This window comes from Crinia signifera, chromosome 9 (genome assembly GCF_055691185.1).
Source record: "Crinia signifera chromosome 9, ASM5569118v1, whole genome shotgun sequence".
NCBI classification, from domain to species: Eukaryota; Metazoa; Chordata; class Amphibia; order Anura; family Myobatrachidae; genus Crinia; species Crinia signifera.
In genome coordinates, this window is record NC_139225.1 from 27,889,577 (window position 1) to 27,961,665 (window position 72,089).

General features: G+C 46.4%; 3 protein-coding genes across 3 annotated transcripts in view; all 3 read left to right on the plus strand.

The window, feature by feature from the left end:
* Positions 1 to 7,042: 7,042 nt before the first annotated feature.
* Positions 7,043 to 8,302, plus strand: LOC146036821 (beta-1,4-galactosyltransferase galt-1-like). Its single transcript, XM_083160690.1, has one exon. The coding sequence runs from the start codon at positions 7,043 to 7,045 to the stop codon at positions 8,300 to 8,302; it is 1,260 nt and encodes a 419-aa protein (XP_083016816.1).
* Positions 8,303 to 22,438: 14,136 nt separating this feature from the next.
* Positions 22,439 to 47,933, plus strand: LOC146036822 (uncharacterized). The gene is made up of 2 exons (XM_083160691.1): positions 22,439 to 22,927; positions 47,175 to 47,933. The coding sequence occupies exons 1-2, from the start codon at positions 22,439 to 22,441 to the stop codon at positions 47,931 to 47,933; spliced, it is 1,248 nt and encodes a 415-aa protein (XP_083016817.1).
* A 19,384-nt stretch (positions 47,934 to 67,317) lies between these two features.
* Positions 67,318 to 72,089, plus strand: part of LOC146036539 (beta-1,4-galactosyltransferase galt-1-like) — a 4,779-nt gene continuing 7 nt past the window's right edge. Inside the window, exons 1-2 of the mRNA XM_083160517.1 lie at positions 67,318 to 67,580; positions 70,644 to 72,089. The exon at positions 70,644 to 72,089 is cut by the window's right edge and continues 7 nt beyond it. Coding sequence (XP_083016643.1) covers positions 70,661 to 71,971 — 1,311 coding nt within the window. The 5' untranslated portion in view covers positions 67,318 to 67,580; positions 70,644 to 70,660 and the 3' untranslated portion in view covers positions 71,972 to 72,089. The remainder of the gene's footprint in view (positions 67,581 to 70,643) is intronic.

The following is a 72,089-nucleotide window of genomic DNA, read 5'->3' on the forward strand; positions in this document are numbered from 1 at the left end:
TGATTGCTGAACAATATATTGCTAGCAATATATTGCCAGCGATCATATTGCCCCGTGTGTACGCACCTTTAGAGTTTAAGAAAGTGAGAGATTTTGGGAGAGTTTTCCCCTTTTTTTTGAAAGCAGCAATCATTTACACTGCAAAACCAGGTTGATTTTGTCATGTAATTGATTGCTGCTTTAAAAAACATGGGAAAACTCCCAAAATCTCTCACTTTCTTAAACTCTCACCCTATTACATTTGACCCCAGGTGTCTACTTTTGAGATATAGGGGGAAATTTACTAATATGAATTCGTAAAAAATAGGTGTATTCGTAGGCAGAAATACACCTATTTTTTACACATTTGTATTTTCGGGATTTACTATCCCAAAAATACAGCAATTCGTATTCCTAAAGATGGGACATTCGTATTTGTATTTACAAATACGAATGTCTACACCATTGATAGAATACGACAGGAATCACCATTCAAAAGAATGGTGGTTTCTGATTTACTAAGCAGCCATATTGATAATACGGCTGCTAATTGGCGTGAAACAGCCACGAAAATACGGCAGGAAAATACACCTTGATTTCCCTGTCGTATTTGCTTTAAGCCTGCACGGATCAGTCAGATCCGTTCAGGCTTTAGTGTAAAATTTTTTTTAAATTAATAATAAAAAAAAAAACAGCGTGGGGTCCCCCCCCCCCGCAGCTGTAACAAGCACCAGGCTGAAAGAGCCGGGGCCGGTAATTAAAAATCAGGGAACCCGACAAATAGGGATTCCCCGATTTTTAACAACCAGCCCCAGGCTCCAGGTCCGGGGCTGGTTCCCAAAATACGGGGGACAAAATGACTAGGGGTCCCCCGTACTTTAAGAGCCAGCCCCAGGCCAAACCAGCCAGCAGGGTAATGTCACAGCCGGGGGACACTTATTATATAAGGTCCCGCGGCCAAAACATTCTCCCTACCGACCAGTCAGCCTGGCCAGGTGCCCTGGGGGAGTGGGGACCCCCCCCAATAAAGGGGTCCCCCCCTCCAGGACTTACCTGACCAGGCTGAAGCCTGGTGCTGTCCCCGGTGGCCCTGTGCGGTGGCCACCGGGGTGATTTGTCTAAAAGAATAGATGAAAAACTATTGTTTAAAACTGTGGAACTATGAGTCCCAGCAAGCCTCCCCCGCAAGCTGGGACTTAGAGAACCACAAGTCCCAGCCTGCGGGGCATTAAAGGGCCCGCTGGCACTTGTAGTTCCACAGTAATAAAAATAGTACAATAAATACACACTGACACATTAGAAAAATAAAACTTTAATACATTCATAACACACACACATACTGATACTTACCTATCTTGATCCCGTAGGTAGCCCTCTGTCCTTGTGTCCGGTGTCCTGTGTCGTCCTCCAGGTCCATGTCGGCGGTCCGTGTCATCCTCCAGGTCCATGGCGGTGTCCTGGTCCGAAGTAATCCATGGTGGAGCTGTGGAAGGAAATCCTACATCGGACTGAGGAGAGAAGCAGAGATATTTCATACATGATTTCTATTGGCCGCCTAGCGGCCAATCAGGAGCCGACTTTCTTGGCTCCTGATTGGCCGCTAGGCGGCCAATAGAATCATTCTGAGAAGAGGCGCAGAGTATGAAATGTCTCTGCATCTCTCCTCAGTCCGATGCGGAGAGTGCAGGGAGCACCGGCAGCATGAAGAATACCTGGACTACGGCGGACCAAGAGAAGACATCTTCACCACAGGACCAGGTGAGTAGGATTTCCTTCCACAGCTCCACCATGGATTGCTTCGGACCCGGACACCGCCATGGACCTGGAGGATGACACGGACCGCCGACATGGACCTGGAGGACGACACAGGACACCGGACACCAGGACAGAGGGCTACCTATGGGATCAAGATAGGTAAGTATCAGTATGTGTGTGTTATGTATGTATTAAAGTTTTATTTTTCTAATGTGTCAGTGTGTATTTATTGTACTATTTTTATTACTGTGGAACTACAAGTGCCAGCGGGCCCTTTAATGCCCCGCAGGCTGGGACTTGTGGTTCTCCAAATCCCAGCTTGCGGGGGAGGCTTGCTGGGACTCATAGTTCCACAGTTTTAAACAATAGTTTTTCATTTATTCTTTTACACAGAATCAGCCCAGTGGCCACCGCACAGGGCCACCGGGGACAGCACCAGGCTTCAGCCTGGTCAGGTAAGTCCTGGAGGGGGGGGACCCCTTTATTGGGGGGGGGGCACTTCCCCAGGGCCCCTGGCCAGGCTGACTGGTCGGTAGGGAGAATGTTTTGGCCGCGGGACCTTATATAATAAGTGTTTGGCCTGGGGCTGGTTCTTAAAATACGGGGGACCCCTAGTCATTTTGTCCCCCGTATTTTTGGAACGAGCCCTGGACCTGGAGCCTGGAGCTGGTTGTTAAAAATCGGGGAACCCCTATTTGTCGGGTTCCCTGATTTTTAATTACCGGCCCCGGCTCTTTCAGCCTGGTGCTGGTTACAGCTGTGGGGGGGACCCCACGCTGTTTTATTTATTTATTTTTTTCTATTTTTTTTTACACTCTGCAGCCTGCACGGATCTGACTGATCCGTGCAGACTGCCTGAAAAATTTGTATTAGCGGCCGTATATATGGCCAGCTAATACGAATTAGTACAACATCGGAGGGTTACAAAGCAGTCGTATATGACTGCTTTGTAAATTCCCCTCTGGAACATGACTGTGCATACGGCTGAAACAGTCATATGCAGTCATAGGGAAAATACTAATACGAAAAACTAGGTTTTTCATATTAGTAAATTTCCCCCATATTGTATAAAATCTGCTAGAGAATTGAACAATACCAGCAGTATTCACACGAACTGAAACCCACCTAATATTAGGTTCACCATATTGCCCATTTATAGTGATTACATATAATTAATCGATGAATAGCGAGAATTCTATATAAAACCACAAAAAAAGAACACACGTGTCATGTATAAAAGAGCACATGTAGAGGACACTTATTTTTAATTCATTGTAGTCCAATTTTTCACATTGTTTGCACTTATGTCACTTTCACTAAAGGTGCCCATACACGGTACAATAATTGTATGTGTTATGGACTACAGTAGATCACATCGCATGCGATTTGCATGCGATGCGATCTAGTTCTAAAAGTATGTGCAGCACATACTTTTTGAGCTGTGCGATGGGCTGTGCGTGGAATTGTACCATGTATGGGCACCTTAAGAGTTAATATTTAGCTGTTTTAAATTGGTAACCAATAAAAGTTATGTTTTATATTTCTAATCTTTTTGGATCACTCTATTAATGCAAAAATAAACCAATAGAATTAGATCTAGAGTGCCCCTTATAGGAATACTTTTTTTTTTTCCTTTTGTATATTGCAGACATATTCCTGGGTGCACCTCTCTTTTTGAAAATAAATACACAATGTAATAATGAAAGGATGGGATGGCAATGCTATCAGATAAGCTGTGCAGATTTAGCTGAGCTCAGTGGGAAACAGCCAGTGCAAGATCCTTCTGCTGCTCCACAAAGGCCCATGGGAGGAGGAGCTGCTGCGGCCGGACATGCACTGCAGCTCCCCTCCAATGAAGGCAGCCATTTTTGTTACTGCGCAACGATGCCCCCTGTCTCTGGGCCTTATTCTGGTTCATTCCTTCGGATACGCGTACGCACGCATCTGACCGATTGAATGGCGCACACACGCTGTGAGCGAAGGCACGCCTATAAGCCCACCAATTCCATTGGGATGGACCAACACACAAAGGGGAGTGGCGTGCTAATGCACGTATGCTCCCGTGTGCGTATGGCACTTACAAGGTCTGCACAGAATTCAAGCATGCGGATGGCCGGATAGCCACTGCTGGGCTCAGACTACACAGCGTCTCTCCTCTCCCCGGGCCCTGCTCGCCTCGCTGCTGGCTTTCTGTAGCCGCCCGCTGTCCTCTCCTGCAGGCGGCGGCTCCTTTGATCTCCGCCTCCGCTCTCTCAGTCCCGTTGGCCGGGGACGCTGGCTGTCAGTCACAGCCGGGGTCTCTTCCTCTTTAGTGTGCTGACGGGGGACGGGGGGCAGCTTCTCCGGTCACGCTGCACACACGCTCTCCTGCTTACTCCTTACTTTCTACTTTGGTCACCTCTGACCTCTTCCTCACACGCTCCGGGCAGCCAATCAGGTGGGTGTCAGACTCCCTTCAGGTGAAGGTGAGCTGGGGCTGTTTAAGCCCTCACAGCCCTGATCATAGGGCAGGGGTTTTGCAGGCAGCATTGGCTGCAATTAAAGTGCTCCATTGGGGCACAGGGGCACTCCAGGGGTACACGGGGCACATATGGAACAATAATAATAATAAAAAAATAAAAAAACACAAACAAACAAACTAGATAGATAGATCAGTGGCCAGCAGGGGGGTGGGTGTTGGGGTGGGGTGTGTGTGTGTGTGTGTGTGTGTGTGTGTGTGGGGGGGGGGGGGATACTAGGTCCTGGTCTCACAGTAAATTATCAAGATCATTTTGTGTGTGCAGGCTCAAGCAGCAAGGCTTTAACAAATATTAAGTGACTATCTGAATAAAAAAGGGTGAAACACTGTAGCCTTGCTGCTTGAATCTACACACACTCAAACACAATATCAGCAGCAGCCTGTCAAAGATAGACTCTACGGGCTTCCCTTCCCCTCTCTCTGATGTATTACAATTACAAGGCTTACCCCTACGAGCTCCTACTCAGGATGGTGCCGCTGGCTCCTCGGCCCCCTTCGTCTGGCGCGCTAGGTGTGACGTCATCAAGTCACGTCGAGCATAAGATGTCACACCGCGGGGCCTCCCGGCATTCCTGCTGCCCACTGCACTGCCTGTTTAAACATCCTCAGGAAGCGGGCAGCAGGCGCTGTTAACTTAAGGTCACTCACAATGCCGGGCTGTGCGGCGTGCAGTGAATGACCCGCGGCCCGCCGCTTATGATGGCGGAAGGACTCACAATGCTGGGCTGTGTGGCGTGCGGTGAATGACCCGCGGCCCGCCGCTTATGATGGTGGAAGGACTCAAAATGCTGGGCTGTGTGGTGTGCTGTGAATGACCCGCGGCCCGCCGCTTATGATGGCGGAAGGACTCACAATGCTGGGCTGTGCGGCGTGCTGTGAATGACCCGCGGCCTGTCGCTTATGAGGGGGGAAGGCGGACAGTTAACTCGGGGTACGAGCAGCTGTAGTGAAGGAGGGTGCTGCGGGCATAGAGCTGGCCGGGCCTTACCCTCTGTCAGAGAGGCCGGGCCTGGGACAGTTGTGCCCATAGCACCCCCCTGTCGGCTGCCATGTCTGGGTCACTCGCAAGGATGCGAATTTGCCTCAAAGCGAATGAACCAGAATAAACCCAATAACCAAGGGGCAGTGGCGTAACTAAAGGGCCGCAGCCCCCCGCGGTGGCGGGGAGGCGCCGGGGGTCTGCGGACGCTGTTGTTTCTTCGCCAGCTCCCCACTGCTTGTGGGTGCAGCGGGGAGCTGGCAGGGGGGTCCGTGCGGCGCGGGGGTACCTGTGGTCAGGGACTCGAGAGAGCCTGGAGGTCCCTGCGGTGCTGATTATGAGTTGCCGGGGTGCCTGCAGCGAAGTGGAAATACTGCGCTACCGCCGTGCGGCGGCGCGGGAAGCGCTTCTAACTTTGAAAACACTGGCCGCGGCCGCACACTGATTGGCTGAGATTCAGCCAATCAGCATGCGCCCAGTGTTTTCAGAGTCAGAAGTACTTCCCGCGCCGCCGCACGGCGGTAGCGCAGTATTTCCACTTCGCTGCAGGGACCCCGGCAACTCATAATCAGCACCGCAGGGACCTCCAGGCTAGCTCCCCATGGGGGGGGGGCTTGTCTTTTAATGGGGGGGGGCTTGTCTTTTAACGGGGGGGGGCGACGATATTGTCCCGGCGGGGGGGAGCAAAAATTTCTGTTACGCCACTGCCAAGGGGGGTGATTCTAGTTGACCTGGTAAGTTGCAACCATCTTCGCCCTAAATAAAAGTCGGATCAAACTGATTTTTATCTGTGGGCTGCTGAAAAATCAGTCGATGGTCAGCGAGCATCTCAGCAGTCAGCTCAGCGGCGCTGACCGGCAGGAGGGAGCGCAGGCAGTGGCTGAACTGAGGGGAGCGCTGATCTCAGCAGTCAGCTCAGCGGCGCTGCCTAGCAGGAGGTAGCGCAGGCAGGGTTTGACAGTCTGTGCACTGGAGCATAACCCAGAAAATTCTCGGGAGTGCCAGTGAAGGGGTCAATACACATCTTTTAACATACCTGCATATACATTATGCAAGTGATTGATGTATAATTATCCATATCCCTTCGCATGCCGTGGGCATTCGTCCGGTGAATGGGGGAGGGTATTTGCTCCCCCGGCAGGTGGCGTTTAGCTGCCCACTAAGCAGCGAAAGAATGCAGCTTAGCAAGCAACTCTGAATCAGGCCCTTAGTTTATTGCTATCCTACCAGCAGGATACAAACTCCCAGTGACCTCCCAGTTTCTGTTGTAAGTTTAACAATGTCTAGGTCAACACCGAAAGGTCATTATGCCCGAGATTGACAATGACACAGGCAACAGGTCGACACAGAAAAAGTCTACACATTAAAAGTTTGACATGAGTTTTTCAAATTTGATGGTGTTTTTGTCAACAGCTGAGTATGTGGACCTCAAATTTGTGTACCACATACCCGCGTCTGGCACACTTCCGGCCCCAGGAGGGACTCGGGAACGTCCCCAAAAACCAGGGCGTTCCCACGATAAATGGGGCAGTTGGGAGGTATGCTCTTATATCCCCTCTAGTTACATAAGTATGCGGCACCACCCAGTGGCTGAGCGAACAGGATCAGTGGCGCCATCCACTGGCTGAGCATAAAATTGCTGTGGAAAGCTGGTTGTTGAATCTCTGCATGTTCTCTTTGTTTATCAATTTGCCTTTTCATGTGTTTTCTTGTTTTTTTCACCCCTAGTTGTTCTATTTCCTGATACGATGACCAGCATCACAAGGAAAAAGCTAATATACATATCCGCCTTACTGACTGCTGTCTTTCTAATGGGTTATTTTTCTGACCCTTCAAATCCTTCGTTGGATCACTGGAGACCTCCGTGTACCTGCTGTGAGCGTAGACTAACCACCAATACTATTACCCCACTGCACGACAACCGGACATTTATCATAGCTCCATATTTGGACAATCGAATAGACAATAAACGCGCAGTCCGTATCCTCAGCATTATCCACCACACAGAGGTGAAGGAGCTGTACTGCTGGTTTTGTTGTACCTTATCCAAATCGGTGGAGGTTTCCCAGGCTCAGATAGACATACACACTGATCGGTTTGAGTTTCCCTACGGCACAACGGACCTGGTCTGTATAGAACCACCAGGCTGCAATGCCAAGTACCTATCTGTCCATACATCTCCTACGGGGAATATGACGCAGTTACCCCTGTTCCAAATACAAAATCTGGACATAAAACCATTTTCCGCCAACTTCACGGTCTGCGTTTCCACCATGTTTGGGAATTACAGTAACATCTTACAGTTCATACAGACCATGGAGATGTACCGGATACTGGGGGCACAACGGGTCATGATCTACCTGAATAACTGCAGCACCCAGGTGGAAAAAGTCATTCAGTACTACATTGCAGAAGGTGTTGTGGAGGTGATACCTTGGCCAATTGACCAATACCTGAGACCAGCTCGAGCATGGCACCATTCTATAGACGCCAAGGACATAGGGTATTATGGCCAGTTGGCAACACTCAATGACTGCATCTATCGGAACATGTACAGGAGTAAGTTTGTGCTGCTTAATGACCTTGATGAAATAATTCTGCCATTCAAACACCAGACATGGGACGACCTGATGGAAAGTCTCCAGCAACAGAACCCAGAAGTTGGGATTTTTCTCTTTGAAAATCATATTTTCCCTCAAACCGTCGCAATTGATGGAAACTTCTCCAACATCGTGTCGTGGAAGAGTTTGCCCGGATTTAATATACTGCAGTACGTTCTCCGAGAGCCAGATAGGCCGGACTACTTCAATGCCCGTAAAATGATTGTGGATCCTAGAAAAGTGATTCAAACATCTGTACACTCTGATCTAAGATCTATTGGGGGTTCCAAAAAAGTCTCTCTGGAGACAGCACTGGTGTACCACTGCAGAACACCTCTTCAGAAGAAGTTAGCAAAGACCTCTTTAATAGAAGATAAAACCATATGGAGATATAATGTGTCATTGATTAGAAATGTTAACAAGGTCTTGAGCCAAATAGACTTACTGTACAGTCATAATAACCCAAAGTAATGGTCATTAAGGTCCGATTTTTCTTCTCATCTGATAGGTTTGGCATCTTTTCCTGTTTTCTAATAGGAAATGAAATGAACAAATTTCAGGCATCACATTTTTTGGTTTACTATGAGGTTGTAACTGAAATCTGATTGCAGAGAGATAACTATTATTCATGGCTAGCTGTCTTACCGCAGACTGCACAACTTCAGCTAGGCACACACCCAAACACACACAAACACCTTCTATAAATATACGTATGCATGTGTGTGTATGTATTTATGTGTGTGTGTGTGTGTGTTTGTGTGTGTGTGTCACACACTGGGGACTGATGCTTTACGAATAGAGCCACAGAAGCAATATTGACGGCTTTCAATTACCAGTTCAAACTGCTTTTAATGAACTGATTTGAACTTGAAGGGGAGAAGAGGTGCCCCCTTGGAAGCAGGAGCCTGGCAGCAGATGCCTCCATTGCCACCCAGAGTCACACCTCTGGTACACACTATACAACGCTTGTACCCAGTTGACCTGAAGGGTGAAGGGACCTGAAATTGGAAATTGCATACACTCTTACCGTTGCAACTGGAGCAACGGAGGTCACCATGTTGCACTTTGCAGCATGGCATTGTTAGAGATGTCTTCTTGATGACCTGCCTGCATGGCAGACCATAAGATATTGCTAATATAGATTTAATCTTCAAAGAAAATTCCAATCCAACTTTCTTAAATGGTTTCCAAAACACAGAAAAAATGAATCAACTCAAACAAACAAAATTGTTACAATAAAGAATCAATAGAGAAAGTACCGGATTATTATAATGTACCCATTGACAACTTTAAGTCCATAAACTATAGAAATCTGATTAACATAGAATCAATGTAGACTGTTGGTTGGTAAAATTAAAATGTATTAGGAGATCATTTGTGTAGCCCACACCCAGTGGCGTAGCTACAGGGGTCGCAGCGGTCGCACCTGCGACCGGGCTCCTGAGCCAGGGGGGCCCAGCCCCCGCCACTGTCCGGCCTGGTTACTCAGAGGTCATACCTCCGCTCCGAGTCCTCATCACAGCTCTCACTAGGCTGCCGGCAGCACTGCAATAGCTGCCGGTGCGCCTATGTTTCCGGCCACCAGCCCGTCAGCTACGGCTGCCCCTGCCTTTCCCTGCACACAGAGACAGACGCTAGAAGTCATAATTCACCTCTAGCGTCTGACAGGAAGCGCAGATCTGCACTTCCTGGTAACGCGGCTACAGAGCTGTGCTCCCTGTCAGAGACGCTGGAAGTGAAAAATGACTCTAGCGTCTGTCTCTCTCTGCGCAGGGTAAGGCAGGGGCAGCAACAGCAGCGTACGGGCGGGTGGCTGGGGTGGGCACATACGTATTAACCCCTTGGCAACGAGCTAGAACCCCTGGCAACGGGAATAAACCCCCCTTGTCAACGAGCATTAACCCCTGATAAAAAAAAATGTAACCACTTGGCAACATCCAATAACCCCTGGCAACACATATTAACCCCTTGGCAACGAGCAAGAACCCATGGCAACGGACATTAACCCCCCTTGGCAATGATGTATTAAAATATAAACAGACCGAGATTTTAATTTTGTTGTATGTAGGGGGGCCCCAAGGTGACCTTTCGCACCAGGGCCCATGAACCCTTAGCTACGCCCCTGCCCACACCCACACACACAGATTTCTCCATAGAATTGAACCTGACAACTGCTGATTGTTCTTATAGAAAATAATACTGGCCATACCCCCATCAGTGCTGTGCTGTGCCACATTATCTCTTTAGCACCTGACGCAGGTATCCTTGGTATAGATAAACATTTACATGCAGGCTGTGGATTGACATAAACTAATAGGGGCCGATTTTAAATACATATATCTCATGTAATGGTGTTTAAGCATGTTTATATCCTCTAAATGGGAAAGAGTTATTACTGTATGTATTTATGACATTTTGTATTATTAAATTGATGTCATTTTATAAAGTTGAGCCTCATGGATTTAATAAGGAGCACCCATTAGAGATCGCTCTCCCATGTAATTTAGAGTACTCCTAGTGCAGTGACTTTTTGCTTTTTTCCCAAGGAACATTCAACAACCAAATGTACCATACAGGGGCATAACTAGAACTCTGCGGGCCCCATAGAAAAATCTTGAAAGGCCCCCCCAGCCGGCCGGAGGAATAGATGGAGAGACAGACTGATAAATGGGAGGGGGCTTTGATGAACAGGAGAGGGCGTAGCGGGGGGGGGGGGGCAGGCTGGCCCCTCTACCTACAGAGAGTACAGGGGATGCAATTTTTATGGGGCACAATGACTTGTGGCGCTCCCAAGGCAATCCCAATGCACCCTTCAAAGTTTTATAATTTTTATTTTTAATCACTGCTGCCACAGGCCAGGTTGGGCCATCACCTCCTCCCTGTATATCCATTGTTGTGCCACCCTCTGCCCGCATAGACCTAATTGTTCCCCATGTCCTCCAGTGTATAGCCATTGTTGTCCCCCGCGTAACTTACTGAGTGAGAGGATGGAGGTGAAGCACTGTACAGTAGCTGCCGCTGCCCCATCCTGTCATCATGAGCAATGCATGCCACTTACGGGGTGAGAAGACAGAGGGCAGAGGTAAAGCCGCTTCATGTGCAGTCTCTAAAACTACAGTAGCTGCGGCGCGGCTGTGCGTGGCTGATGGATGCACAGTAAAGTGCTTGAACAGTCCGTCAGCCGCACACAGCCGGCGCCGCAGTTACTGTAGTTTCAGAGACTGCACATGAAGCGGCTTCACCTCTGTCCTCCGTGCTCTCACCCCGTAAGACAGTGACATGCTCATGACGACCGGATGGGGCAGCGGCAGCTACTGTACAGTGCTTCCAGAGTCTGCAGCAGCTTCACCTCCATCCTCTCAACTAATAAGTTACATGTTGGTCTCACTATAATATAGAGTCTGCAGGGGATTGCCTTGGCCCCCCCCCCCCCCCCAACCTGCCGGGCCCCATAGCAACTGCATCCCCTGCACCCTCTATAGTTACGCCACTGGTACCATATTCAAAGCAAAATCACCCATTGGGTTCTCCATGAAATATATACATATATGTGCACCACCACAGAATACAACATAAGTATATACAGATAGTTTGCACCACAACAGATCTACTTATCTCTTGTCTGCAGTCCCGGGCGGCTCTCCTCCTGGCAGGCTTAATGAGGCCAACGCCTCCTCTAGCATCCTCAAAAAGTGTCTGCTGTAAGGGGGTGGCCATTTTCTGAGGGTCATTTTCATTAACAAGCCTGCCAGTAGGAGAGCCGCCCGGGACAGCAGACAAGAGATAAGTAGATCTGCGGGTCCCGGTGGCAGCGGCGAACAGAGAGGTCCCAGCAGCAGTGTAGTGCATGATAGCCCCGCAGACCCCCGCCACCCACACTTAGGAGGTTATTCTGATCGGAGCGGCCAAACGTGCGTACGTTAGCCAATAACGTACGCTAGCCGTACGCGGCCGTTAGGGTTAGGTCCACCCACAAATCAGCCGCTTACGTACGGGCAGAAATACCGTAGAAGGGGAGTGGAGTACAAATGAGCGTACGGCAACGTACGCGGACGGCCCAGCCCTTGCACTCCGACAACTGGCGTACAACTGAGCGTACAACTGAGCGTACGGCGCCGTTTACGGACGTCTTTCGTCCGTCTTCCCACCGACTTCTTGCGGAGATCTGAGCGTACGCCAGCTTGCACGGACGGGTCCCTATTGTTTTCAATGGAAAACTCAGCTTATGTCACCGCTCGTGAGAGTGAGTGTACGTCCGTGCACGCTGGCATACCCTTCACATATATGGACCTGCAAATCTTGCCTCTCAACTACTAATCTGACAATTGATTAATTAATCTATTTGTTATTCAATTATTGTTTTCTATTAACTCAATTGTGTACCTTAATAAAGACCTAATAAAACTACATTTGAACCCTCATTACATGTATATTTGTTATGTTCTAATGTGGCATTTTAATCACTATCTATGTGTCCCCATATTGCTGTTACTTTTACATCAAGTTATGTTGGTGTTTCTGTATATGTACTAAATTATGTCCATAATTACTTTGTCCACAATGTGTAACATGTATACCTACCCTGATGTTATGTGTGATGTTTTAATCTAACAACATTAAACATGCATGCATTTTCACTATGTGTTATTTTACTCAAAAACACACACATTCACACATCAATCATTACCCCTCACCTCAAATTACAAGTATAACGTACAGTACACATCTGTATGTACCTACCCTTACAAGCCCTCTAACATATTTATTAGTAAAAACACAGGCAATTTCGAACTGTACATAAACGTTTATTTTGGGCAAAAATAATAAGGGGGGGGGGGGTAAAAAAAAATTAAATGAGGTCGTCCAGTTGGGCAAAAAGAATAAATAAATATAGCAGGGTCAGGAATATTTCCCTCCGGATCCGTGCCACCTCCTCCTGCTGCTGTTCAGTGTCTGTAGTGAAGGGATAAAAAAAAAAAAATTAATATATAACATACACAAAAGTTTGTTGTATTTGTACATAATAAAAAGTTTAGAGTTAGGTGTGAAGGCCACATACATTTGTAAACTACATTGAAGATGGGTCTGCTGTAAACACAGTACTAAAAAATAATATGTTAACACACACATACTGTACATAGTAAATAACATTAATTCAATTACTCCTTCATCAATGAATGTATGCTGTATCCCAATTGGTACTTTGGTTTTGGGGGACTGTCCTCTAACCTCACAATTAGCCTGTGCTATTTAAGGGTTATGACATTGTTGTGGCTTAAGCACTCCTTAGTATTTTAAATTTAGGACATTGCTGTACAAATTATAGGCCTACAGCTATGTTTGTAAAGCATGCATCCGCATGGCCTCACACACTATTACCAAAACAATCTCTACATTTAAGTTGCACCAGTGGCAGATTAAGCCTTTGGGGGGCCCGGGGTACTTTAGAGCGGGGGGCCCCCTTGCACTTGTCATTACTGGCTGCACACTGCATGGGCGAATATTATACTGTCAAAACACAGAGTAAAGGCAGAATAAACTTGGTCAATGGTTACCTGCAGGGGATATATATATATATATATATATATATATATATATATATATATAAATATACACACACCACATGAAAAGCCTGTGTTTGTCCCTCTGCCCCTTACTCTGGAGGAGACCTCACAGTCCTAGTGCTGCCTCTGATTAAAAACCCTCCTATGACTAAGCTGCTGCTGCTGTTCTCCATGGACCTGAGAAGCATGTAATGAGCTCCACCAATCAGAGCTCAGCACAAACTTCTCAGCCTCTGTCCTCTGGTGCAAAGTGTCATGGGACTTAGTCAACTCCCAGAAATGCACTGCACACTTGTGCAATCAGTGTGCCTTGGCTCCCGATGCTCAGCACCATAAATCATTGTCACATTGGCAGATAGGTGAAGCTGCAGCACTACCCCACCCATGCACAAAACATTTAGCTAAAAAAAAAAAACCATAACTTAAACATTTTATTTTTAAAAAATACATGACAACCACAGGGGGCCCCTAGCTAGAGGGGGGCCCAGGGGCACTGACCCCTTGCGCCTCCATTATAATCCGGCCCTGTGTTGCACATCATGCTGGGAACTGGAGTTACCCAACACCTGGAGCCACATAACTACCACACCACTAATGTCGGATATCTCATTGGATGTACTGTTATGTCAATTATTCAAGGGGTGAGGCATGGCCACACTCAAAAAAACCACCAAGGGGAGCCTTGTTCCTGGAGAAGGACAGGACACACCTCATGGTCGCCCTGCAGTGATATGTTGCAACTAATGTTGATGTTGGATACACATATGTGGTTGTTGTGATTGTTTATGTGTAGAAATGTGTAGGTCAACATTAGACACATTATTTACTTACGGCTACTTGAGCCATCCTGGTCGCCGCTGGTTGGCTGTGCAGTGGTTGGGGGGGTCAGGAGCAAGGGGGATGGTCCTGGAGTTTGGACCGAGGTAGTGGGTGTGAGTGGGGAGTGGAGAGGTTTGGGGGTGGGTGGTGGAGAGGTGTAGGGGGGTTGGAAATGGGGTGGGGAGGGGGGGGTGGGGGTTGGGGGGGGGGGGGGGGTTGTGGAGGGGGTGGGGGTTGTGGAGGTGGTGGGGGTTGTGGAGGGGGAAGGGGATGGGGAAATTGTGTGGGTCCAAGCTGCACCCAGTGTCTCCAGTGTTGGGGAGGGGGTGTGGGTTGGGGAGGGGGTTGTGGAGGGGGTGGGGGTTGTGGAGGGGGTGGGGGTTGTGGAGGGGGAAGGGGATGGGGAAATTGTGTGGGTCCAAGCTGCACCCAGTGTCTCCTCTTCTTCCTCCTCCTCTTCTTCCTCCTCCTCTTCTTCCTCCTCCTCCTCTTCCTCCTCCTCTTTCTTCTCCTCCTCCTCCTCCTCTTCCTCCTCCTCCTCCTCCTCCTCCTCTTCCTCTTCCTCCTCCTCCTCTTCCTCCTCCTCCTCTTCCGGCTGCTCCTGGGCTGCCTGGTCCCGGCGTGCCTGCTCCCGGGCTTCTCTGGCGGCTCTTGCCCGTGCTGAAATGTTCATGTTGATGGCATAGAAATCGAAGATTGGGTTTCATAAAAAAGGGGGAAAGAAAAATTCACATTAGTCATGCTCATAACCTTCAAAATTATCATTGCTGTGATATTTCAGACATTTATCATGCAAACTATTTGATATCCTACACCCAAAAACTGATCAACTACTTAAACCCCCCCTATACACCCCCTATACACCCATATACACCCCCATATACACCCATATACACCCCCATATACACCCATATACACCCCCATATACACCCATATACACCCCCATATACACCCATATACACCCCCATACTCAGCAACATATTTATAAAAAGTACACAAAACATTGCTAAAAAACGCTGACATACTAGTAATCAAAACTTACATCGGGCAATATGGCGGCGAAGGGTGCTCAGGAAAACTGGCTGCCGCCGGCGCAGGTCTGACCAGCGCCGCTCAACCTGCCCCAGGCTTCTGCGGACGCCGGTCGTCGAGAAGATCAGGCGGCGGGCAGCAGTATACGCCCGCCGCTTGTCCGCATTTCTAACATATGGGCCCCTGGGCCCCAGGTGACGGTCCATGACGTCGACCAGGGCCAACAGCTCAGGGGTGGAAAATGGCCTAGCTCTGTTAGGAGTCATATTGGCAATGGCGCAGTTATTAATTGCAGGTACATATATCACTTTTGGTGCTTGCTGATTGGTCGAAAAAATTGTTTGTTTGGTATTAACTTTATTTATCCCTCTTACATTAACAAACTGAATGCGAATAGAAACTTACGCGGACCGTTCCGATATACACACACCACAACCAACAGCATGCATTCAATGAAGAGAGAAGTACTGTATTTACAGTGTGCGGAAAATAATACACGCAACCCTCTACGTACAACTACGCTGCTTAAAGGGGGCACGATACACCGATATCCATGGAGAGGAGTACTGTATTTACAGTGTGCGGAAAATAATACACGCAACCCTCTAGTCATAACTACGCTGCTTAAAGGGCCACAATGCGACATGTTGCTGTATGACAATTTCATACACATTACATATGTAAGGAAAGCATTGTAACGTGATGTTTTGAAATGTAACTCACAAGGCATACACGAACTCCAACAGATACCAGCTGACAACACTCATCATTGGAATGACAGGTGCACACATTTCACGATGTAGCCCACAATGCTCCACAACCTGTGTATGTGCATATACAGGTGATTGATCAGGTGCGTTGAGACCTGCGTAATTTAAGCGGGAATTATCGGCGGGAAATATCGGCGTAAATTTGCATCTACATTGCGGGAAAAAATATACGCCCCCTTGTTCATGGCGGGAGATTAACATATAAATATTCAGTCAGATGCAGCCCACAATTGCTGCAAACATGTCTGAATCAGACGATTCTGCAGCAGAGGATGCTCTGCAGAGAGCTACAGCACAATCCCTGCTTGATGCACTGAACAAGAGGGAACAGGAGCGGAGAAGGAGGGCCCAAGAGAGGAGTCGCCTGCAAGATCAAGCGGGCCCCTCAGTAACAGGCCCTGGTGAACCTCCACCAGCTCCACAAGGGCCAAGCAACCAGCCAGAACAAGAGGTTGCATCTCTCCAAACAGGTGTGACCCAGCAGGTGCATGGTGAGAGAACTGGGGCCACCAGAAAACAAGCTGCAACATCTAGGGTGAGGACTGAGCAGGATACCACCACCAGAAAGAGAAACCCTGCATTTGTAGAGGCCGAAATGCGAATTCTAGTGCCCAGGGCACGCGAATGGATTGAATTGGCAACCAGGAAGCCGGGTGCCAGTGCAAGGAGAAAGCTTTGGGACAAGATCACAGAGGAAGTGAACCAGGTGTCACCAGTGGTCCGAAATTGGGACGCGGTGAATAAAAGGTTAGTGTGTTTGTCAGGGCTATTTTTCAGCAGTCTCCAGCAGGAACTGAGGCCCTTATTGTAGTTCACTCTTTCTGGCCAAATAATTCTTAGATGGACAAAACCATGTGCACTGCAGGTGAGGCAGGTGTTACTTGTGCAGAGATAATCAGATTTGGGTGGGGTTTTACACCTGCCTCACCTGCAGTGCACATGGTTTTGTCCATCAAAGAAATATTTGGCCAGAAAGAGTGAACTAGAATAAGGGCCTCAGTTCCTGCTGGAGACTGCTGAAAAATTGCCCTGGTCTTTGTCCCCCTGATGTCATATGTGTGTACATATGTTACATGTATGTTTTGAGACTAATAGAAAGGTGTGTTTGTAGATAGTGCTACACTTCAATGTCACATGTGAACACAACCATGTCTAATTACCCACATTGATATATGAAACATGCACCATTGGTGTGATGTGAGGTTATGGGCACAGTTCTGCTCATGTTAAGTATGTGATGGGACAAGAGAAAGTGTGTTTTTGAAAGAGTTGTTGTAACATGTTCCATATGATGCTACTGAAACAAGAATGAGCAAACTGTGCACATGTAGCTGGTGAGAAACTACACATCCCAGTATGCCATTCCATAGTTAAATTACTCCATAATAACCACATTGTCAAGCTATGGTGGAATGTGTAGTTTCACACCAGGTGGAGGTGCCTAATTTGGCCATGGATGATGTCATTTCTGCATAGTGATGTATGTATGTGCATTTAGTGGCCTAATGAATGAGATGAGACACTGAAATGCCTCCTAATTTAGACATGAATGTGTGTGTGTGGGACATATGGCAAAAAAACATAAGAGCACCCACACTAGGAAATGTCACGTAGCTAGGGGTACCACATAGTCCCTTTAATTCCGGACACATATTAATTACACAGGTTCTGTGGCTGGCTGACTTCAAGACTCCACTTCACCTAATTTTAAACTGCCACAGAACCTGTGTAATTAACATGTGTCCGGAATTGAAGGGACTAGGTGGTAACCCTACACGTAGCACAGTGGTGCACATATCTCATGGTGATATTTGTATTTTTAAACTTGTAGGTGGACTGACTTCAAAAGTACACTGAAGAGGAAGATGACTGACCGGTACAACCACAGCATGTCCACCGGGAGCGGTCCTATGCCTGACCATTTGGAGTATACCCCCCTGGAGCAGGACTCCTTGGACGTGATTGATGTGGGGGAGATCAGGGGGATCTCCAATATGGACAGTGAGCTCCCGGCGGAGGTCTTTGATGGTAAGTCACAGTAATGCATTGTATTTAGAAAGATATTTTTTATTGCGTATGTGATGGTGACATTGTTTTCAATTCTTATCCTAGCAGAAGCAGAAAGCCAGGATGTACCGGCAGCATCTTCCTCTGCAGAGCCACAGGTGGAGCAAGTGGTCCAGCCTCCACCAAGACATCGCCCCCAGCCCCAGCCACAGGAGACATGGGATGAGAGCCTGTTGGTGACGCTGGAGAGGATCGAGCAGCAAGGGGTGGATGCTGCGATCCGTCAGCAGCAGGTGGCGGATTTTATGGCGGAGTGGAAGGCCACAAACAAGCTGCAGGTTGAGGCCTTGAACCGCATTAATGAAACTCTGGCGGCTGGCATAGTAAGCATTGGCCAACACCTCAGCCGCCAGAATGAACTTCTTGCGGAGCAGCTGTCCACCGCCAGGTCCCTAAGGGACAATCCCCCATCTGCTGCCCCACCCCAAGCTGCTCCCCAACCTTCCACGTCTGCTGACCCTCCTGTGTCGACTAGGGGAAGACGCCGAAAGCCAGCTGACCCAAAGGCCCCTGTCCCCAAGGCCCCATCTAAAAGGGGCAAAAAAGGGCCCAAATGAGACCTGGTTCACTTCCTCTGTGGTTGGAGCCCAAAGGTTTAAATTGCACTGGACATCCGCTTCCTGAGTTGGCCATCGATCCATTTGCGTGCCATGGGCATGAAAGTTCGTATTTTGACCTCTACAAATGCAGGATATTTTTTTTTGGTGGTGTGTATCTTGCTTAGTATTCACCCTGGTTGTTGCAGTACGTATTCTGGTGTCCCCATTTCTTTCACCATTGCATTTGCAGGGTAACACATGTTTGGAGATATGCAACCTCTTGTTCTGGCTGTTTTATTATTTGTGTGTCTATTTTATTTGTTTATTTGATTTCTCACATTAAAGTGTCAAGCTGTGATGCTGAACAGCAAATAAATTTATTTTACAAATTAAATCTAAATTGTGGTATGTGTCATTTCTTGTGTGAAACAAATACTAGATTTATGTGTACTTACTGACCAGGGTATTTTTGAACATTTGTGGAAGTGTGGTCGAAGTTTCCCATGTGTAACCCTCTCCATGGCCATTCCCATGTTCCTATCCAACTTTTCCCTGCTAATTAGTTTGTGTCAGCACATGTGCAGAGCAACTTAATAGGTGAGAAAGCAGTTTGTGTGCAGGTGAGGTAGCTCCTACAGTAGTAGGTAAAAGCAGGTCCAGAACAAAGCTTTCCTCATGGAGTGGGTGAGGCAGACAAACAAGGGTGAAAAGGTACATTTGTGTAGGAATGCATATGTGTCCTCCCTAAAAAAAGATGTGTGAATGGGCCAAACATGATAAATTAGCTTGTGAACAAACATGCCTAACTTTTTAAATATATATGATTTTACAGTGTCATAAGCAGATGTAGGAATCCTTTGTTAGAGAGATGAGAGTGCAATAATGTAATTGGTGGCATCTTACATCCAGAGTGTAGTCAAATCCAAATCATAGCAGATGAGATAGTGGTACAGGTCATTATTTTGGGTACTATACAAAGATTGTGTGGAAAATAGTGGTCATGGGCTTCAAACATTGCTGAAACATCCTTTGTAGGTGTTAGATGTGGTTTATGTTATTGTATCCTAAATACAAAACCTATGTTAGTATTAGAGTGAACACGTTGACACATGTCGACTTGTGTAGATTGAGTGTGCTACTGCGTAAAGTCTATGAAAGCACGTAGTGAATGTGTCTAACTGTTTAGCAAATACCTACCTTAGCGTATAAAAAGATTCTTACCTTAAATTAAACAAACCTTTAAATGTGGAGAAGTATAGAAAGAGAAGCTTCCAATGTGTTTGCGTGCTGTGTGTGTGGCTTGCAGGTAGTGAAATCATGCTTTGGACTTAATAGACTGCAGCATTGCTTATTACATTCAGGTGTATGTGTTTGAGTAGTAATCAGCGTTAATTAGCAAACTCAGGCGCACGCTGGCATGCGGTATCTGTAGGGGTGGTTTGAGATGGCGGCTGGCAGCCGCCTGTTTTGTGTCCGAAATGAACGGTGCCTTAGTCGATCGTGCGGTAGTAGCACCGCTCATTTTTGGTGCACACCCCCGTGTACGCCCATATTTACGCCCATTTTCCCTCATTATTTTGGCCGCTCCCATCAACACGCCCCTATGCCGCCCCCATTAACCGTACACTCGCGTACAGGTTTTTTCGCACGTTGAGGCCCGGCCATAAGCGTTGTGGAGTGTTCGCGCCGGCGCATTAGCGTATCTGCACATGCGCAGATCATGAAAAACACCGGGACGTACGCGTACGGCCCGGCCGCTCCAACCAGAATAAGGGCCTTAATCAGCGCCTCCCCGCGACTGTGGGGTCTGCGGGGCTATTGTTACGTCACTGACACAAGTATATACAGATATTTGCACCAACGCATAATAGAACACAAGTATATACAGAACAAGAATAGATTTCTCACAGAACCCACTGCGCCTCTGTGCAGCAATAGCAAAAACCACCAACAGAGGAATAGTCCAAATAGTCCTGGACCTATAATTAAGCATTATGCGAAACGTACGTTAGGAGACAGCAGGGGGGATGCGGCACACATGTTGTATGTGACCGACCCGACCTGCTAGAGTCTGTCCGCCGTATCAATGTGTAACAGCATTAAGCTGTGAATAAATGTTGTTTGGTGTGGCACCGCGTCTGTTGAACATTAACACAATACAAACTACACTGTGCTAAACTGTTGGGCGTACAACACGTGGCCCGCCGCCAGCAATAATATCTAACAAATAGTCTGCACAGATTAGAATTATGTATTGGCGTGTTTAAAATTGTATATGTCTTAAGTTTGCAGTGCAGGGAAGCTCACATGCTACATAGCATATAGATATAGAGCGACATTAACCCAAAGATTAGTCAGTGGCTACACACAAGCATATTGTAGCAATCACCTTTGATAAACCACAAACACAATAATTAAGTCAACGACAATTGACCATTTGGTTGTACATTCAGATTGACTTTGTGATGTGGCAATCTGGGTGCGCTGACAATATACTAATTGACTGTGTGAAATCCTCGGGCAAAACTAGCCGACTAGGATAGCACAGCCAATTACTTCAACAAACATTGATTCACAGTGCTTAATGACTGCATGCAATAAGCAATGAATTAATTAATGAGACATACGAACATGACCAGCACCTTTCTGTGATAAATTGGTAACAGTATATGCTGAACTTACCCTTACTGTAACACCTGTCCCTGATGAATAGCATACACAATTAAAAATTATGCACAAACAATCATGCACAAGGCATGTGAGCAGCGCTTAATGAATTTAAACCAATGAGATGAATATTAAATAATTTTACTATAATAAAACAAGTAAATAGACAATATATAATAAATGCACATGACAATACACAATAAAAATAGGTGTAAAATTCACGCCACAGGAAAATAGGGAATGTAGATTGGCTCAGGGGGACACAAATATGAACAATGGGGTATAGTGGGTCACTGGTAAGTGCACTATACCGGTATTTGGGTGACCTTTTTGTTCCAGGAGAGTCCACTTTTGTGACAATCAGGTGTTAATCCTCACTATTGATCACTGTATTTTGTAGGCCGTTTGGAGGTAGAGGTGAAACCTAGGCTTCCGCTATTCTACTGGTAATCTGACCCGGTGGGCTATGTTGGGGTATAGCCACCAGGGTGGTCCAGGATGCGGTGTCCGCCAGGAGATGGAATGTCACTGGAAGGGGCTTCTGTTCACAGGGTCCTTCAAACTTGGTTGGCTGGATGGTGTTTGCCAAAAGGGGGACTTGTAGAGCAGTGTCCGCCACACGGAGGAAGTTAGATGGCAAAAGGGGTACCTGGTATCCAAATAGGTCCACACTGGGCAATGAGGTATGCTTTTAAATCCTGGGCGTGAAATAATGGGGGTGTCCACTCAACGCGTTTCACTGCCAACTGCAGCTTTATCAAGAGTGTTTAACAGTGTCTCTGGTATGGGTATATATACCCTTGATAATGAACAAACAATCAGCATGTGTGTGCATCAAGCATAATACAATTTAGGGTTAATACAGCATAAAACACATAATGTATCTATCAGTAGGAGACAGACTCATATCCATTCAGAAATCCAATTTAATATACAAGAAATTATACGGAACAGATGGAGAGAAATAAAAAATATATTGTCATATGCAAATGAAGGAGGTCACATGATCGGGAGGAAAGGGGCCTTCAATGCACATTAATCCGTACATTTCCAAGGTTGGGGCTCAAATGAGACATAGGTGGTGATAGTCTGGATCTCTTGATATTCAAGAAACCCAGAAACGAGTGTTTAAAAACTTTTTTCCGGGTCATGATCTACCTGAATAACTGCAGCACCCAGGTGGAAAAAGTCATTCAGTACTACATTGCAGAAGGTGTTGTGGAGGTGATATTTTGGCCAATTGACCAATATCTGAGACCAGCTCGAGCATGGCACCATTCTATAGACGCCAAGGACATAGGGTATTATGGCCAGTTGGCAACACTCAATGACTGCATCTATCGGAACATGTACAGGAGTAAGTTTGTGCTGCTTAATGACCTTGATGAAATAATTCTGCCATTCAAACACCAGACATGGGACGGCCTGATGGAAGGTCTCCAGCAACAGAACCCAGGAGTTGGGATTTTTCTCTTTGAAAATCACATTTTCCCTCAAACCGTCGCAATTGATGGAAACTTCTCCAACATCGTGTCGTGGAAGAGTTTGCCCGGATTTAATATACTGCAGTACGTTCTCCGAGAGCCAGATAGGCCGGACTACTTCAATGCCCGTAAAATGATTGTGGATCCTAGAAAAGTGATTCAAACATCTGTACACTCTGATCTAAGATCTATTGGGGGTTCCAAAAAAGTCTCTCTGGAGACAGCACTGGTGTACCACTGCAGAACACCTCTTCAGAAGAAGTTAGCAAAGACCTCTTTAATAGAAGATAAAACCATATGGAGATATAATGTGTCATTGATTAGAAATGTTAACAAGGTCTTGAGCCAAATAGACTTACTGTACAGTCATAATAACCCAAAGTTATGGTCATTAAGGTCCGATTTGGCATCTTTTCCTGTTTTCTAATAGGAAATGAAATGAACAAATTTCAGGCATCACATTTTTTGGTTTACTATGAGGTTGTAACTGAAATCTGATTGCAGAGAGATAACTATTATTCATGGCTAGCTGGCTTATCGCAGACTGCACAACTTCAGCTAGGCACACCCCCAAACACACACACACCACCTTCTATAAATATACGTATGCATGTGTGTGTATGTATTTATGTGTGTGTGTGTGTGTGTGTGTGTTTGTGTGTGTGTGTCACACACTGGGGACTGATGCTTTACTGATAGAGCCACAGAAGCGAATATTGGCGGCTTTCAATTACCATTTCAAACTGCTTTTAATGAACTGATTTGAACTTGTAGGGGAGAAGAGGAGCCTGGCAGCAGGAGCCTGGCAGCAGATGCCTCCATTTCCACCTCTGGTACACACTATACAACACTTGTACCCAGTTGACCTGAAGGGTGAAGGGACTTGAAATTGGAAATTGCATACACTCTTACAGTTGCAACTGGAGCAATGGAGGTCGCCATGTTGCTTTTTGCAGCATGGCATTGTTAGAGATGTCTTCTTCCTGACCTGCCTGCATGGCAGACCATAAGATATTGCTAATATAGGCTGGGGGTGCGGATATCAGGTGTACATACTGTGTCATATGTGCCAATGTCATTCCAGTCAACCACCCTACTCATTGAGCTGTTTGATCCTGCATTAGAACGTTGAGACTTTTAAGTATATGAAGATATTTTTTCTTTGCAATTGAGCAGATCTATGTAGTGTCCAGGGGGTACAAAATATGCTACCTGGACTTCCCACTTAATACTATATAGGATTTCCTTGACGTGGAACAAAGGCATCCTTCATGTACTGTATGATCTGTCTTGTCACATGCAAGAATAGCAGCAGCCTCTGTACTATGCACTGGGACAGGAATCAGCACAGCTAGTGATGTCACTGTGATCTGGTTAGGGGGCCCCCGTCAGAGGTGGGCCTGGGGTACAATATCCCCCATATCCCCACCACGACTCACCTTACTTTGCTGTCAGAGGGCAGGATGTATTAACATCACCTCTTGCGATACATCCTTCCATCGTGCTGATACTAATTGCCCCTCTTGTCTCCTGATAAGAGCTGCCCTTTGCAATCAGAGCCGGTCCCTGGACTTTTTGGTTTGTGACACGGGAGTACATTTATGTATGCGCAGAGGGACGCGGTCAGGGGGTGGGTACTAATTACACAGGCCCAGGATTGCTGGAGGGGTGTGGCCTAATCGCGGGAAGTGGCCACGCCTCCCATGATTAGGCCACTCTCTGAAATGTTACCGGGTCCCGGCACACCTCTCGGCGACCCTGAACACAGTGGCTGTGGGAGATGCTGGCAGGGGACCAATTGGATCCCTCTTAGTTGGGAACACAGAAGTAGAAAGAAGCCCAGCTGTTAATGGATAACACAAAAGCTGGTGCCCAGGGCTTAAGACATTTGGAATGAGCAATCGTACATAGAATCGTGATAGTACAGGTCTGTCTTGCCACCCCACAGTAGGCTCTCCGTGCTGCCACAGGCTTGCGGCCCTTCCATTCAGGTGCACAGCCACATCCGGTTCCAGTCTTACATTAGAACCTCCCCTGTACCGCACTGTGGTAGTAGCGGTCACCTTTCATGCATCAGAGGAGGATCCCCGTGCTGGGACACACTGCAGGCTTTCACACAGCAGCTGCTAGACAAAGAGTAGACATCTCCAGGTGCACATTGCATGACAGCTTATAACTGATTTTAAAAATGCCGGTGCCAGATGACCAAATAGGCGAAGAAGGCAGAGTGGGCACTGGCCTATGGGCACCCCAGCTGTTAGAGGCTCTGCGTCAACAGTTGAAAATAAGATAGATTTAATCTTGAAAGAAAATTGCAATCAAATTTTCTTAAATGGTTTACAAAACACAGAAAAAATGAATCAACTCAAACAAACAAAACTGTTACAATAAAGAATCAATAGAGAAAGTACCGTATTATTATAATGTACCCATTGACAACTTTAAGTCCATAAACCATAGAAATCAGATTAACATAGAATCAATGTAGACTGTTGGTTGGTAAAATTAAAATGTATTAGGAGATAATTTGTGTAGCCCACACCCACACACCCACACAGATTCCTCCATAGAATTGAACCTGACAACTGCTGATTGTTCTTATAGAAAATAATACTGGCCATACCCCCATCAGTGCTGTGCTGTGACACAATTTATCTCTTTAGCACCTGACGCAGGTATCCTTGGTATAGATAAACATTTACATGCAGGCTGTGGATTGACGTAAACTAATAGGGGCCGATTTTAAATACATATATCTCATGTAATGGTGTTTAAGCATGTTTATATCCTCTAAATGGGAAAGAGTTATTACTGTATGTATTTATGACATTTAATATTATTAAATTGATGTCATTTTATAAAGTTGAGCCTCATGGTTTTAATAAGGAGCACCCATTAGAGATCGCTCTCCCATGTAATTTAGAGTACTCCTAGTGCAGTGACTTTTGGCTTTTTTTTGCAAGGAACATTCAACAACCAAATGTACCATACAGGGGCATAGCTAGAACTCTGAAGGCCCCATAGCAAAATCTTGAAAGGCCCCCCCAGCCGGCCGGAGGAATAGACGGAGAGACAGACTGACAAATGGGAGGGGGCTTTGATGAACAAGAGAGGGCATAGCCGGAGAGGCAGGCTGGCCCCTCTATCTACTGAGAGTGCAGGGGATGCAATTTTTATGGGGCACAATGACTTGTGGTGGCCCCAAGGCAATCCCAATGCACCCTTCAAAGTTTTATCATTTTTATTTTTAATCACTGCTGCCACAGGCCAGGTTTGGCCATCACCTCCTCCCTGTATATCCATTGTTGTGCCACCCTCTGCCCGCATAGACCTAATTGTTCCCCATGTCCACCAGTGTATAGCCATTGTTGTCCCCCATGTAACTTACTGAGTGAGAGGATGGAGGTGACGCACTGTACAGTAGCTGCCGCTGCCCCATCCTGTCAACATGAGCAATGCATGTCACTTACGGGGTGAGAAGACAGAGGGCAGAGGTAAAGCCGCTTCATGTGCAGTCTCTGAAACTACAGTAGCTGCGGTGCGGCTGTGCGTGGCTGATGGATGCACAGTAAAGTGCTTGAACAGTCCATCAGCCGCGCACAGCCGGCGCCGCAGTTACTGTAGTTTCAGAGACTGCACATGAAGCGGCTTCACCTCTGTCCTCCGTGCTCTCACCCCGTAAGACAGTGACATGCTCATGATGACCGGATGGGGCAGCGGCAGCTACTGTACAGTGCTTTCGGAGTCTGCAGCAGCTTCACCTCCATCCTCTCAACTAATAAGTTACATGTTGGTCTCACTATATTAAAGAGGGTGCAGGGGATTGCCTTGCCCCCCCCCCACCCGCCGGGCCCCATAGCAACTGCATCCCCTGCACCCTCTATAGTTACGCCACTGGTACCATATTCAAAGCAAAATCACCCATTGCGTTCTCCATGAAATATATACATATATGTGCACCACCACAGAATACAACATAAGTATATACAGATAGTTTGCACCACAACATGTCTACTTATCTCTTGTCTGCAGTCCCGGGCGGCTCTCCTCCTGGCAGGCTTAATGAAAATGACCCACAAAAAATGGCCTCCCCCTATCAGCAGACCGTTTTTGAGGATGCTAGAGGAGGCATCCTCAAAAAGTGTCTGCTGTAAGGGGGCGGCCATTTTCTTAAGGAAATTTTCATTAACAAGCCTGCCAGTAGAAGAGCCGCCCGGGACAGCAGACAAGAGATAAGTAGATCTGCGGGTCCCGGTGGCAGCGGCGAACAGAGGGGTCCCAGCAGCAGTGTAGTGCATGATAGCCCCGCAGACCCCTGCCACCCACACTTAATCAGCGCCTCCCCGCGACTGTGGGGTCTGCGGGGCTATTGTTACGTCACTGACACAAGTATATACAGATATTTGCACCAACACATAATAGAACACAAGTATATACAGAACCAGAATAGATTTCTCACAGAACCCACTGCGCCTCTGTGCAGCAATAGCAAAAACCACCAACAGAGGAATAGTACAAATAGTCCAGGACCTATAATTAAGCATTATGCGAAACGTACGTTAGGAGACAGCAGGGGGGATGCGGCACACATGTTGTATGTAACCGACCCGACCTGCTAGAGTCTGTCCCCCGTATTAATGTGTAACAGCATTAAGCTGTGAATAAATGTTGTTTGGTGTGGCACCGCGTCTGTTAAACATTAACACAATACAAACTACACTGTGCTAAACTGTTGGGCATACAACACGTGGCCCGCCGCCAGCAATAATATCTAACAAATAGTCTGCACAGATTAGAATTATGTATTGGCGTGTTTAAAATTGTATATGCCTTAAGTTTGCAGTGCAGGGAAGCTCACATGCTACATAGCATATAGATATAGAGCGACATTAACCCAAAGATTAGTCAGTGGCTACACACAAGCATATTGTAGCAATCACCTCTGATAAACCACAAACACAATAATTAAGTCAACGACAATTGACCATTTGGTTGTACATTCAGATTGACTTTGTGATGGTGGCAATCTGGGTGCGCTGACAATATATTAATTGACTGTGTGAAATCCTCGGGCAAAACTAGCCGACTAGGATAGCACAGCCAATTACTTAAACAAACATTGATTCACAGTGCTTAATGACTGCATGCAATAAGCAATGAATTAATTAATGAGACATACGAACATGACCAGCACCTTTCTGTGATAAATTGGTAACAGTATATGCTGAACTTACCCTTACTGTAACACCTGTCCCTGATGAATAGCATACACGATTAAAAATTAGCCTCCAGTGAGAAATTAATGGCATTTATACTTCCAATTATAGCTGCAAAACATTCATCAGACGAAATGACCACTTGGGTAATCAAGCATATACTGTAGGAATCAGTCATTATAAAAGGGTATCTCTCTTAGGCCCCCATTTATCAATGCTCGCATTTACAATGCGATCTGGGCGGAATATTACCGCCCATGATCGCATTGTAAAATGCGATCATATCACCTCAATGTATCCGAAGGAGCCTGTCCCTGCGATACCCGGAGCCGGAAGCCGGGGGGTCTGCGCATGCGCGGTTATGCGCTGACCCCCCCGTGACCCCGCTGACCGCACTGCCGCTCGGGCAGTGCGAAGTGTAGCCATAGGCTACAATGGGCTATCGCCACATTAGAATGGCGATAGCCCAGGGGTGCGATGCCGGGCTGCCCGATGTTGATACATCGGGCAGCTTTGCATCCCCCATAGAAACCTATGGGGGATGTGGCCAGTGGCGGTGCAGGGGGGATCGCAGCAGGGATCGGAGATTCCTGCTGCGGTCCCCCTTTAATACATTCCAGGGATACTTAATATTTGCGGTTAACCCCCGAAAACTGATTTTTTTTTTCGGGGATTTAGCCGCAAATATTGCTTGATAAATGGGCCCCTTAACCCTTCCACTTTATCTGATAGAGTTTGAACAAATACAATCTATTCCACAGTATATTATAGAACTGTGAAATAACTGGCATTCTGAGGCTCATAGATGACACTTATGCCACCCCACAGTAGGCTCTCTGTGCCGCCACAGGCTTGCGGCCCTTCCATTCAGGTGCACAGCCACATCAGGTTCCAGTCTTACATTAGAACCTCCCCTGTACCGCACTGTGGTAGTAGCGGTCACCTTTCATGCATCAGAGGAGGATCCCCGTGCTGGGACACACTGCAGGCTTTCCCACAGCAGCTGCTAGACAAAGAGTAGACATCTCCAGGTGCACATTGCATGACAGCTTATAACTGATTTTAAAAATGCCGGTGCCAGATGACCAAATAGGCGAAGAAGGCAGAGTGGGCACTGGCCTATGGGCACCCCAGCTGTTAGAGGCTCTGCGTCAACAGTTGAAAATAAGATAGATTTAATCTTGAAAGAAAATTGCAATCAAACTTTCTTAAATGGTTTCCAAAACACAGAAAAAATGAATCAACTCAAACAAACAAAACTGTTACAATAAAGAATCAATAGAGAAAGTACCGTATTATTATAATGTACCCATTGACAACTTTAAGTCCATAAACTATAGAAATCTGATTAACATAGAATCAATGTAGACTGTTGGTTGTTAAAATTAAAATGTATTAGGAGATCATTTGTGTAGCCCACACCCACACACCCACACAGATTCCTCCATAGAATTGAACCTGACAACTGCTGATTGTTCTTATAGAAAATAATACTGGCCATACCCCCATCAGTGCTGTGCTGTGACACATTATCTCTTTAGCACCTGACGCAGGTATCCTTGGTATAGATAAACATTTACATGCAGGCTGTGGATTGACGTAAACTAATAGGGGCCGATTTTAAATACATATATCTCATCTAATGGTGTTTAAGCATGTTTATATTCTCTAAATGGGAAAGAGTTATTACTGTATGTATTTATGACATTTTGTATTATTAAATTGATGTAATTTTATAAAGTTGAGCCTCATGGTTTTAATAAGGAGCACCCATTAGAGATCGCTCTCCCATGTAATTTAGAGTACTCCTAGTGCAGTGACTTTTGGCTTTTTTTTGCAAGGAACATTCAACAACCAAATGTACCATACAGGGGCATAACTAGAACTCTGCGGGCCCCATAGCAAAATCTTGAAAGCCCCCCCCAGCCGGCCGGAGGAATAGATGGAGAGACAGACTGACAAATGGGAGGGGGCTTTGATGAACAGGAGAGGGCATAGCGGGGGGGGGGGGGCAGGCTGGCCCCTCTACCTACAGAGAGTGCAGGGGATGCAATTTTTATGGGGCACAATGACTTGTGTCGCTCCCAAGGCAATCCCAATGCACCCTTCAAAGTTTTATAATTTTTATTTTTAATCACTGCTGCCACAGGCCAGGTTGGGCCATCACCTCCTCCCTGTATATCCATTGTTGTGCCACCCCCTGCCCGCATAGACCAAATTGTTCCCCATGTCCTCCAGTGTATAGCCATTGTTGTCCCCCATGTAACTTACTGAGTGAGAGGATGGAGGTGAAGCACTGTACAGTAGCTGCCGCTGCCCCATCCTGTCATCATGAGCAATGCATGTCACTTACGGGGTGAGAAGACAGAGGGCAGAGGTAAAGCCGCTTCATGGCCCTTATTCTGGTTCGGACGGTACGGCCCGCGTGCGGCCGTACCGCCGATGTTTTTATTCTGCACATGCGCAGAGGTCAATCTGCGCATGTGCAGCCCCCTTCGCCGCAGACGTATTTCGTCCGCCGCAAAGGGGGCGTATAGGGGCGTGAGGGGCTTCATACCCTCATTTCCCTATGTGTACGCCCCGCGTTTCATGGGCGTTCCCATGCAAACGCGGGGCGTATGCATGGTAATGAGGGTATGACGCAACTCATGGGGGCGGAAAGCTGACGTCGCCGGATGTCAGCTCTCAGCCCCCATACAAGCTAGCACACGGACGATTGTCCGTGTGGTCTCAGCTTGCGGGAGCTGCTGGGGCGTGCGGACCTGCCTTCGATGGTCGACGACCATCGAATGCAGGGGGCAGCTCCCACCATGGTGGAGGCGTACGCCTCCACCATTTTTATGCGGATCGCCAGCCGTCCGTGTACGGACGGCCGTGGCGATCCGTCTCGTGGGCGGGGATTGGTTTGTGCGGCCGGAGCACCGTGTGCGGCTCCGGCCGCACCAACCAGAATAAGGGTGCAGTCTCTGAAACTACAGTAGCTGCGGCGCGGCTGTGCGTGGCTGATGGATGCGCAGTAAAGTGCTGGAACAGTCCGTCAGCCACGCACAGCCGGCACCGCAGTTACTGTAGTTTCAGAGACTGCACATGAAGCGGCTTCACCTCTGTCCTCCGTGCTCTCACCCCGAAAGACAGTGATATGCTCATGATGACCGGATCGGGCAGCGGCAGCTACTGTACAGTGCTTCCGGAGTCTGCAGCAGCTTCACCTCCATCCTCTCAACTAATAAGTTACATGTTGGTCTCACTATATTATAGAGGGTGCAGGGGATTGCCTTGGGGCCCCCCCAACCCGCCGGGCCCCATAGCAACTGTATCCCCTGCACCCTATATAGTTACGCCAATGGTACCATATCCAAAGCAAAATCACCCATTGCGTTCTCCATGAAATATATACATATATGTGCACCACCACAGAATACAACATAAGTATATACAGATAGTTTGCACCACAACAGATCTTCTTATCTCTTGTCTGCAGTCCCAGGCGGCTCTCCTCCTGGCAGGCTTAATGAAAATGACCCACAAAAAATGGCCTCCCCCTCTCAGCAGACCGTTTTTGAGGATGCTAGAGGCATCCTCAAAAAGTGTCTGCTGTGAGGGGGCGGCCATTTTCTGAGGGTCATTTTCATTAACAAGCCTGCCAGGAGGAGAGCCGCCCGGGACTGCAGGCAAGAGATAAGTAGATCTGTGGGTCCCGGTGGCAGCGGCGAACAGAGGGGTCCCAGCAGCAGTGTAGTGCATGATAGCCCCGCAGACCCCTGCCACCTCCACTTAATCAGCGCCTCCCCGCGACTGTGGGGTCTGCGGTGCTATTGTTACGTCACTGACACAAGTATATACAGATATTTGCACCAACACATAATAGAACACAAGTATATACAGAACCAGAATAGATTTCTCACAGAACCCACTGCGCCTCTGTGCAGCAATAGCAAAAAACACCAACAGAGCAATAGTCCAAATAGACCAGGACCTATAATTAAGCATTATGCGAAACGTACGTTAGGAGACAGCAGGGGGGATGCGGCACACATGTTGTATGTAACCGACCCGACCTGCTAGAGTCTGTCCCCCGTATTAATGTGTAACAGCATTAAGCATGTGAATAAATGTTGTTTGGTGTGGCACCACGTCTGTTAAACATTAACACAATACAAACTACACTGTGCTAAACTGTTGGGCATACAACACGTGGCCCGCCGCCAGCAATAATATCTAACAAATAGTCTGCACAGATTAGAATTATGTATTGGCGTGTTTAAAATTGTATATGCCTTAAGTTTGCAGTGCAGGGAAGCTCACATGCTACATAGCATATAGATATAGAGCGACATTAACCCAAAGATTAGTCAGTGGCTACACACAAGCATATTGTAGCAATCACCTCTGATAAACCACAAACACAATAATTAAGTCAACGACAATTGACCATTTGGTTGTACATTCAGATTGACTTTGTGATGGTGGCAATCTGGGTGCGCTGACAATATATTAATTGACTGTGTGAAATCCTCGGGCAAAACTAGCCGACTAGGATAGCACAGCCAATTACTTAAACAAACATTGATTCACAGTGCTTAATGACTGCATGCAATAAGCAATGAATTAATTAATGAGACATACGAACATGACCAGCACCTTTCTGTGATAAATTGGTAACAGTATATGCTGAACTTACCCTTACTGTAACACCTGTCCCTGATGAATAGCATACACGATTAAAAATTAGCCTCCAGTGAGAAATTAATGGCATTTATACTTCCAATTATAGCTGCAAAACATTCATCAGACGAAATGACCACTTGGGTAATCAAGCATATACTGTAGGAATCAGTCATTATAAAAGGGTATCTCTCTTAGGCCCCCATTTATCATTGCTCGCATTTACAATGCGATCTGGGCGGAATATTACCGCCCATGATCGCATTGTAAAATGCGATCATATCACCTCAATGTATCCGAAGGAGCCTGTCCCTGCGATACCCGGAGCCGGAAGCCGGGGGGTCTGCGCATGCGCGGTTATGCGCTGACCCCCCCGTGACCCCGCTGACCGCACTGCCGCTCGGGCAGTGCGAAGTGTAGCCATAGGCTACAATGGGCTATCGCCACATTAGAATGGCGATAGCCCAGGGGTGCGATGCCGGGCTGCCCGATGTTGATACATCGGGCAGCTTTGCATCCCCCATAGAAACCTATGGGGGATGTGGCCAGTGGCGGTGCAGGGGGGATCGCAGCAGGGATCGGAGATTCCTGCTGCGGTCCCCCTTTAATACATTCCAGGGATACTTAATATTTGCGGTTAACCCCCGAAAACTGATTTTTTTTTCCGGGGATTTAGCCGCAAATATTGCTTGATAAATGGGCCCCTTAACCCTTCCACTTTATCTGATAGAGTTTGAACAAATACAATCTATTCCACAGTATATTATAGAACTGTGAAATAACTGGCATTCTGAGGCTCATAGATGACACTTATGCCACCCCACAGTAGGCTCTCTGTGCCGCCACAGGCTTGCGGCCCTTCCATTCAGGTGCACAGCCACATCAGGTTCCAGTCTTACATTAGAACCTCCCCTGTACCGCACTGTGGTAGTAGCGGTCACCTTTCATGCATCAGAGGAGGATCCCCGTGCTGGGACACACTGCAGGCTTTCCCACAGCAGCTGCTAGACAAAGAGTAGACATCTCCAGGTGCACATTGCATGACAGCTTATAACTGATTTTAAAAATGCCGGTGCCAGATGACCAAATAGGCGAAGAAGGCAGAGTGGGCACTGGCCTATGGGCACCCCAGCTGTTAGAGGCTCTGCGTCAACAGTTGAAAATAAGATAGATTTAATCTTGAAAGAAAATTGCAATCAAACTTTCTTAAATGGTTTCCAAAACACAGAAAAAATGAATCAACTCAAACAAACAAAACTGTTACAATAAAGAATCAATAGAGAAAGTACCGTATTATTATAATGTACCCATTGACAACTTTAAGTCCATAAACTATAGAAATCTGATTAACATAGAATCAATGTAGACTGTTGGTTGTTAAAATTAAAATGTATTAGGAGATCATTTGTGTAGCCCACACCCACACACCCACACAGATTCCTCCATAGAATTGAACCTGACAACTGCTGATTGTTCTTATAGAAAATAATACTGGCCATACCCCCATCAGTGCTGTGCTGTGACACATTATCTCTTTAGCACCTGACGCAGGTATCCTTGGTATAGATAAACATTTACATGCAGGCTGTGGATTGACGTAAACTAATAGGGGCCGATTTTAAATACATATATCTCATCTAATGGTGTTTAAGCATGTTTATATCCTCTAAATGGGAAAGAGTTATTACTGTATGTATTTATGACATTTTGTATTATTAAATTGATGTCATTTTATAAAGTTGAGCCTCATGGATTTAATAAGGAGCACCCATTAGAGATCGCTCTCCCATGTAATTTAGAGTACTCCTAGTGCAGTGACTTTTTCCTTTTTTTCCCAAGGAACATTCAACAACCAAATGTACCATACAGGGGCATAACTAGAACTCTGCGGGCCCCATAGCAAAATCTTGAAAGGCCCCCCCAGCCGGCCGGAGGAATAGACGGAGAGACAGACTGACAAATGGGAGGGGGCTTTGATGAACAAGAGAGGGCATAGCGGGGGGGGGGGGGCAGGCTGGCCCCTCTATCTACTGAGAGTGCAGGGGATGCAATTTTTATGGGGCACAATGACTTGTGGCGCTCCCAAGGCAATCCCAATACACCCTTCAAAGTTTTATAATTTTTATTTTTAATCACTGCTGCCACAGGCCAGGTTGGGCCATCACCTTCTCCCTGTATATCCATTGTTGTGCCACCCTCTGCCCGCATAGACCTAATTGTTCCCCATGTCCTCCAGTGTATAGCCATTGTTGTCCCCCATGTAACTTACTGAGTGAGAGGATGGAGGTGAAGCACTGTACAGTAGCTGCCGCTGCCCCATCCTGTCATCATGAGCAATGCATGCCACTTACGGGGTGAGAAGACAGAGGGCAGAGGTAAAGCCGCTTCATGTGCAGTCTCTGAAACTACAGTAGCTGCGGCGCGGCTGTGCGTGGCTGATGGATGCACAGTAAAGTGCTGGAACAGTCCGTCAGCCGCACACAGCCGGCGCCGCAGTTACTGTAGTTTCAGAGACTGCACATGAAGCGGCTTCACCTCTGTCCTCCGTGCTCTCACCCCGTAAGACAGTGACATGCTCATGACGACCGGATGGGGCAGCGGCAGCTACTGTACAGTGCTTCCGGAGTCTGCAGCAGCTTCACCTCCATCCTCTCAACTAATAAGTTACATGTTGGTCTCACTATATTATAGAGGGTGCAGGGGATTGCCTTGGGCCCCCCCCCCCCAACCTGCCGGGCCCCATAGCAACTGCATCCCCTGCACCCTCTATAGTTACGCCACTGGTACCATATTCAAAGCAAAATCACCCATTGCGTTCTCCATGAAATATATACATATATGTGCACCACCACAGAATACAACATAAGTATATACAGATAGTTTGCACCACAACAGATCTACTTATCTCTTGTCTGCAGTCCCGGGCGGCTCTCCTCCTGGCAGCAAAAAGTGTCTGCTGTAAGGGGGCGGCCATTTTCTGAGGGTCATTTTCATTAACAAGCCTGCCAGTAGGAGAGCCGCCCGGGACAGCAGACAAGAGATAAGTAGATCTGCGGGTCCCGGTGGCAGCGGCGAACAGAGAGGTCCCAGCAGCAGTGTAGTGCATGATAGCCCCGCAGACCCCCGCCACCCACACTTAGTCAGCACCTCCCCACGACTGTGGGGTCTGCGGGGCTATTGTTACGTCACTGACACAAGTATATACAGATATTTGCACCAACGCATAATAAAACACAAGTATATACAGAACAAGAATAGATTTCTCACAGAACCCACTGCGCCTCTGTGCAGCAATAGCAAAAACCACCAACAGAGGAATAGTCCAAATAGTCCAGGACCTATAATTAAGCATTATGCGAAACGTACGTTAGGAGACAGCAGGGGGGATGCGGCACACATGTTGTATGTGACCGACCCGACCTGCTAGAGTCTGTCCGCCGTATCAATGTGTAACAGCATTAAGCTGTGAATAAATGTTGTTTGGTGTGGCACCGCGTCTGTTGAACATTAACACAATACAAACTACACTGTGCTAAACTGTTGGGCGTACAACACGTGGCCCGCCGCCAGCAATAATATCTAACAAATAGTCTGCACAGATTAGAATTATGTATTGGCGTGTTTAAAATTGTATATGTCTTAAGTTTGCAGTGCAGGGAAGCTCACATGCTACATAGCATATAGATATAGAGCGACATTAACCCAAAGATTAGTCAGTGGCTACACACAAGCATATTGGCCCTTATTCTGATCGGTGCGTACTTTCCCGAATTCCTACGGTGCGGTCCGCACGCCACGCTGTGCGGACGTCGGCCGTAAAAACGCCCACCGAGCCTCCGCATTCGGACGGACTCGCACTTTAAGAACAGGGCGTGTTTACGGACGACATACAAACCATGCGTGTGCGGTGGACACACTCAGATTCTGCACGGTATTACAGAGTATGCACGGTGATACCGCATCAGAACGGATGGGAAGCTGGCCGTACGCACCGATGCGGTGTATTTACGCAAAACTAGCCACTATTATCTCAACTCTGCAATACATCACATGACCCACTTATTCAATTACCTATCCTCATTAAAAAATGTTTATTTGTAATTGGAATAAATTAAATGCCAATATGTACTTAAACCCATGCCTAACACATCCATTGCACACATTAACCCTTACATCAATTGAAGTGCAATGGTTTATATTTTTCCCTGTGTTTTACGTATGATATTATATCATAGTTGCTGCTGAAAATCTATATTGCACAATGTACTCATTAGTACTAACACATACTAAAGGAAACCTTACTACATGTATAAACACAGTGTGTGTGTGTATTTTGTAGGTTTTATAATGTCTAATTAGCTACAATTACACTACATTTGTGTAATGGCAGGATGTGCACACACCAAAAACATACATCTATATACAGAATGTACATTTAGCGTCACTAAAATATTATAAACAATCTACACATATACTGTTTCAGGTCAAAAGAAAACAAACAACTTCTAACTTGCATTAAAAATTTATTTACAAAAACAACTTAGGAAATGTAAAAAGAAAAAGAAAAATATTACAAAAGCAGGTCTGTAAGGTCCTGCAGGTCTGCAATGACCAGCTGTAGGTGGTGGCGAAGCCGCATGAGGGCACCACGGACACCCTCATCTGCTTGTGTTTGGCCATCTGTGGGCATGTTAAAGGGGCTAAAATTAGTCATGATATTCATGCATACATTTCACATACTCCTACATAAATCTAAGAAATGCAAGGTGACATGTATGTGTATATATATATAAAGATAGAGAGAGAGAGAGAGAGAGAGAGAGAGAGAGAGAGAGAGAGACACATAGATAAATATATATGACACATACATATATACATACATGCATAGATATTTAATTAATACTGTGTTTTTGACCCTCTACCCTTTACTCTGTAGAAGACCTAACAGTCATAGTGTTTTTTCTGATTCACAACCCACCCATGACTAAGAAATGACAAGCATGAAATTTCCTCTGTCAATAACAACTTGTCACAAACTCCTCAGTCTAAGTTCAGTGATGGTTCGTGGCATGGGACTTATGCAAATGTCAGGAATGCACATTACACATCCTCACAATCATTATTAAGTCATACCTCCCAACTTTTGTTCTAAAGAAATAGGGACACTCGCGCGGCGAAGCCGCGCGAGCGCCCGAAAAGGGGGCGGGGCGTATGCAAATGAGGGCGCGGCTTATGCTAATTAGCCGCGACCTCATTTTCATACGAGAACAGCGTCTATTCTACTAGATTGGGGGGGTCTCCCAACTGCCACCCCCCGCAGCGGGACAATGCCTGCCGCGGGTGGGACAGAGGGACAGGACCCGAAAATCGGGACTGTCCCTCTAAAATCGTGACAGTTGGGAGGTATGATTAAGTCTAAAGCAACCTACAATTATTAGAGGGAAACTACAATTGAGAACCACAGGGGGTGTTTAGGTAGAGGACGCTCCAGGGACACTGACAACTTCTGACTCCATTCTAAGCCAGGCCTGGCCATACTCCATTTATACCATACATCATATAGTTTAGAAATAGCATTCAGCTAAAACTTATAATCAGCTAGATGATGGGACAGAATCTACGCTTGCAGCAGGGGAATTTAATACAAAAATAATACACTCATCCCTTTACACCGGTTATGTGGCATTAAAAATGGAGATCCAAGCCATCCCACCAACCTGTGTAATTAAGATGTGTCCCGGATGAAAGGGATGCCTTGGTCACCCCCATCTAACCCGTAATTGTGTGTGTAGCTACCCACTTTGTGTTATCTATTAATAGTATTGTAACACAATTTATCCTCACCAGTGCTACATAACAAATTCTAGTACAAATAATTGATTAATGATGCATTATGTATACATACCGATGCGTTCTACGGCCAACACCTCACAGGCCTCCTCCTCCTCTGCCTCGGCCGCCTCCTCTCCATTCCTGGCCTCCTCATTAGCCACGACCTCCTCCAGCACATCCTCCACATCCTCCTCCGCCACCTCCTCCTCCACTTCCTCCTCCACTTCCTCCTCCACTTCCTTCTCCTCAGCACTTCCTCCTCTGCCACCTCCTCCTCCACTTCCTCATCCTCCATCTCCTGAGGCACTTCCTCCTCCTCCATCTCCTCTGCCACCTCCTCCTGGCCCTGGCCTGCCTCTGCCTCCTCCCGTGCGTGTCGTGCTCGGGCTCGTGCTGTGTGGGAGAAAACAAACATCAATGGCAATGTAGGCTCATTGTGGCACATGTATTAAGCCATAACAAGAGATACATGGAAGGGTGATAAGGAGAGAAAATTATGCTGCCAACTAGCTCCTTACTGTTTATGGACTTAAAATTCTAATATGTCAGTTAGTAGGTGATTTGTAAGTGTTTCAGTCCTTAGAACCCTTGCATTTATCTATTGTTAACACATAATACATCTGGCCCATTGTATGCATCATAATCAATATTCCTATGTAATTACATATAATAGCCACATGACTGCATGTTAACGCGGAAGAAGCACACATAACAGTCTATGGCCTTTTAATCCCATGGACACCCACGTAACAATATTAAATTTCTAAAGTTTATATATGCTATAATGTAAGTGCGAAATTTCCTTGTGGAAATACTCACATTCAGCTAGATCACTCCTTATGTGCTGGAGTAAATCTGGCTGGCGCCTGCAGAGGTCTGACCACCGCCTCTCCAGCTGGGCAATGGTCCTCCGCACCCGGGTGCGGGCGTAAATACGGCGGGCTGCCGCGGCATACGCACGCCGTTTCTGGCCGTTCGTAATGAAGGGCCCCGCACGGCCCAGCCTTGTCTCCATGACGGAGACAAGTGCCCTGAGTTCCGCATGAGAAAACGGCTCAGCTCTGCGTGTGTCAGCCATTTTCACACTGGCATAAATCAACCAATCATGTGCTGTAATTGGTTTATCACAGTTATTTGTGTTAATAACTTTATTGATCATTTTTACATTAACAGCGTCTCAGCGCCAACACAAATGGCGAAAACTTCGCATGCCTTAACAACAGTTGGTGTAGGTTGGCATCGCATACCTAACATTTGCAGTGTTTATTAAATGTCAATCCTACATTGCATACAAAAACTGGTTCCATAGTGCCACCCAAAATACACTTACACATATGCACGGTACGCACGGTAGTGCTGATGTACGGCAATGAACAAATGTGATATATATATCAGATGCCTATATTTTAAACACAGTGTGTATGCACTTTGCAAATGGAATAACGCATTGCACCGCCAAGCAACGCGTGCTATAGCTTTGCAACGCATAGCTGTACTTCGCATTACTTACTGTATGCATCTATGTGTATGTGTACATTTATGTTTAAAAGACACATACAAATACCTGCAGGTATCCTGAGTCCACCATTATACACCAGCACTGCCTGCCTGCCTGGCTCCTACTTGAAATGTCTAAACATGTAAATAATTTCAAATATCATATATAAATATATATATATATATATATATATATCCATCCAAAAATGCCGGCACTCCAATGTACTTGCAGCATCAACCCAGGTGCCAGTAAATGAATTTACACGGTCCAAAGTCCCACCAAGTAGGACAATAACGGCACTCAAAAGGATTTTTCAACACAAGGAAAACTGTATTAAAATACAGACATGTACAGAATAATGGGTTACGTTTCGGGGGACAAACCCCGTCCTCAGACCCTCCTACAGCGTGGATATTTATGATATGTGCTTAGTTTTGTTGGAAGTACAATATAGCTGCTCAAAATTATACCTTGTGCAAGGGATCTTATGTGTTTGTTATATCTTCATTATTGTAGTTGATACTATCACTGATTTTAATACAGTTTTCCTTGTGTTGAAAAATCCTTTTGAGTGCCGTTATTGTCCTACTTGGTGGGACTTTGGACCGTATAGATATATATATATCTGAGAATAAATCATACATCTACACATAAAAATTTGCACAACACATAACAAACATACATGTGTTAAAAAGAGAATAAATCAATGTACTCACCAGACATCAGTGATAGTATCAACTACAATAATGAAGATATAACAAACACATAAGATCCCTTGCACAAGGTATAATTTTGAGCAGCTATATTGTACTTCCAACAAAACTAAGCACATATCATAAATATCTATTATTTCTTTGCCATTAAGAGGGCAGGCTGCCTAATTGTTGTTTTGTAAGACTGACAAATAACACACTGTACATATTTGATGTGGTGGTTTTTGTATTAATTGTTGTGGTGTGTGCAACTATATAAAATGTACCTGAAGAATCTTTGGACCACAGAGTCCCGCAGCTGGTATCCCCTACGGCATTCTGGGGAGCGGGATGGGCGCAGGGGCGGTTCTTGCGGCTCAGATGGAACCTCCCACTCATCAAAGGGTATCTCACGCCGCACAGCAATGTTATGAAAACATACACACAGGCCCACGATCCTCGACACCATTTCAGGCGCATACTGTAAGTCACCACCAGTGCGGTGGAGCGTTCTAAATCGTCCCTTTAAAAGGCCAATTGAGCGCTCCACCACTTGCCTGGTGGCAACATGCGCCCGATTGAATGCCTCCTGTGGGCCAGGTTCTGGGGAGCTGTACGGCGTAAGTAGCCAGGGCGTACATGGGTAACCGGAGTCACCCAGAACCCACGCATCACGGCCTTCTAGCTCTTGGAGTCTCTGCCAAATCCCGGTTTGTCAGATAACATGAGAGTCATGGGCACTTCCGGGAAACTTCGAGTTGAAGGCGAGAATTTCCATGGATGGGCCACATACCACCATCACGTTCAGTGAGTGGAACAATTTTCGGTTCCTATAGATCTTCTCACTTCTTGATGGAGGCACAAATGGTACATGGGTGCCATCCACAGCCCCTATCACATTAGGGAAGCCAGCAATTTGATGGAAGGCCTGCTGGCTTCTGCGAAGGGTCTCTTGGGCAAAAGACATGGCCATGAAGTGCCCCTTGCGCCTAAACATGGCTGACGTCACACGCCTCAGGATTCGGCAGAAAGCCGGCTGAGATATTCCAGCAAGTACTGCCACTACTTGTTGGAATGATCCTGAGGCGCAGAAATGCAAGACCGCCAGCAGCTGAGTGTGAGGCGGAATTGCTGTCGTGATCCCATGAAGAGGTTCCAGATCACTCTCAATTATCGAGAGAAGATCAAGAATGACATGTGGCGGTAACCGGTACCTAGTAAGTACCTCATCATCGGGCATCCCAAAGAGTGTCACCCGTGTGCGATAGATTCTAGCACGTCCTGGCCTCCTTGCCCGACGAGTGGGGAGAGCCGCAAGTGCCCTTAGCCTCCTAGCCATGAAACCCATCATTGCTTCAGCAACCTATAATTAAATGCACATAAATAATGATGCACCTATGCACATAATGGCCATATCCGACAAAGAATATATTTATATGCTTCAATACGTACAATAGACGGCCGCCCAGTGAAGTCCCGAATATCCATATTAATCTATAATGATGTAACAATAATATGAACTCAATACACACCGTCCTAAACACACAGATGCTTACAACATGTAACTACTAAACACTACTTGAGTATTATAGGTGTCAGCATTTGATGCCGACATCATGTACTATGACACATGTAACACAATTGGTTGTTAAATTTGGTATAAAAATGCAGGGCACTGCAAAGTTTGGCCCTTCTGAACGGGAATGTTGAAACCAGAAAAACCAGCATTGTCAATTGTAATAGTTATTTTTGCTTCAATTATGACACATTTCAACTATTGCTGGGACATGTCGTCCTGCAATAGATGGTCACACACAGGTTTAACACCTGTGAGTGAAATAGTGAACATGTGACATGTTTCAATAATGCTACAAAGCCTTTGCTGGGCCAACAATCTGTACTCAGTGAGCCAATGGTGCATACATTAATACACTTACATTGTTAATGTATATCATATCTACAAGGACCATGGAAGAGCTTACCTTAGACCCTGGCCAACTACAGATCTGGAGACAAATGATTCTAGCATCAAACCACTATTTATAGGCCTATCACATGTGTTGTGTATAACATTAGTGATAAGTATTGCATGACTTGTGGCCTGGATTTTCTAATGGATTGGGTTACTTTAATATTTCAATCAATCTCAACAATACCACAGTAGTCATGAACATTCCCAAATAGCATGTATATTGTGCGATACTCACAGGTGTACATTATATGCAATCTTAGAATAGGTGACCGATACTTTATGTTGAAGTTACGCCAGGTTTTGCACAATGGAATTGCCGCAACTATGGGCGTGGCGTATGCGGCGCGAAAACAGCACGCCGTACGCTGGCGGCCGTTACGCTCGCGCACGGAACGCAGGTGTCGCTGATGTACGCCAATGACACAAACAGTATATAAATGTGTATTAGAATGTGACAAAGTTGCTGCAAACATGGCTGGATCTCAATCTGAGGGAGACCAGGAGTACCAGCAACTCTTTGCCCGCCTGGACTCCAGCACCTCCTATGTGCCACTGAACAGGCAGGCAGTGGGAAATGATGAGGCAGCTGGGCCATCAACATCAGGCCAACCTGCAGCTGGCCCATCAACATCAGGCCAACCTGCAGCTGGCCCATCAACATCAGGGCAATCTGCAGCTGGCTCATATGCAGCCTCAGCAGAATCATTTGGAACACAACCGGTGACTTCCCAAGATAGCAGCATGGCCAGCACTTCAAGTACAGCGACAGGTGGCCGTGGGCATGGCCGTGGGCGAAAGAGGGCAACAGAGGAACCAAGTTCCAGAAATATGGCATTTGAACCACAGGAGCTTGCCATCCTGGTTCCGCGAGCACGTGATTGGATCGAGTGTCCACAGGAGAGGCTGACACACACACGCAGATGGAAGATTTGGGAAGACATAACAGCGGAGATTAATGCAGTGGCGCCACAAGTTCGTGAGGCGGAGCACGTCAAGAAGAGGCAAGTGCATTTGTGTTAAATGTGACCAGTAATAGACCAGTAATGTTTGAATTCATGCTTAGATGGATTTGCCAAATGGTCGGTGAGGTTGGTACGATACACAGACATGATTGACATGTCATTTAGTTGATAGTTATAGTAGGGTGAGTGTGAATGTGTATTGTAAGGGTTGATTTCATAGTTGAATCTAATGTTATGTTTTTGACATTAAGCACATGTCGTAATATGTAGCACATAGCAATGGCTGCAACAGCAAACATCTGGAGTGACATGTATATATATTACATTGCAGGTGGCACGACTTCAAAACCAACCTGAAGAAGAAGATGACCAAACGGTGGGAACACAGCCACAGATCTGGGGCCGGGCCCATGCCAGCACGCCTACAGTTCACCCCCCTGGAGTTGATGGCCGAGTGCTGTGTTGCAGTTGAGGAGGTCAGGGGGGTGAGCACCATGGACAGCGAGGCCCCAGCTGAAGTGTTTGCGGCTTTTGTGGAAGGTAAATATTTGTCATGCCATAAGATTGTGGAAGTAATTATCTTAGAATGTGTCCTAATTGTGTTTATAATTTTCAACAGAAACCCCACCGTTTGGTGATGACTCTTCTCAGGAGGTGGAGGAGTCCGTGCCACCTGGCCCCAGTGGTAGGCCTGTGCAGCAGCAGCCATCGGTCCAAGCCGATTATGCCAGCTTGGCCCAGATGCTTGGAGACATTAACCAGCAGGGAGAGTTGGCATCAGAACGGATGCGTAGGACAGAGGAGATCATGGCGAGCTTGGCCAGCACCCAGCAGTCCATCGCTGTGAGCATGCAGGCCATGGCTGAGGCGCATCAGGCCATGGCTGCAAGTGTTCAGGTGCTGGCCGAGCAAGCCACGCGTCAAAATGATCTCCTCCTCCACCATAATGAGCTTATGGTGGAGCTAGTTGCCAGCAATAGGGTCCTAATGTCATCCGTTTCTGTTGCATTACCACCAGCAACACTCCCTGCTGGCAGAGGGGGAAGACCATCCACCCCCTCACCAGCATCTGCTCCACCTGGGCCAGCATCTGTCCGTGGCCGTGGCCGAAGAGCTGCTGCACATGCCAAGGAGCCTACCAAGGGCAAACGTGCCCGCAAATGAACTTGTGGGTGCATTAATCTCCACCGTTATGTGGTCCCAAATCTTTCATTGTGCTGTGTGTGTCAGCTTCTTGTGTCCAATCACGTGCTGAGGGTAACCAGATTAGCCCTTGGTTCAAATGTCATTTTTGGTTCCCCTGTTGCCCTCTTTTGCCTGCCATTACTGTCTGCTGTACTTGAAGTGATGTTGCTAAGTCCCTTTGTGTTTCAAATGATTCTGCTGTGGTTATGAATGTGTAAAATTATATTTGTTTTATGTTATAATTTATTTATGTACATTCCTGCCATGCTTTTTGATTTATTCACAGTGTCAGTTTCTGTGACATTTATTTAAATAAATGTATTTATTTCTCCAAAATTGTGTGGTTTAATTAGTACATGTAGAATACACATGTGTATTGATAGTATTAATATTCAGTGATGTCCATTCTTAGCAGTTTTAAAGTGTGTGACAAGTACAGCATATATATATGTGTGTGTTTAGTAAAGGTTCCTTGAAGCAGCAATGGTTTCAATTAAAGCACTGACAAGCGTGTCATTAGTGAGTAATGAGTAAAGGAGTCGATTGTATTGTGTTCAGCTGTTACTGCTTGTAGTCATTAGGCGTTCCGTTCGCCTACCGCAGGACCGAGTGGTTTCCGCAAAGCAATACTTGCTTATGGACACCGCACATTTCTATCGGTTTTGTTCGCGTGCATTCGGAGTGCTATCCGAATGCACGCCCACCAACATAAGTGCACTCCCCCATGTCCGCCCATGTTTCCACCCAGTTTTGCCCACTTTGAAACTACGCCCCTGTGTCATTCCGCATGACGCCCATAATACGCCCATATTTCCCGAGTGATTGCGGTCCACAGTTTTGTACGGGATTAGCACGAACAGGTACGGAGTCCGTGCTTGGCACATGCGCCTTGCGTTCCCCACGCATGCGCAGACGCCGTAAAAACGCTATCCGAAAGTATTCGGGAAAGTACGCATCAACCAGAATAAGGCCCATTGTAGCAATCACCTTTGATAAACCACAAACACAATAATTAAGTCAACGACAATTGACCATTTGGTTGTAAATTCAGATTGACTTTGTGATGTGGCAATCTGGGTGCGCTGACAATATACTAATTGACTGTGTGAAATCCTCGGGCAAAACTAGCCGACTAGGATAGCACAGCCAATTCCTTCAACAAACATTGATTCACAGTGCTTAATGACTGCATGCAATAAGCAATGAATTAATTAATGAGACATACGAACATGACCAGCACCTTTCTGTGATAAATTGGTAACAGTATATGCTGAACTTACCCTTACTGTAACACCTGTCCCTGATGAATAGCATACACAATTAAAAATTATGCACAAACAATCATGCACAAGGCATGTGAGCAGCGCTTAATGAATTTAAACCAATGAGATGAATATTAAATAATTTTACTATAATAAAACAAGTAAATAGACAATATATAATAAATGCACATAAAAATACACAATAAAAATAGGTGTAAAATTCACGCCACTGGAAAATAGGGAATGTAGATTGGCTCAGGGGGACACAAATATGAACAATGGGGTATAGTGGGTCACTGGTAAGTGCACTATACCGGTATTTGGGTGACCTTTTTGTTCCAGGAGAGTCCACTTTTGTGACAATCAGGTGTTAATCCTCACTATTGATCACTGTATTTTGTAGGCCGTTTGGAGGTAGAGGTGAAACCTAGGCTTCCGCTATTCTACTGGTAATCTGACCCGGTGGGCTATGTTGGGGTATAGCCACCAGGGTGGTCCAGGATGCGGTGTCCGCCAGGAGATGGAATGTCACTGGAAGGGGCTTCTGTTCACAGGGTCCTTCAAACTTGGTTGGCTGGATGGTGTTTGCCAAAAGGGGGACTTGTAGAGCAGTGTCCGCCACACGGAGGAAGTTAGATGGCAAAAGGGGTACCTGGTATCCAAATAGGTCCACACTGGGCAATGAGGTATGCTTTTAAATCCTGGGCGTGAAATAATGGGGGTGTCCACTCAGCGCGTTTCACTGCCAACTGCAGCTTTATCAAGAGTGTTTAACAGTGTCTCTGGTATGGGTATATATACCCTTGATAATGAACAAACAATCAGCCAGCATGTGTGTGCATCAAGCATAATACAATTTAGGGTTAATACAGCATAAAACACATAATGTATCTATCAGTAGGAGACAGACTCATATCCATTCAGAAATCCAATTTAATATACAAGAAATTATACGGAACAGATGGAGAGAAATAAAAAATATATTGTCATATGCAAATGAGGGAGGTCACATGATCGGGAGGAAAGGGGCCTTCAATGCACATTAATCCGTACATTTCCAAGGTTGGGGCTCAAATGAGACATAGGTGGTGATAGTCTGGATCTCTTGATATTCAAGAAACCCAGAAACGAGTGTTTAAAAACTTTTTTCCGGGTCATGATCTACCTGAATAACTGCAGCACCCAGGTGGAAAAAGTCATTCAGTACTACATTGCAGAAGGTGTTGTGGAGGTGATACCTTGGCCAATTGACCAATACCTGAGACCAGCTCGAGCATGGCACCATTCTATAGACGCCAAGGACATAGGGTATTATGGCCAGTTGGCAACACTCAATGACTGCATCTATCGGAACATGTACAGGAGTAAGTTTGTGCTGCTTAATGACCTCGATGAAATAATTCTGCCATTCAAACACCAGACATGGGACGACCTGATGGAAAGTCTCCAGCAACAGAACCCAGGAGTTGGGGTTTTTCTCTTTAAAAATCACATTTTCCCTCAAACCGTCGCAATTGATGGAAACTTCTCCAACATCGTGTCGTGGAAGAGTTTGCCCGGATTTAATATACTGCAGTACGTTCTCCGAGAGCCAGATAGGCCGGACTACTTCAATGCCCGTAAAATGATTGTGGATCCTAGAAAAGTGATTCAAACATCTGTACACTCTGATCTAAGATCTATTGGGGGTTCCAAAAAAGTCTCTCTGGAGACAGCACTGGTGTACCACTGCAGAACACCTCTTCAGAAGAAGTTAGCAAAGACCTCTTTAATAGAAGATAAAACCATATGGAGATATAATGTGTCATTGATTAGAAATGTTAACAAGGTCTTGAGCCAAATAGACTTACTGTACAGTCATAATAACCCAAAGTAATGGTCATTAAGGTCCGATTTTTCTTCTCATCTGATAGGTTTGGCATCTTTTCCTGTTTTCTAATAGGAATGAAATGAACAAATTTCAGGCATCACATGTTTTGGTTTACTATGAGGTTGTAACTGAAATCTGATTGCAGGGAGATAACTGTTATTCATGGCTAGCTGGCTTACCGCAGACTGCACAACTTCAGCTAGGCACACCCCCAAACACACACAAACACCTTCTATAAATATACGTATGCATGTGTGTGTGTGTATGTATTTATATGTGTGTGTGTGTGTGTGTGTGTGTGTCACACACTGGGGACTGATGTTTTACTGATAGAGCCACAGAAGCGAATATTGGCGGCTTTCAATTACCATTTCAAACTGCTTTTAATGAACTGATTTGAACTTGTAGGGGAGAAGAGGAGCCTGGCAGCAGGAGCCTGGCAGCAGATGCCTCCATTTCCACCTCTGGTACACACTATACAGCACTTGTACCCAGTTGACCTGAAGGGTGAAGGGACCTGAAATTGGAAATTGCATACACTCTTACCGTTGCAACTGGAGCAACGGAGGTCACCATGTTGCACTTTGCAGCATGGCATCGTTAGAGATGTCTTCTTCCTGACCTGCCTGCATGGCAGACCATAAGATATTGTTAATATAGGCCGGGGGTGCGGATATCAGGTGTACATACTGTGTCATATGTGCCAATGTCATTCCAGTCAACCACCCTACTCATTGAGCTGTTTGATCCTGCATTAGAACGTTGAGACTTTTAAGTATATGAAGATATTTTTTCTTTGCAATTGAGCAGATCTATGTAGTGTCCAGGGGGTACAAAATATGCTACCTGGACTTCCCACTTAATACTATATAGGATTTCCTTGACGTGGAACAAAGGCATCCTTCATGTACTGTATGATCTATCTTGTCACATGCAAGAATAGCAGCAGCCTCTGTACTATGCACTGGGACAGGAATCAGCACAGCTAGTGATGTCACTGTGATCTGGTCAGGGGGCCCCCGTCAGAGGTGGGCCTGGGGTACAATATCCCCCGTATCCCCACCACGACTCACCTTACTTTGCTGTCAGAGGGCAGGATGTATTAACATCACCTCTTGCGATACATCCTTCCATCGTGCTGATACTAATTGCCCCTCTTGTCTCCTGATAAGATCTGCCCTTTGCAATCAGAGCCGGTCCCTGGACTTTTTGGTTTGTGACACGGGAGTACATTTATGTATGCGCAGAGGGACGCGGTCAGGGGGTGAGTACTAATTACACAGGCCCAGGAATGCTGGAGGGGTGTGGCCTAATCGCGGGAAGTGGCCACGCCTCCCATGATTAGGCCACTCCCTGAAATGTTACCGGGTCCCGGCACACCTCTCGGCGACCCTGAACACAGTGGCTGTGGGAGATGCTGGCAGGGGACCAATTGGATCCCTCTTAGTTAGGAACACAGAAGTAGAAAGAAGCCCAGCTGTTAATGGATAATGCAAAAGCTGGTGCCCAGGGCTTAAGACATTTGGAATGAGCAATTGTACAGAGAATCGTGATAGTACAGGTCTGTCTTGCCACCCCACAGTAGGCTCTCCGTGCTGCCACAGGCTTGCGGCCCTTCCATTCTGGTGCACAGCCACATCATGTTCCAGCCTTATATTAGAACCTCCCCTGTACTGCACTGTGGTAGGAGAGATCACCTTTCATGCAACATCAGAGGAGGATCCCCGTGCTGGGACACACTGCAGGCTTTCCCACAGCAGCTGCTAGACAAAGAGTAGACATCTCCAGGTGCACATTGCATGACAGTATATAACTGAAATTTAAAAATGCCGGTGCCAGATGACCATTTAGGCAAAGAAGGCAGAGTAGGCACTGGCCTATGGGCACCCCAGCTGTTAGAGGCTCTGTGACAACAGTTGAAAATAAGATAGATTTAATCTTGAAAGAAAATTCCAATCAAACTTTCTTAAATGGTTTCCAAAACGTCAGAAAAATGAATCAACTCTCAAAGAAACAAAAACGTTACAATAAAGACTCAATAGAGAAAATGCCGCATTAATATAATGTACCCACCCATTGCCACCTTTAAGTCCGTAAATCATAGACATCAGATTCATATAGAATCAATGTAGACTGTTGGTTGGTAAAATTAAAACGTATTAGGAGATCATTTGTGTAGCCCCCCCCCCCACGATGTGTGTGTGGCACACACGCACACAGATTCCTCCATATAGTTTAATCTCACAACTGCTGATTGTTCTTATAGAAAATAATACTAACCATACCACCATCAGTGCTGTGCTGCCTGTGACGCTAGCAATAACCAATACACTCCTTCAGCAGGAGTTGTATTGCTACAACATTATTTCTTTAGCACCTGACGCAGGTATCCTTGGTATAGATAAACATTTACATGCAGGATGTGGATTGACATAAACTAATAGGGGCCGATTTTAAATACATATATCTCATGTAATGGTGTTTAAGCATGTTTATATCCCCGAAATGGGAAAGAGTTATTACTGTATGTATTTATGACATTTTGTATTATTAAATTGATGTCATTTTATAAAATTGAGCCTCATGGTTTTAATAAGGAGCAAACATTAGAGATCACTCTCCCACATAATTTAGAGTACTCCTAGTGCAGTGAATTTTGGCTTTTTTTCCCAAGGAACATTAAACAACCAAATGTACCATATTCAAAGCAAAATCACCCATTGCGTTCTCCATGAAGTATCTCTTATATATTTAGCCAGATCTGTCACTCATCCCCTGTGTGTATAATGTTCCCGCCCAGCGGCATACACAAACCCGCCCCCCCTAGGGAAAAGACCAGTGTTTTATGTGTATAACGTTTTCATGTGTACTGTATAACGTTCCTCCCGCCCCCATCCAACGATTCGGGGGACCCCCGCGACCCCTCCCTCGATTTGCGGGACCCCCGCGACCCCCCCTCCCGCGATTCGCGGGACCCCGGCGATTTGCGAGCCCCCCGCGACCCCCCCTCCCGCGATTCACGGGACCCCCCTTCCTGCGTTTTGCGACCCCCCCTCCCGCAATTCGCGCCCCCCTCCCGCAATTCTACCCCCCCCCCGCGCGATTTGCGGACCCCCGCCCCCTCCCCCGCGATTCACGTGACCCCAGCGACCTCCCGCAATTCGCGGGACTCCCTGCGCCCCCTCCCGCGATTCGGGGGACCCCCGCAACCCCTCCCGCAATTTACGGGACTCCCTGCGCCCCCCTCCCGCGATTTGCAGGACCCCCGCGACCCCCCCTCCCGTGATTCGCGGGACCCCCGCGACCCCTTCCCGCAATTCGCGAGACCCCCGCGACCCCCCCTCCCGCGATTCGTGGACCCCACAACCCCCCCCCCGCAATTTGCAGACCCCTCTGACCCCCTTCCGGCAATTCCACCCCCCAGCGGACCCCCGCAACCCTGCTCCCGCATTTCACGTACCCCTGTGACAATGGGGGATCCTGTACTGCCACAAGCAGGTGCCGCCCCTAGGTGGGAAATCCATCCCTGGCTGCCGCGCTGCAGGTTCCCCCACTGCCAGAAGTGACCCCATGGTCCTCTGCACCAGCGCCACATCTTTTATCAATGTCTTGCCCAAATACCACTATTATACAGTCTCCTGCTCTCATGCACGCTCACTCTCTCCCAGTGGAAGGAGACGCTCACCCACTGCCGGGAGCTGCATACTGTCCCCCACCCTCCTCCAGTTCTAGGGATGCCCATCAACCATCAATGATTTCAAATAATCGATGGTTTATGGCCGATGTTGAATACTTTTGCCATCGATGTGGGAGGACCAGATGGTTTCCCTACATCGATGGCAAAGGAGAAACGGTCAAGTTTCAAATTTTTAATGTCATCCATAGGGAAATGCAGGGCTAACCCAGGTTCAGTGTAAACGGCGCAGACCTGGGTCCGACCTGGGTCACAGTGCTGTGTAAATGGGGTATGAAGCTGGGTCCAACCTTGGAAACTCCCATGTTCAAAGACCAGGGATTTTGGTGTAAAAGGTGTATAAATAAACCCATTAGTGTGCCTTGAGGACCAAGGTTGGGAATGCCTGGAATAGATAATCATGAATTCTCTGTAACATGCAAAAAACATGCCAGTGCTACAGGTTCAGTATCTCTTATCCAAAATGCTCGGGACCACAAGCATTTTGGATAAGGGATTATTCCAGACTTCGGAATTCATTTTTGTTACATACTCACTTAGGAGGTTATTCTGATCGGAGCGGCCAAACGTGCGTACGTTCACTATTAACGTACGCTCTCCGTACGCGGCCGTTGGGGTTAAGTCCACCCACAACTCAGCCGCATACGTACGGCCAGAAACAACGTCGAAGGGGAGTGGCGTACAATTGAGCGTACGCCAACGTACACGGACGGACCAGCCCTTACACTCCGACAACTGGCGTACAACAGAGCGTACGCCACCGTTTACGGACGTCTCTCGTCCGTCTTCCCACCGACTTCTTGCGGCTATCTGAGCGTACGCCAGCTTGCACGGACGGGTCCCTATTGTTTTCAATGGAAAACTCAGCTTATGTCACCGCTCGTGAGAGTGAGCGTACGTCCGTGTACGCTGGCATACCCTTCACATATATGGACCTGCAAATCTTGCCTTTCAACTACAATTCAGACAATTAATTAATTATTCTAATTGTTATTCAATTATTGTTTTCTATTAACTCAATTGTCTACCTTAATAAAGACCCTAATAAAACAACATTTTAACCCTCATTACATGTATATTTGTTATGTTCTAATGTGGCATTTTAATCACTATCTATGTGTCCCCACATTGCTTTTACTTGTAAATAAATTTATGTTCGTGTTTGTGTGTATGTACTAAATTATGTCCATAATTAGTTTGATCTGATTTTTTTAACATGTATACCTACCCTGATGTTATGTGTGATGTTTTAATCTAACAACAATAAAAAATCATACCTTTTCACTATGTGTTATTTCACCCCAAAACACACACATTCACACATCATTCATTACCCCTCACCTCAAATTACCAATATAACTTACATTACACATCTGTATGTACCTGCCCTTACAAACCCTCTCACATATTTATGATTAAAAACACAGGCAACTTCTAACTTTCAAAAAACTTTTATTCTTAACAAACATAATAAGGGGGGGGGATAAAAAAAATTACATGAGGGCCTCCAGACGTACAAAAAGAATATTTAAATAAAATAAAGTCAGGAATATTTCCCGCATTATATTGGCCACCTCCTCCTGGTGCTGTTCAGTGTCTGTAGTGAAGGGGAAAAACACATTATAATAGTCTTTTGTACCGTGTTTACAGCATACCCATCTTCAATGTAGTTGAAAAATGTATGTGGCCTTCACACTTAACTCACAAATTCATATTATGTTACAATGCAATAAACATTTATGTATATGATATTGTGTGTGAAAACATACTAGTCTTTTGTACCGTGTTTACAGCATACCCATCTTCAATGTAGTTGAAAAATGTATGTGGCCTTCACACTTAACTCACAAATTCATATTATGTTACAATGCAATAAACATTTATGTATATGATATATTAAGTATGTTTTCACACACATACTGTATATATTACATGAAATTAAATAAATTCCTCCTTATTGGATAAATGTATGCTGTATCACCATTGGGAGGTTTGTTTTGGGGTAATCACCTCTAACCTCACAATTAACCTGTGCTATTTAAGGGTAATGACATTGTTGTGGCTTAAGCACTCCTTACTTAGTAAAATGTTTGCCATTGCTGTACAAATTATAGGCCTAAAGCTATGTTTGTAAAGCATGCATCCGCATGGCCTCACACACTATTAACAAAACAATCTCTAAATTTATGTTGCACATCATGCTGGGAAGTGGAGTTACACAACACCTGGATCCACATAACTACAACACCACTAATGTCGGATATGTCATTGGATGTACTGTTATGTCAATTATTCAAGGGGTGAGGCATGGCCACACTAAAAAAAAAACACCAAGGGGACCCTTGTTCCTGGAGAAGGACAGGCCACACCTCATGGTCGCCCTGCAGTGATATGTTGCAACTAATGTTGATGTTGGATACACATATGTGGTTGTTGTGATTGTTTATGTGTAGAAATGTGTAAGTAAACATTAGACACATTATTTACTTACGGCTAGTTGAGCCATCCTGCTCGCCGCTGGTTGGGTGTGCGGTGGTTGGGGGGGTCAGGAGCAAGGGGGATGGGATAGGACTTGGGATACTGGTAGTGGGTTGGAGTGGGGATTGGAGAGGTTTGGGGGTGGGTGGTGGAGAGGTGTAGGGGGGTTGGAAATGGGGTGGGGAGGGGGTGGGGGTAGGGGTGTGGGTGGGGGTTGGGGAGGGGGTGGGGGTTGTGGAGGGGGTGGGGGTTGGGGAGGGGGAGGGGGTGGGGGTAGGGGTGGGGGTGGGGGTTGGGGAGGGGGTGGGGGATGGGGAGGGGGTGGGGGTTGGGGAGGGGGTGGGGGTTGGGGAGGGGGTGGGGGTGGGGGTTGGGGAGGGGGTGGGGGTTGGGGAGGGGGTGGGGGTAGGGGTGTGGGTTGGGGAGGGGGTGGGGGTTGGGGAGGGGGAGGGGGTGGGGGTAGGGGAGTGGCTGGTGGAAGGGGATGTAGAAATTTGGTGGGCCCCAGCTGGACCCATTGTCTCCTCCTCTTCCTCCTCCTCTTCCTCCTCCTCTTCCTCCTCCTCTTCCTTCTCCTCGTCTGGCTGCTCCTGGGCTGCCTGCTCCCGGGCTGCCTGCTCCCGGGCTGCCTGCTCCCGGGCTGCCTTGCCCGTGCTGAAATGTTCATGTTGATGGCATAGAAATCGAAGATTGGGTTTCATAAAAAAGGGGGAAAGAAAAATTCACATTAGTCATGCTCATAACCTTCCAAATTATCATTGCTGTTATATTTCAGACATTTATCATGCAAACTAATTGATATGCTACACCCAAAAACTGAGCAACTACTTAAACCCCCCCCTATACACCCCATATACACCCCATATACACCCCCTATACACCCATATACACCCCATATACACCCATATACACCCCATATACACCCATATACACCCCCTATACACCCCATATACACCCATATACACCCCATATACACCTCCTATACACCCATATACACCCCATATACACCCATATACACCCATATACACCCCATATACACCCCATATACACCCATATACACCCCATATACACCCATATACACCCCATATACACCCCATATACACCCATATACACCCCATATACACCCATATACACCCCATATACACCCCATATACACCCCATATACACCCACATACTCAGGAACATATTTATAAAAAGTACAGAAAACATTGCAAAAAAACGCAGACATACTAGTAAACAAAAACTTACATCGGGCAATATGGCGGCGAATAGAGCAAAGTAACACTGGCTGCCGCCGGCGCAGGTCAGACCAGCGGCGCTCCACCTGTGCCAGGCTTCTGCGGACGCCGGTCCGGGTGTATATTAGGCGGCGGGCAGCATTATACGCCCGCCGCTTGTCCATGTTTGACACATATGGGCCCCTGGGCCCCAGCCGTTGGTCCATGACCTCAACCAAGGCCACCAGCTCCTGGGTCGAAAACGCGCGAGCCCTGGTTGAAGTCATAGTGGCAATGGCGCAGTTATTAATTGCAGGTACATATATCACTTTTGGTGCTTGCTGATTGGTGTAAAAAATTGTTTGTTTAGTATTAACTTTATTAATCCTTCTTACATTAACAAACTGGATGCGAATAGAAACTTACGCGGACCGTTCCGATATACACACACCATAACCAACAGCATGCATTCAATGTATAGAGAGGAACTGTATATACAGTGTGCGGAAAAGAATACACGCAACCGTCTACTAATAAATACGCTGCTAAAAGGGGCACAATGCAACATGTTGGTGTATGACAATTTCATACTCATTACATATGTAAGGAAAGCATTATAACGTGATGTTTTGAAATGTGACTCACAAAGCATACACGAACTCCAACAGATACCAGCTGACAACACTCATCATTGGAATGACAGGTGCACACATTTCACGATGTAGCACACAATGCTCCACAACCTGTGTATGTGCATATACAGGTGATTGATCAGGTGCGTTGAGACCTGCGTAATTTAAGCGGCAATTATCGGCGGGAAATATCGGCGTAAATTAGCAACTACATTGCGGGGAAAAAATATACGCCCCCTTGTTCATGGCGGGAGATTAACATATAAATATTCAGTCAGATGCAGGCCAGAATTGCTGCAAACATGTCTAGCTCAGACGATTCCGCAGCTGAGGACGCTCTACAGAGAGCTACAGCAGAATCCCTGCTTGAAGCTTTGCAGAAGAGAGAACAGGAGCGGAGAAGGAGGGCCCAAGAGAGAAGTAGCCTGCAAGACCAAGCGGGCCCCTCACTAACAGGCCCTGTTCAACCTCCACCAGCTCCACAAGGGCCAAGCAACCAGCCAGAACAAGAGGTTGCATCTCTCCAAACAGGTGTGACCCAGCAGGTGCATGGTGAGAGAACTGGGGCCACCAGAAAACGAGCTGCAACATCTAGGGTGAGGACTGAGCAGGATACCACCACCAAAAAGAGAAACCCTCCATTTGTAGAGGCAGAATTAAGAATTTTAGTGCCCAGAGCACGCGAATGGATCGAATTGCCAACCAGGAAGCCGGGTGCCAGTGCAAGGAGAAACCTTTGGGACAAGATCACAGAGGAAGTGAACCAGGTGTCACCAGTGGTCAGAGATTGGCTAGCGGTGAAGAAAAGGCAAGTGTGTTTGTCCTCCTGATAATGTCATATGTGTGTACATATGTTACATGTATGTTTTGAGAATAATAGAAAGGTGTGTTTGTAGATAGTGCTACACTTCAATGTCACATGTGAACACAACCATGTCTAATAACCCACATTGATATATGAAACATGCACCATTGGTGTGATGTGAGGTTATGGGCACAGTTCTGCTCATGTGAAGTATGTGAAGTATGTGATGGGACAAGAGAAAGTGTGTTTTTGAAAGAGTTGTTGTAACATGTTCCATATGATGCTACTGAAACAAGAATGACCAAACTGTGCACATGTAGCTGGTGAGAAACTACACATCCCAGTATGCCATCCCATAGTTAAATTACTCCATAATAACCACACTGTCAAGCTATGGTGGAATGTGTAGTTTCACAACAGGTGGAGGTGCATAATTTGGCCATGGATGATGTCATTTCTGCATAGTGATCTATGTATGTGCATTTAGTGGCCTAATGAATGAGATGAGACACTGAAATGCCTCCTAATGGAGACATTAATGTGTGTGTGGGACACATATGGCTAAAAAACATAAGATCACCCACACTAGGAAATGTCACGTAGCACAGTGGTGCACATATCTCATGGTGATATTTGTATTTTTAAACTTGTAGGTGGACAGACTTCAAAACGACACTGAAGAAGAAGATGACTGACCGGTACAACCACAGCATGTCCACCGGGAGAGGTCCTATGCCAGATAATTTGGAGTATACCCCCCTGGAGCAGGACGCCTTGGATGTCATTGATGTGGCCGAGGTCAGGGGGATATCCAATATGGATAGTGAGCTCCCGGCGGAGGTCTTTGCTGCTGCTTTTGATGGTAAGTCACAGTAATGCATTGTATTTTGAAAGATTTTTTTTGTGCGTATGTGATGGTGACATTGTTTTCAATTATTCTCCTAGCAGAAGCAGAAACCCAGGATGAACCGGCAGCATCTTCCTCTGCAGAGCCACAGGTGGAGCAAGTGGTCCAGCCTCCACCAAGACGACACCCCCAGCCACAGGAGACATGGGATGCCAGCGTGATGGTGATGCTGGAGAGGATCGAGCAGCAAGGGGTGGATGATGCGATCCGTCAGCAGCAGGTTGGGGAATTTCTGGCTGATTGGAAGGCCACAAACAGGCAGCAGTGTGAGGCCTTCAACCGCATGAATGACACTCTGGCGGCTGGCATGCAAAGCATTGGCCAACACCTCAGCCGCCAGAATGAAATTCTTGCGGAGCTGCTGACCACCGCCAGGTCCCTAAGGGACAATCCCCCATCTGCTGGCCCACCCCAAGCTGCTCCCCAACCTTCCACCTCTGCTGACCCTCCTGTGTCCACTAGGGGAAGACGCCGCAAGCCATCTGAGCCAAAGGCCCCTGTCCCCAAGGCCCCATCTAAAAGGGGGAAAAAAGGGCCCAAATAATGACACCTGGTTCACTTCCTCTGTGGTTGGACCCCAAATGTTTAAATTGCACTGGACATCCACTTCCTGAGTTGGCCATCGATCCATTTTCGTGCCATGGGCATTAAAGTTCTTATCTTGACCTCTACAAATGCAGGATACATTTTTGGTGGTGTGTATCTTGCTTAGTATTCACCCTGGTTGTTGCAGTACGTATTCTGGTGTCCCCATTTCTTTCACCATTGCATTTGCAGGGTAACACATGTTTGGAGATATGCAACCTCTTGTTCTGGCTGTTTTTTTATTTTTGTGTCTATTTTATTTGTTTATTTGATTTATGACATTAAAGTGTCAAATAAGCTGTGATGCTGAACAGCAAATAAATTTATTTTACCAATTAAAACAAAATTGTTGTATGTGTAATTTCTTGTGTGAAACAAATACTACATTTATGTGTACTTACTGACCAGGGTATTTTTGAACATTTGTTGAAGTGTGGTAGAAGTTTCCCATGTGTAACCCTCTTCATGGCCATTCCTATGTTCCTATCCAACTTTTCCCTGCTAATTAGTTTGTGTCAGCACATGTGCAGAGCAACTTAATAGGTGAGAAAGCAGTTTGTGTGCAGGTGAGGTAGCTCCTACAGTAGTAGGTAAAAGCAGGTCCAGAACAATGCTTTCCTCATGGAGTGGGTGAGGCAGACAAACAAGGGTCAAAAGGTACATTTGTGTAGGAATGCATATGTGTCCTCCCTAAAAAAAGATGTGTGAATCGGCCAAACATGAGAAAATTGCTTGTGAACAAACATGTATAACTTTTTAAATATATATGATTTGACAGTGTCATAAGCAGATGTAGGAATCCTTTGTTAGAGAGATGTGAGTGCAATAATGTGATTGGTGGCATCTTACATCCAGAGTGTAGTAAAATCCAATTCATAGCAGATCAGATAGTGGTACAGTTCTGTATTTTGGGTACTATACAAAGATTGTGTGCAAAATAGTGGACATGGGCTTAAAACATTGCTGAAACATACTTTGTAGGTGTTAGATGTGGTTTATGTTATTGTATCATAAATACAAAACGGTACTTATGAGTTATCCGGGCGCCCGATTTCTAAATCGGGTCGGATCGGGCACATCGCATCGCATCGCATGCGACCATCGGATGCGATGCGATGACCCGATTTTTCCATAGGAATCAATGTTAAAATGGACTGAGTCCATTTTAACATGGAATTCAATGGGAAAAAGGGGTCCTTTTCATACCCCTACTATCCAAGTGGGCATGGAGTTGGATATAAACCTGTGGCGAGCGTAGCGAGCCACCGAGCCCGAAGCGCCACAGGTTTATATTCAACTCCATGCCCACTTGGATAGTAGGGGTATGAAGAGGACCCCTTTTTCCCATTGAATTCCATGTTAAAATGGACTCTGTCAATTTTATCATTGATTCCTATGGAAAAATCGGGTCATCGCATCCGATGGTCGCATGCGATGCGATGCGATATCGCATCGCATCGCATCTGATTGTATGCCTTAACTTAAGGCATACAATCAAAAAATCGGGCGCCCAGATAACTCATAAGTACCTACAAAACCTATGTTTGTATTAGAGTGAACACGTTGACACATGTCGACTTGTGTAGATTGAGTGTGCTACTGTGTAAAGTCTATGAAAGCACGTAGTGAATGTGTATAACTGTTTAACAAATACCTACCTTAGCATATATAAGCAGGTCTTAAAAAGATTCTTACCTTAAATTAAACAAACCTTTAAATGTAGAGAAGTATAGAAAGATAAGCTTCCAATGTGTTTGAGTGCTGTGTGTGGCTTGCAGGTAGTGAAATCATGGTTTGGACTTAATAGACTGCAGCATTGCTTATTACATTCAGGTGTATGTGTTTGAGTAGTAATCAGCGTAAATTAGCAAACCCAGGCGCACGCTGGCATGCGGTATCTGTAGGGGTGGTCTGAGGTGGCGGTTGGCGGCCGCCTGTTTTGTGTCCAAAATGAACGGTGCTTTAGGCGATCGTGCGGTAGTAGCACCGTTCATTTTTGGTGCACACCCCCGTGTACGCCCATATTTACGCCCATTTTCCCTCATTATTTCGGCCGCTCCCCTCAACACGCCCCTATGCCGCCCCCAATGCCCGTACTCTCGCGTACAGGTTTTTTCGCACGTAGAGACCCGTCCGTAAGCGTTGTGGAGTGTTCGCGCCTGCGCATTGGCGATTGTACGCATGCGCAGATCATGAAAAACCCCGGAACGTACGCGTACGGCCCGGCCGCACCAACCAGAATAAGGCCCTTAGTCCCCCTATGTTCACAGTGTCCCCTGCTGTCCACGAATACCACCGGATTCATACTCAGTGGCATCCCTGGTCCCAGGATGCATTCCACATGTGCGCGGGAGCGCTGGTGACGTCACCGGCACACATGCGCAATGCATCTTTGGTACCGGGAATGCCACTGAAGACGACTCGGATGCATACTTGTCTACTTTTGAAAACTGGTTTCAGGGAGATTATAGTTGGTAGTAGAATTTTGCACAGTGCCCCATTGAGGGGGCGTGTCATGCTCCACCCAAAGGGTGTGTCTAGTTACATATATGGAGAGCTTGTGTAAAGAGATTGTGAACCTGGCACCTTGAATTGTTGTGTGGTGTGTACTGCTACATCTGAGAGGAATCTTGTAAAATGACTTATATCCAAATGTAAATGTAGCCCCAAAGCAGTTAGTAAGAGATACTATACTTGTTAAAGTGCTGGGAAATGGTGCTGATGATTCAATGTAAATGTATCTGTCTCCCATTCCTTTTTTTCCCCAAAAAATTAAACAGTGTAATGTGGGCTAGGTGACATGAGGGAGATTGGTAGATTAATGAGGGAGAGAGGGAGATTGTTGTTATGTCAGGGAGTCTCCTGCAGAATGTGTGTGCTTGTGTGTGTGTGAGATTACTCACCTTTATCTGTTGCTCAGAAACACTACTCGTTAATGGATTATAGATCAAAATAAATGATTACCCTATTAAACTTTCAACTTCTTTTATAAGACTATAAACTAATGGTGATTACTTTATTATTGTTCTGGTGCGCAAAGTCTAACTCTAAATATTGTATCTGAATTAATGACTTGGGGGTCATTCAGACCTGCTCGCTAGGCTGCGTATATTTGCTGCCTAGCGAGCAGGTAAACGGTGCCCCGCCGAATGCACACTCCCCGCCGCCCAAATCCCGGCGCTCCAATGCGAGTGAATGTGTACGCTTACACATCCGCTCACATGCGCTCGCACAGAGGAGAAATCATTTGATGGTTACTCACCATCAAATGATTCTTGTGCGAATTAGGGGCGGGGGTTGACATCATGTGACCTTGTCTCCCCACCCCAAGCAGACAGGGGAATGACTGGGTTTGCAGGTGTCCGCCCAGCATTTCCATGGGAACTGTTTCTGTGGGCACACCCATGAAACGCTGGGTGGACCGCAACCATCGCCCCCTGCCTGTCGCACATTTTGCAAACGCTCAGCGAGTGTAGAACTTGCTGAAGTCGTTCGCTCCCTAGAATAGTGGGGGTTTCCATAGCAGACATTACTAATAAAGATTGTAGGATTCCCCACTTTTCATAATAGGGATATCAATCCTCATCATATTTCTTTGAACATAATTGTAATATGGAGTGCATCCGCCTTTCAACTTCTTTGTTTGCTTTTGTGTCCATGTATTCAAGTTGGTTAGGATAGCACCCGCCACCCCCGCTATTAAAGACAATATTTTAGCGCCTCTCTTTACCCGTTACACTATAGGGTATCAATATAGTGCTGACGCCATAAACCCCTTCTTTTTGTGGTAATTACAACTTCCCCTGAAACGAGGATTACAAAATGTGAATTAAAATTGTTGCAGCAACTTTTTACAAAAACTGCTCCAAAAGCCATTTTTATACATTCCAGTGATCCTAAAATAATGCATAAAGGGTGTAAAAAAAAAACCCATTTGTTCCTGTATTGATTACTCTAGCCTACTCTCATCTGTCAGTCTCCATTAACCCTTTGAGTGCCCACATCTCTTTGAGAGATGTGCAGAATTCCCGCTAAAAATGCCAGCATCGCTCACATTTGTTATATAAATTCAAATAAACATAAAAAATATTATATTTCCTACTGTGTGTAAGGTAACATCACTGGTCATTATGATGAATAAATCTGTATACTGGGCAATTTTCACACCAATTTTGACAAGATCACTTGCCACTCAAGGGGTTAATGGGAAAGAAAAACATTTTTTAAACACCCGACCTCTGTCAGCCCTGCCCCTGATGACATGAAACCTCTCTACCTGAGGACAGTCAGCCTGTCTCCTGTCTAATCTCCTGAGCGTCGGAGTCGGGATACAGCCCAATATTTCCCTTGCATTTATCTTCAAGTACAGTGCCCTGAACTGAATTTGGACTGCGTCTTTGTGTCTGGTAGCTGAAATACCAGCAACTGGCAAGGTAACCGAATGACTGTAGAGCAGGGTTTCCCAATCTTGGTCCTCAAGGTACACTAAAGGTGCGTACACACGGAGCAATATGATCGCTGACAATAGACCAGAGATGTTCGCTGATGAATATGACACACTGCCGGGAGAAGAGGCAGGGAAGTCGCTGGTCAGAGGAGCATGCTCCTCCGACCAGCGACCATTCAGGGGCTTAAAACGGGAGCGCGCACCCAGCGATTTATCGCTGGTGCACATTCCAATCGCTGGCAATATGGTCGCTCAGCAACCATATTGCCGGCGATTTATGCGTATAAAGCTTTAGAGTCCAGGTTTACCGATAGCACGGGTGACCAAATTTGTACTTCAGTTATTTTAATTTAACCATCTGTGCTTAAACACTAGATATCACTAAAACCTGGAATGTTAGTGCAACTTGAAGACTGAGATTGGGGAAGACTGCTGCAGAGTGATGCATGTGATTTCTGTCATGTCTGTTGATGGTAGTTTGTTTATTGGGTGCTGTGTGCTAGAACCACCGACTGTGACTGGTCCTAGGGGTTATAGTATGTTAGATCTACAATGTCTAGGTATACAGTCGTATGGTTGACTACTAATGGTCGACAGTGAAAAGGTCGACAGGGTCCAAAGCTTGACAGTCAAAAAGTTGACAGGGTGAAAAGATCGACAGGGTCAAATGGTTGACATTGAAAAGGTTGGCAGGGTCAAAAGGTCAACAAGGAAAAAGGCAACTTTTTTGTTGGTGTCTATGTCGACATATGACCTAGAATTATATGGGGACATACACAGGACAGGTGAGGGAATGGGGGACAAATAGGCTGCGAATGGGAGGAAGGGTGCATAGATGGCAAGTGGGAAGCAGAGGGGGCATAGACAGAGGGTGGGGGGGAGGAAGGGGCATAGACAGAGGGTGGGGGGGAGGAAGGGGCATAGACAGAGGGTGGGGGGGAGGAAGGGGCATAGACAGAGGGTGTGGGGGGGAGGAAGGGGCATAAACAGAGGGTGGGGGGGAGGAAGGGGCATAGACAGAGGGTGGGGGGGAGGAAGGGGCATAGACAGAGGGTGAGGGGAAGGAGGCATAGACAGACAGAGAATCATATGGGGGCATAGATGGATACAGGGGGTGGATTGGAATAGAAAATCAGCCTAGGAAGCATGAAGATACACTTAAGGCCCCCATACATTAGGCCGACTTGTCCTAGGAACAAGTCGGACCCAATTCTTCTGCGAGCCGCCCGGCAGCTCCCCGGGAGGTTCACATACAATTTGCCCAGGGAGCTGCCGGGCAGTGAGGAGCAGTGTGGTGGGGGGTACCGGCGGTGGTAGTGGGTGAGCAGCGGTGGTAGTGGGGGCTGGCAGCAGTGTCTCTGGGTGCCGCGGGGGATGCCGGTGACAGTGGGGCGGGCGGCGATGATAATCAGCGTGCTGTGTACATAGAACATGATACGCACCCACAGATCACCAGCATATACACACACATACTGTAGATGAGTTCTCAGGCAGATACTGATGGGCTCTTATCCTTCCGTGCAGCAGGTCCCACATGATCACCAGGGTGGAAGGTGGGCGCTTGTTCTGAGTGAGCCATAATGAAGAAATCTCTCCCTGGCTGGGACCCTTGGGTACAGCGATCGCCAGACCTGATCTCTTCGGGCGCACCCGGCCGCCCCCCGCCATCTCCGTTCCCCTCGGCGCTCCATTCCCGTCCTCTCCCCTGCTGCCCTCCTGTACTCTGCTCCCCTCCGGCCTCCGCAAACAATGCTGGCCGCACAATCCCTGACAGCCCTGGACAGATGGCATGCACGCTGCCTCCGGACTGCGGAACGCAGATTGCGGAAGTGCACCAGGGGGGAGATGTGCACCGGACAGTGCGGACCGCATAATACCTGGACACGCAAACTTCCGGCCAAGCGCGTACCGCTGCAGGGGACGCGCTTGCCCGCTCTTTGTGGTATCAGTAAGCAGCCACATCACAATGACGGGGGAGTGATCTCGGGAGCCGCAGCTCGGTGACAGGGGAGCCGCATGCGGCTCGCGAGCCGCGGGTCGGCCACCCCTGCTATAGGGTATCAATATAGTGCCGACTCCATAAACCACTTCTTTTTGTGGTAATTACAACTTCCCCTGAAACGATAATTACAAAATGTGAATTAAAATTGTTGCAGCAATTTTTTAGAAAAACTGCTCCAAAAGCCAGTATTTTCCCTGCACAGAAACAAAATAACTCACCTAAAGCTAACTCTAACTGACAGCAATTTGCTGTAGCTGTAGCTTAAAAGTAAAGACAATGAATTATGATCATAGTAAATAGTGTTCATTTTAGCACCCTGCATCTTTTAGAACCTGTGTAATTCCTCTTCCCTGTTTGGGGTGTGGCTGTCTTCTGTGGTACTTCTAGCACATGTCTAGTCTGCATATCAGTGCAGAAATACAGCCCACACTGTGCTAGAAGCACCACAGCAGACAGGGCAGAAGAACTGCACAGGTTTGGAAGATGCAGGGTACTAGAATGAACACTAGTAGATTGAGTGTATTAATTACCCCCACAACTCCTCTGTGTTTCCAATATGTGTGCTTGAAAGGTCGACACAAGCATTAGGTCGATAATGGGAAGGTCAACAGTCAAAATGTCAACATGAGTTTTTCACTTTTTTTTTTTTTAGCTGGCATATGCCAACAGGCGGTATTTCATACCCTACCATCCACTACGGCGTGGTGGGAGCATAAAATGTGTGCTGAGGGCAGTGAGCCGTGCGAGGGGACGCGGTACTCTTAGACGGTGTCCATTTTGACATTCAGGACAAAAAAAAAGTGAAAAACTCATGTTGACCTTTTGACTGTCGACCTAATGCTCGTGTCGACCTTCCAACCCTGTCGACCTTAGCTATGTCGACCTATTTCAGGTGTCGACCTTCCAACCTTGTTGACTGGTTATACTCATACCAAAAGGACTGCCTATAATCACCATGCTCTGAATACCTGGACTCTCCGGGCATTTATCCGGGACTTGATCTAAAACCCATACAGCCATCTCATAAGGAGACCCTAATTACTTCTCCATCTCCAGTTGGTAACTATCATGTGCTGGTGCAGTGAATTGTATTAGATTGCTTATCTTGTGGGGGTGCCGGACGCCAGGGCCGGCGCTACCCACTCAGCAGCTCCTGCAAAGCAGGGAGGCGCCATGCTGAAAAGGCGCTGTCTCCCTGCCTGCTCTGCTAAAGCTGCCTCAGCCCTCACTGTCACTACCACCTGCATGCCGCCCGCAGCGCCTGTCTGACAGCGGACGGCAGTATGGAGAGACTGAGAAGCTCCCTTCACCGCGCACACACTGTCCTCCTCCTGCGACCTGCCCCCTCTTCCTCACAGACACTTGCGCTGAGGCATGTAGCGCTGTCTGTGAATGCCTGGATGACATGTCGGGGGAAATTTACTAAAGGAAATTTGTAAAAAATAGGTGTATTTGTATCCAGAAATACACTTATTTTTGACATTTACTATCCCGAAAATACAGCAATTCATATTCGTATTGATAGTACATCAATATGATTATAAATACGAATTGCCGTATACATGTACTGTACATGTCCCCGAGATCCTCCATACAGTAGGATTGCATGTTGCATACACTCCCACAATCGGGCTGCAGCTTGTTGCAATGGCAATGTGAAAGGGCGCAAAATGTATGGTTTGCAGGAGGGCGCAGGACACCCTAGCACCGACCCTGCCGGACGCGTTCCCGACAGTCGGGATCCCGACAGTCATTTACCCGAGGTCGGGGGTTGGGACAGTCGGGATCCCGACTGTCAAAACGCCGACAGCCGGGTGCCCTAACGGCCACCCGCTATTTTCCCTCGTGGGGGTCCACGACCCCCCTAGAGGGAGAATAGAATAGGTGCCCGCAAGGGGCATTTTTGCGCTCGCCATGCTGTCTGAGTACGGGCAGTCGGGATCCCGACATCGGGCTAATGACTGTCGGGATCCCGACTGTCGGAGCCCCATACCACACCCTCTTGTGGAGCTGACCCATTAGTGTGGGGGATATAACAAATCTCCAATATTCATGAATTGTTTTTAACACCATATAATTGTTTATTTTATGATTGTGATAATTCTCATTCATTATGTGTTTATTTTTAACAAGTGGTAGTGTACATTCTTCAATTGAAATCATAGCGCTGTACTTCTTTTTTTTTTTTTTTTTGTATTAAGCTGAGATACTGTAAATGCAAGGGTTATAAAGAGAGATAAACATCCAGCCAATCACCTCCTAACTAACTTTTTTCAAACACAGCCTGTAACATTGCAGTTAGCAGGTGATTGGCTGGGTGTTTATCTCTCTTTATCACCCTTGCATTTATCTCTTGTTAAGGCTTAATACATCTGCCCCAGTAACCCTTGCCCATCTGGAGAACCCACTAGTTATTCTTAGAGGTTGTTAGGGCAGCCGCGTGTCCAGATGGCAGCCATTCGTTCATTTAATTATACAGAGGAAGTTATAAAGTACAAACAGAATCATTGAATCCTGGTGCAGAGGAGGAAGATCTAGGTCTCTCCTGTGTCACATGCAAACCGTGCATACAGCAATCATCTGTTCAGCCCCGACAGTTACAAGCGAGGAGGGGACATGAAGAGCCTGCCTACTTTTATATGTCTTATCCCCCCTAGTTGCCATTTTGTTAAAGGGGTTGATGCCAGCGTCACTTTTATGGTCTATAAATGACAGTTAGGGATGTGGTCGTTGGAGTCAGAGAGTGGAGGAGAGTAAGCTCTGACCAGTGCTGAGTGACAGGAGCTGTGTGAGGCACCAGAGCGAGCAAGGCACTGTTAATGTGGCTGCCTCGAAGGCAGAGAGCGGGCTGTGTCCAGACAGATGCACGGCTGACTGAGGACTGAGGTAATGGAGAAGGAGGAGGGAGTGGCTGCGCTGATGAGGTGCTGCAAGTAACCAAACATCGCCATCCTTTAAGTGTACAGAGCAGCGCTTCAGGGAACGGAGGAGACCCAAGGCTGAGGGGTAGATGAAGTATGAAGCAGTGATAAGGGAGGAGAAGTGACCCATGGCATCTACCACTGTCAGAGGGGCAGCTTTGTAGGGGCCAGAGCACTCCAGTGTTAGTAGCTAGGGCAGTGATGGCTAACCTTGACACTCCAGCTGTTGTTGAACTACGCATCCCAGCATGCCCTACTACAGTTTTACTATTTGACCATGCTAAAACTGATGCTGGGATGCGTAGTTCAACAACAGCTGGAGTGTCAAGGTTAGCCATTACTGAGCTAGGGGCTGGTTAGAGGGTGCCGGGGAGGTGTGCAGTCAGTGTTATGCACACACAGACATACACAGCACGGAGCACTGGGAAAGCCCAAATAATCTAAACCACTAGCAGATGTCACATAAATAACTGCAGGAGTGAGAAGAGTCCAGTACTATGAGCTGCAACAGCCATCCACAATATAGAGAACTTTGCACGTGTCTGCATTTGTCAGGAGAGACCGGGGTCAATTTACTAAAGCTTCTAAAAATAGATGGCATTGCCCATAGCAACCAATCAGATTCTGTCTATCGTTTTTCCAGGATGCCATAGAGAAATTATAGAATCTGGTAATTGCTACGGGCAACTTTTCTGTGCAGAGTTACAACTCCTGCAACTAATATCCCCAGCTAAATTTGCTATCCCCTGCATCCTTATTGGATGCCGAGTCACATGCTTCACTAAGGTTCACACAGCCTTGGATGTTTAACCCACTACATGCCTATTGCAGTCATTCCGCTATTCATTTGTGGTCCAACAAAGATGCCCTCCTTGATTTTCGCTTCACTGAGCCTTGGGAACTTTTGCCTAAATGCTTGGCCACAGCATTGATCTACAATTTAGTTCATCGCTAAGGATCTTCAAACTTGAACTAATAAACAATTTTAAACATCATATTCCTGTTCAGCGCATTAAAGTCAGTAAGAGTTGGTTGCTTTTACGTAGGATCCTTTTTGGCTGTTGCCTAGTGTTATTAATTATGTTGTCCAATCATGACTATGGTTGTGCAGTCATATGGTATATTATACCTTCCAAATTTAGTTAGTGCTGGGTCAGGACATGCTGCCCAAACGCGAGTCCATGATGAAAAACAGGTGTGCCGCACCAGAAGTGACACTGTGGGAGGGACATCAGGACCAATCTCCAATTAGCGGGATTGTCCTGCTGTAATCAGGAAAGTTGGGAGGTATGGTATATGAGCCTTGGTAGGCTGTAGCAATAGCCGTTTTGCCTCCCCATTTATATCTGATGCCCCGCCATGTGTTGTCAGGTCGCCGCATTGGGTGCAAATTTTGTTCAATTAATTACTGGTTTTATTTTTTTGGGTGCTTTTGTCCTCGTGGACTTGATTGGTCACAAAAGAAAACCACCACATCCACATACAAACAGTGGCCAAATTAACATAAGACACCTGACAAACAAATACAATGTTGAAAATGATGCCCCACCCCCTGGCACGGAGCCTCCACATCGCATATCATGCATTGTATGTGCTCATTTTGCATACATGCGATCCCATTTACCACCCGATGTATCATAATTGCAGTAGTGGCAATTTCTGGATCAGACGCACATTGGCCTGCGGATCAGTTCAGAATCATAAATGAGGGATGATTCAACACTTTTCAAATGATTTATCGGCCAGATGCATCTAGATCGTGTAGAAAATGTTCATCTCACATAAGGGTATGGCCACCTTAATTGTAATTTATAGAAATGTAGAATACGTTGACTTTTTGTAAAACTGTTTTGAGTATTTTATAGTCCTTGGAAATAGTGGACATGGAATGGCCTAATTTTGGCAATGAGGACCTATTGAAGCTTCTTGATGTACTTTAGATGGAAATCTTCATTTCTAGGTGAATATTTAATCATCAATGCTTGCCCCAGTGAAGCTAACCATCTATACCAGGAAGGTCCAACTTTGGCCATCCCAGCATGCCTTGCAATAGTTTTAGCATTCCCTAATAGCAAAAATGTGGCAAGGCATAATGGGACTTGTAGTTTGACAACAGCTGGAGGGCCGAGGTTGGACATGCCCGCTCTATACTTTATTTCATACAGCGTGAACACATGTGCTCTAAGATTCCGCAGCCAGATAACCTACTACAGGTTGAGTATCCGGTATCCGGACATCCCTTATCCGAATTATTCCAAAAACCGTGGTTTTTGGAATCATTCGAATTTTTTTTTTTTTTTTAACCCCCCCTAACCCTCTTTTCATACTTACCAAGTCCCCGGGCGTCCACAGCAGGCCTCCGGCATCTTCTCCAGGGTCTCCAGCGGTCCCAGGAATGCATTGCGCGAGTGTGTGCGCGCGCCGGTGACGTCACCGGTGCGCGCGCGCACTCGCGCAATGCATTCCTGGGACCGCTGGAGACCCGGAGAAGATGCCGGAGGCCTGCTGTGGACGCCCAGGGACTGCGTGGATGCCGAGGGACCACCGGACACCATCAGGGGACAGGTAAGTATGCTTTAAAAAGAAATATTCCAAAAACCGCAAAATTCCCCTATCCGGAATGCTCGTGGTCCCGAGCATTTCGGATAGGGGATACTCAACCTGTAGTATATATTTGGGTTGTGGGAGGAAACTGAAGTACAAAAACACTCCACACAGATAAGGTCGGAATTGATCCTACTTACATTCTAGTGAAGTAGACAGGACTGGGAGAATAATTGCTTCATGTTCTGAAGCAGGGATGGCCAAACCAGTTTTCAAGATCTACAAACACTACAGATATAAATACAAACGGTCACATTTTTTTAAACATGCTGCATTGATTCCTAACCGACACCTTCTACAGATACCACAGGTGGCCTTGAAAACATGTACTGTTGAAAGATATCTAGGACCGGTTTGGCCACCCCTGTTCTAAATCTTTATCACTTCGCTTTCTCATGATCTTATCATTTATTTCTTCTTCTAGTTGTTCCATTTACGGATATGATGACCAGCATCACAAGGAAGAACCTAATATATTTGTCTGTCTTACTGACTGTTGCCTTTATTCTGGGATTTTTGTTTATTGACCCTTTAAACACTCAGTTGGATCCCTGGAAACCTCCGTGTACCTGCTGTGAGCATAGACTAACCACCAATACTATTACCCCACTGCACGACAACCGGACATTTATCATAGCTCCCTATTTGGACAATCGAATACACAATAAACGCTCAGTCCGTATCCTCAGCATTATCCACCACACAGAGGTGAAGGAGCTGTACTGCTGGTTTTGTTGTACCGTAAACAAATCTGTGGAGGTTTCCCAGGCTCAGATAGACATACACACTGATCGCTTCGGCTTTTCCTACCACACAACTGACCTGGTCTGCATAGAACCACCAGGCTGTTATGCCGAGTACCTATCTGTCCATACATCTCCTATGGGGAACATGATGCAGTTACCCCTGTTCCAAATACAAAATCAGGAAGTGAAACCGTTCTCTACCAACTTCACAGTCTGCATTTCCACCATGTTTGGGAATTACAGTAACGTCTTACAGTTCATACAGGCAGTGGAAATGTACCAGATACTGGGGGCACAACGGGTCATGATCTACCTTAATAACTGCAGCACCCAGGTGGAGAAAGTCATTCAGTACTACATTGCAGAAGGTGTTGTGGAGGTGATACCTTGGCCAATTCATCGGTACCTGAGGCCAGCTAGATCTTGGCGCTATTCTGTACATGCTATGGATATTGGGTATTACGGTCAAGTGGCAGCACTCAATGACTGCATCTATCGGAACATGTACAGGAGTAAGTTTGTGCTGCTTAATGACCTTGACGAAATAATTCTGCCAATGAAACATCAGACTTTGGACGATCTGATGGAAAGTCTCCAGCAACAGAATCCAGGAGTTGGGGTTTTCCGCATTGAAAATCACATTTTCCCTCAAACCGTCAGCGTTGAAGGAAACTTCTCCAACATCTCATCTTGGAAGACTTTGCCTGGATTCAATATACTGCAGTACATTCTCCGTGAACCAGATAGGCCGGGCTATTTCAACGCCCGTAAAATGATTGTGGATCCTAGGAAGGTGATTCAGACATCAGTACACTCTGTTCTAAAATCTATTGGGGGTTCCAAAGATGTCTCCCTGGAGACAGCCCTGGTGTACCACTGCAGAACACCTCTTCAAAAGAAGATATTAAAGTCCTCTTTAATAGAAGATAAAACTATTTGGAGATATAATGTGTCATTAATTAGAAATGTTAACAAGGTCCTGAGCCAAATAAACTTACACTCATAATAACCCAAAGCAATGGTCATTAAGGTCGGATTACTCTTCTCTGATAGGTTTGGCCTTTTTATTTTAATCACTGTTAAATGATGATAAAAAACACAGATTTCAGATAGTAAAATCTCAT

Excerpts from the sequence above, each read along its gene's own strand:
- LOC146036822 (XM_083160691.1), top strand. The coding sequence starts at position 22,439 with ATGATCTACCTGAATAACTGCAGCACCCAGGTGGAAAAAGTCATTCAG. Across the intron at positions 22,928-47,174 it reads TGATTGTGGATCCTAGAAAA|AAACCCAGAAACGAGTGTTT; the intron begins GTGATTCAAACA and ends TTGATATTCAAG.
- LOC146036821 (XM_083160690.1), top strand. The coding sequence starts at position 7,043 with ATGGGTTATTTTTCTGACCCTTCAAATCCTTCGTTGGATCACTGGAGA.